Genomic DNA, 60,948 nt, shown 5'->3' on the forward strand with positions numbered 1-60,948 from the left:
GGAAGAGAAGTAAAGCAACAGAACTTCCTGTGTATCTTTGCTGACTGGTTTTATCTCATCGCTGTAAGGAAAACCTCTGGAACGCTCCTCTGATATTTCTGTTTGTCTCCTAAACCTAAGACTTCACTGAACAGAACAAATATAAAGTTGGTTTCTGTGAAACATTCTATATCAGAGCTCTTGAAATCGAATGTTTCTCATACTTTACTGTCACGTTCAGTTCCTGTGTTGAGTTCATAATATGGTTTGAGGATGAATTAGTTTCCTGATGCTGACTCAGTGGAAACCTGCTGTCATGGACACCTGTAAAAGGATAAGGGTTGTGATGACATCATTACCAGGACATAAGAGCTTGGCAAGTATTAAAAACAAAAGAAGGGACAGGAACATTGTCTGCAGGAGATTGCAAAACAATCGATAGGCATCACAAGCAGGTTTCAGTCTAAACATGGTGTCATTCATGAATAACTGTCAATTAAAACTGAAAACAGAAGTACCTGAAAAGGTGTGACTAAACATGCCATCGATTCAGAAGTACCTGAAAAAAAGTTGACTAAACGTGATCGATCCATTTCATTAAATGTTACATTTAAAATCATTTTCAGTCTTATAACTCTAAATATGTTTTGGTATATTATATGTAAGTTCCAACTGAGTGTTGATTCTGAAGCATGTGATCAGTCTAATCAAGTCAGATGTTCATAATCCTTTATAATGAGACACACCATATGAGGGATGAGGCACATCTGCCTTCTGTTGAGCAGCCTTAAACTTTAGTCTTATGCAGTAACGTTAACCATTAACCTTATGACCCATCAATCATCCTGGTGACGGTAAATAGTCTTAATAATGTTAATCTTTTCCAGGTTGAGCGCTCAGCTCTAATAAATTAGATTAGAGGTTGCCACCTTGTGGATGAACTGTGGAGATACAGCGTGTATTGAATATATATATATATATATATATATATATATATATATATATATATATATATATATATATATATATATATATAATAATATTATTATGTAATAATATATAATATTATATGTAATATTATTATTTTTTTTAATTATTTTTCATGTCTGATGTTATTTCTTTGCAGCCCTACAAAAACATACCAACTCGCAAAACTAATAGAATGGCTGATATAAAACACAGGATGCTTTAAAAAAAAAAAAAAAAAAAAAAAAAAAAAACAGCATGTTTTGAAGCATGACTGCTGGTTTGAGCTGGTTTAAACTGGTTTAAGCTGGTCATGTGCTGGTCCTAAGCAGCTAGCTCCTGCTAAGTAACCAGCTCAAACCAGCAGTCATGCAGCATATGCTTTTTTTTTTTTTTCAACAGGAGATGATTAGTAATTTCCTGAAAATTCTGAAAAAAAAAAAAAAACAGAAGCGTTAATTATCAGACTGAAAACTTCTGAATGCAATAACCTAAAACACTGTTAAACACTTAATGACTGCTCTCTTAATTCTTTGTCATCAGTTAACCCGGGTGTGCAATCTGATAGCAATCCTCTCTTTGAAAGCCACATTTCTTGCATTTTCTAAAACTAAATTTAAAGATATGTCTAAACTTCAACCTACGCTCTTGATGTCAAATTAACTAATGCGTTCATGACCTCAGTGTCAGATTATTGTAATGCTCTATAAAGTCTCATACATAGACTTATAAAGTCCTGAATGTCATCACTGAATTTATAATGAACTGAACTCTTGACTGTTTACTATTGTCCTTCTGCATTATTGACACGTTGTCTTCCTGTTTGATAGTGTAAAGCTGCTTTTACACATTCAGTATTGTATTAAGTGCTGTAGCTTAAATAGATATTTTGATTCAACATAGAATTCATTTGTTACATAAATACCTCTATGACTACAGGCGGTAAGTCACCTGTCATAATAAGAGAGTCATTCATTCAACCGATTCGTTCAAGCTGCTGATCCATTCAGACGTGTCTTTAGGAATGAGTTATATATATATAATTGTATAATGAACATATGAATATACATTCAAGCATTCAGGCACAGACACACAAACATTTATGTTTTCTCCAAAATCTATTTTAAATCATATGCAACAAAATGTGTGAATTTTTATTATATTATATCATATATTATTAAAAAACATTGGCGTAAATTTTTTTATAGAATATTTATAATAATTTAGGTCAAGCGTATCACAGCTGAGATTTGATTACACTCGATGTGTAATATCTAAATGATTTTAGTGAGTTTAGTGTTTACTGTGGTACTGTCCTCAGCATGACCAAACCGTGAGAAAGTATAACCTACAGCTTATACAATATATAAAAACTCTATATTCAAACTGAAAGTGTGAATCACGCATTTTATATTTCTAGTTTCATCTATTCACTTAATAAACATCATCATTGTCCTGTCCCACATCCTTAAACGTTACCAATCATTAACATCTACATAGGGTTTCCAAATCCTGTCTTTGTCTCATTGTGTTGAAGGGGCTATTGTCCTGTAGATCTTCAGCAGATCTCCATTCTTACAGTATCTCCTTTATCTCAGTAAAAGACCTCATCATGTCAATCATTTGTTGGTTGATAAACAAGGACTCAGTCCAGAGTTGGGGGATGAGCAGGCTCTGATTGGGATGGGAACATCTGCACAGATCACCACGAAAAATGTCAAATCATTCAGATGAAACTCAACAGCCCACTAGATCTGGTGCTGATTTAATCAAGCTGAGATAACATTATCATCTCCAAAGACTCTTAGAGAAGACCTTACATTACAAAATAACTGAGCAGCACTCTGTTCAGTGCAGTTTTTCCATAGTGTTATTTTAATATTATATCTAAAGTGACGTGACATACAGCCAAGTATGGTGACCCATACTCAGAATTAGTGCTCTGCATTTAACACATCCAAAGTGCACACACACACACAGAAGTGACAACCGTGAACACACACCTGGAGTAGGTGTCAACTATATATATATATATATATATATATATATATATATATATATTTTTTTTTTTTTTTTCCCAGTATTCATTCAATTTTTTGTGCAATTTTTATTAGTTTCTCTTATTTTAAATATTATAGGTTTAAGTTATTTTTATATCAGTTTTGGTTATAGTTAAGCTTTAGTTTTATAGGAGTTTGACATCAAATTTTTCGTCGTATTTTATTTTATTTTATTTCCGCTTTATGTCAATTATTTTTTTATATAATATTTTATTAAATCATTATTTAATCATAATATTTTAAAATACATTTTGAATGAATAAATTATCATTACTTATTTTCTAAAACTTTCAGCTTTTTTTCAAATAACGTTTTTACTCAATAAAATATTGTAATCGTTTTCGTTTTAGTAAATCATTTTATTACATTACTATTCAAGTAAGAGGCCTACAATTTTAAATACAAATTTAAATTAAAATTTTTAGTGCCCTAAAAATTTATTAAAGATAATTTTTACAAATTACATATTGACGTAAGTTTTGTATAAATGTTAGTTGCAACTAAAGTTTTAGGCAGGATATCTATCTTTTGGGAGTCTCCAGGTCTACTGCTCCTTGTATTTATCTTCAAAGTGATGCATCTAGTAAGCCTAGTATCAATACTGTAGTGTGCACTACTGTAAGTGTCTGCACACGCCCACTTGAGCTTTAAAGCACTTCCTGTAACGTAAGCGGGTCCACGAGCAATGCGCGTGCATAAGAAAAGGACGGGCTTAATCTGGGAATAAACCTGGAGTTACGTATCTTCGTCCTCTGACTCCGCATCCCCACAGTGAAGTTTCCATAGCACAGATTTCATGGGACTGCAGGGATGCTGTGAAGAGGAAGTGTTTATTTGGCTCCACATTCACAAATAGCCATTGAAGGTTGTATTCTCGGACGAACAGAAGTATGGTCCTGCAGACCGTGTTCCGCGCGGTGATCACCGGGGCCCCGGGCTCGGGGAAGGGGACCATGTCGAGTCGGATAGTGCGGAGTTTCGGACTGAAGCATCTCTCCAGTGGAGACATGCTGCGGGCCATTATCGAGGCGAAGACCGGTGAGACCACTATTTCAGGCTTTGTTCAGAAATAAGCGAATATGCACGGTCGAATTTTTTTTCCCCATTCGCTTCGAACGATAAAAAATAAACAAAAACTAACAACAAAAATAAAATAAATAATTGCAAAACTTCAGGAACTCGGGTTTATGATGATAACCAGGATATATAATTACAAGTTACTTATTTATCAGCAGAACCGATTCTTAACTTTGATTGCGTCCCAAAACGAAATGCTTTGCCTATCTAAACAGCAGTTTTGAGACATTGATTTTTTCGGGTTTAGATAGAGCTTGACGGGTTAATAGACTTACAGACACATCTCTTTAAACATGTTTGTTTTTATTCATTTTTTTAAACAGAAATGCACGAAAGAGTGGAGATGAAACATCTCTGCTATGTTTCCAGATCGCCTTTAGTCACGTCGAGCTCGTTCTTCTAGTGTTGATGTAAACACGGTCTGGAGAAGCCATTAAAGTCCAACTCAGGCGTTTTATTTGTGCCATTAGTGTTTTTATGCGTAGACAATATGATATTTTCAAATATTTGTGTTTTAATAGGGCTTATTCATCTCTTTATTTTTTATTAAAAACAATGCGTTTCTCCAGAGAATGTGCCTTGCGTACTAAACAGAGACGTGGGACATTTACTACAAATGATCTGGCTGCAAATCACCCTGAAGATCAAGCATTACATTGCATTCAGATTTTCTCCACACTTCAGAGGTTTGCAAGATTGGACTGTATACATACAGTAGTGCAGGCTTTCTATCTAATCTGAGCACTATAAATAATGTTTTGTAGAAGTAAACACACGTCCCTGATGGATGCCAGATGCTGTGTGTGTCTGTGGGTTTTGTGACACTGTGTGATCTATGTAGCATCATCAGTTATTATCTACCTACCAAAGTCAGACTATCCCTCATACAACAAGGCTAGTTGAACTGTGAAAAAAACTAAAATATTAGTAAAAATAGTAGAAAAACCCCATTTGAAGTACACACTAGTCAATAAGATATTTTAATGTTTTTAAATATAGTTAAACATTAATAACCTAAAATGACAGTTGCTTATTTTAATATTTGAATTAATTACTAGTAATAAATGTTTATACATTGTAATTTTCATGTATTTATATGCAATATGTTGTGCAATTTATTCCTGTGATGTCAAAGATGAATTTTCAACAGCTGAATAAAACTGAATAAAAAAAAACAAAACAAAACAAACAAAAACAAAAAATCTCATTGACTCGAATCCTTAGTATTAAAGGCCTGAAATCTTTAGCACCACACAGACATGTCACAATGGGTCACATGGAGATTATTCAGAAGTTATTACAATGTGTATCAATGCTTATATCAGACAGTACAAGTTTTAATAGTTAATAGCTAATTTAAAGCTCATATGATTCTATAACGCTAAACCTGACAGCCTTCATATTTTTTTGGGATGATTGGCAGATGCATCATATCCCTTTAAATAATTGCGTTCGTTATTTATAACACATGCAAATAATCTCTACTGAATTCTGAGTGTAAATCCTTCGATCATTGTTGAGTTCCTGAGCATCTCTCGTGCACCTGGGCAGATTTGGGTGTCCTGATGAAGTCGTGTATCGATCAGGGTCAGCTGGTCCCCGATGACGTCATCTCTCGGCTCGTCCTGTCCAGTCTGAGGGGTCTGGAGCAGAGCAGCTGGCTACTGGACGGTAACTCTCACCCGGCCGCTTGCTGCATATGCTACTGATGAAATGTGCAGTTTAAACATGCTCGTCCTGTCCCGGCAGGTTTTCCTCGGACCGTGGCTCAAGCCGAGGCCCTGGACAGCGTGTACGATGTGGACTCTGTTATAAACCTGGACGTGCCTTTCCAGACGATCAGAGAGCGTCTGACGTCTCGCTGGGTGCACCTTCCCAGCGGCAGGGTCTATAACATAGACTTCAACCCGCCCAAGAGACCAGTGAGTCCTCTGGTCTTATCATATTCTGGATCATTCCCTCATGCTGCTGTTGAGATCTTCACAGTGTCATTTAACAGCACTTTAGGAAACTGTTGATAATTCAAGCATAGAAACAGGAAGCTAAACACGTGAAAACTACACTGCAAAAAAAATGGTGTGAAAATCTATTTTCAAAGAAAACATATTTCGTAAACAAAATTCAAAAGCCTGTTTTCTGTAGGTAACAGTAGTGCAATATTAATAGCATCAGGCAGATAGTGATGAGTTTTGTGATTAAGGCATAATATATATTTAGCCTAATTTGCATAAAGGAGGTGCGTTTGCACTAAAAAGTCTAACATTGGCCTGGTTAAACTGTATTGTTTAGGTAGTTATTGTTTAGTTATTAGTTATTTGTTGGTTTTTGTGCTGAAATTGAAGTGAATTCACCCTGAATTTCTAAAAATGTAAAAAAAAAATAAAAAAAGTGTGAACTTTTGTGAAGAATATAATGTTTTCAGACACTTAATTTCAGGTTAATCAAACCTAAAATGAGATTAAGTAAATCTTTTTATATTATTCTATTATTACTTTGAAATATGGTTATTGAACTAACTGAACTGCTGAATGTACTCTCAAGCATTTATGGAAATCTAAAGTACACTTTAATGTCATTAAACAAGTTGCAGATTCATAGGTTTAAAATGTATTAGCTTTTCATGAAATATTAAATAACATAACAAATACATTTTTAAATCAAATATATGTGATTTAGTGTGTTAGCCAACACATCACAATAAATGGACTTCTTTAATAAAGAACAACAAAAATGATTGAAACATAATCATCTAAAGTGTACATCAAAGGAAACCTTGTCAAAAGAAAGTACACTTAAGTAGCTTTTTATTTCATTAATATTAACTGCAAGTGCAGATCTTAATGTGTCTACTTTAATGTGTGTACTGATATATATATATATATATATATATATATAAAATAGAAACAGAAACAAATACCTAAACACACACTAAAAATATCCTTCATTAAATACTATATAATTCAATAATAATAAACATTAAAGCTCTAAAAAGTACTGTAGAAATTAAGCATTGGAGGTCCTGTGGTGAAAGTAGGTTGTACTATTTCACAACCTGGCACTCGAGACAGACAGGAGCGCTTATGTTTAATAAGGAGTTTATTCATGGGGTTTTGCTCTAATCCAAGCAATAAAACTGGAGCAGGCCGAGGAAGTCATGGAGTCCTGTCCATTCATCAAACACTGCCAGAGAAAAAAGATTAATCACAAGGACAGAAAAATGTTTCCTTAATGTGACCCTGGACAACAAAACCAGTCTGAAGCGTAAATTTTTCAAAATCTAAACATCTGAATAAATAAGCTTTCCATTGATGTATGGTTTATTAGGATAAGACAATATTTTGCTGAGATAAAATCTGGAATCTGATGGTGCAAAAAAATCTAAATACTCAGAAAATTAAGTTTTAATATATTTACGGTAGGAAATTTATAAAATATCTACATGAAACATGATCTTAACTTAATATCCTAATGATTTTTGGCATAAAAGAAAAATCGATAGTTTTGACCCATACAATGCATTTTTGGCTACTGCTACAAATATACCCCATTGACTTAAGACTGGTTTTGGGCTCAAGGGTCACAAATAGTTCTTGATGCGTTTAAAAAGATTTTTTTACTTCTAAGAATAGAGAGCTTTATAGAAAGTTAAACTGAAACTAGAATGAGTGGAAAGCCGTTTATATTGAAGAATATAAGCTTTTCTTATGTCTACTGGCCTAAAGCCTGTGAGTCTGAAAAATTAGTTTCCTAATTGTTATAGTTTGGTCATTTTTGCAATCATTTTAAATAATAAACCTCAAGACAGCAGTCTTGTGTTAAACTAACACAGCACTAACCCATTTCTTTTCAGTGTTGCTCAAATACAGCTCCAAAGCTGATGTCAGCTCCGATTAGCTCTGGGATTGATCAGCGTCTGCCAAAGAGTGTTGATGCTTTCAATACAGGAATTCCTAAGATCCAGTAGTTTTAATTTGAAGGTTTCAGCATTTATGTGATGTCATGTATGCTTATAATCAGTGGTCTGTGTTGTGCACAGGGTCTTGATGATGTCACAGGAGAACCGCTGGTCCAGAGAGACGATGACCGTCCCGAAACTGTGTCCAGGAGACTCAAGGGCTATGAGAGACAGACACAACCCGTTCTAGAGTATTACAGGTATTGCACAGACACCACAGCACCCTCCTCTCACACTCAAGTGATTCTACGTCTGGATGGATTTCTTTCTTATGTGGAAGCAAAAAGATGATATTTAGTAGAATGTTCATGCTTCTCTTTTCCATACAACGAAAGTGAGGCTGCTGAGCTCCAAAACAGACAAGAACCATAGAAGTAACAAACATAGTCCAGAAATCCTGTACAAAATATTTCAAGTTTCTTGAAGCCATAGGAGTGTGACTTATACACTAGAGACTTTCTTTTTTGAAAATCTTCCTCAAATTGCATATTAAATTATGGAGCGTCTTAATATGTGCACCAGGCTTAATGCCATTACCGTCAGGAAGCTAGGAAGGAGGACCCAATTGCAGGGAGATAACAAGGGTTTGACAAAAGATTGTTACAAGAGGGCAGTGAAGTGCACAAGATACAACAGGAACAGCTAGGCAAGGCTTCAGGAAACAACTGGCGGAATACTTTTGGCAGCAAGACCAGGCTGATAGAGAATGCCACACAAGGCACCATAGAGCAGAGCTCAGGAACTTGTTGACCACTGACGCTGAAACGGACCAAATGCCAGGCAGGTAGAACCAGGGCAGGACACATGGGGGACAGGGCAGGAACTAAAACACAAGACAGGACAAAGCTCCACAAAAACACATTAAACTCAAGACAAGGAAAATAAGCCAATGAACTAAAAGGTTAAGTAGCAAAAAAAATGAAACTACCGACTGATCCAATTCAGAATAAATCAAACAAAACCAAGACTATAAAATAAAAGCAAAAGGCAAGAACAAACAAATTACTAAACCAAGGAGGATTACAAGAACATGAAATTACAAGGACCAGACAAAACAAGGGCACAAGACCAACCAGACAGGAAGCCATGGACACATATTCAGCCAGAGAGAGTGAGGATGACCACAAGACCAGCAAACACAAAAGGGTAAGGTGCACTATAAATAGGGAGGAAAATACATGAGGGGCAGGTGAGCACAATTAGACCAACTAGGCTAACAAGAGAGTGTGGTAAAGAGGAAACAAGGAGGAGGGGATAAAGGAGCACATGGCCGAGAAAATAACTAACAAGGCCATGTGCTGACACTAGACACAAGATACAAGAAACAAAAACATAAAACAAAGTGACAGTGCAAAACCCTGACAATTACATCATGGCTTCCCCAACTTATTATCAGCTGAACCCCTTAGACGTAAAATATTAATATGAATATTTCTGTAATTTAAAAGACACATTTAAAAGACACATTCTCTGATGACAGTTAGTAAATAAATTAATAAGTAAATAAATAAAATGTAATAATTAAATGCAATTAAATAGATAAAATGTAGGTAACATGTTAGAAGTTTACACTAATGAAGTACCTGCAAATCATTCGCAAACTATTGTAGCTAATTCATAGTTTGTAAACATAAAAAATTTGTAAACAGTTAATACATAAATAGACTTTATACAAATAATGAGTTCTTTATTTATTGTCACTGTAATTAACGAAATTATTATAGTATTATTAGTTTATTAGAAAATGCTTTAATGCTTATAACGTATTAGGCATAAATAGTTCTCACTTAAGGTTAGGTCACAAAATTGGGAAAATATCTTTAATTAAGTGTTTTAAACCAAGTTGCAATCCAAAATACATGATAAATTCACAGCACAAGCAGAGACGGAGTTTTACCGTGAAGCAAGAAGCTCTGAAAAGCTGAAAACTCACGAAACCCCGAGTTACAGCAATCAATGGCTCTTCAAAATCCGGTTCAAAGGAACTAAATAATTTATGTGAGATTTTGGGATATTGATGAGGAAGAACCATTCCTTTATGCTGGACTGATGGTGTTATTTTATATGAATACTGAGGTTTTTGAGCCATTGCATATGATATTCTCTTTACTTCTACTTCTAACAGGAGTAAAGGAGTATTGGAGACCTTCTCAGGAACTGAAACCAACAAGATATGGCCTCACGTCCATGCCTTCCTGACTAGGAAAATCCCAGGAAACCAGCAGGCTGTGGGAAAAGCGTGATTGCACAGCCACCTTGAGGACTGAAGTACACTGCTCGACTCGAGCACAATGCACCTCTGTGGCCTTAAGCAGTATATTTGCCAAAGCCTTTGGTGTGACCATGTCTTTTTAGAGAATATTAGCACCAAACTAAAGGTTTATGGTCAAACTTTAGTCTCATGAGCTCTAGCGCTGCCATCTTAAGCAGCCAGGCATGCTAAGATTAATAGTTGAATCCACAGCTAATCATTTTCAGCATTACATTTGCCAGAATTGACCAACACATACTCATTTTTTATTTTTTTCCCCTTCTTTTAACTGAAGTGGCTGCAAAGTCGGGACACAGCAGCTCCAAAACATTCTTGTTTATTATCCATTTTAATATTATTAAGATTTGTGCATACTAAAGAATTAAAGTATTAATTTTAAAAAATCCCAGATTAATGTAGTGCAAAAGTATGATTTAGACCTGATTTTTGAATGTTCTGATATTTTTTTTTTTTTTTGGAAACCACTGTGGCCTTAATTAGTAAAAACACTAATTAGGAGTCTGATGATTGTAGAACATATGAATGAACCATGCTAGAGTTATTTTTTGCATATATAAATGTGTATTTTTTAATTAAGAAAGTTTTGCATAATATGGTACAATGATTAATAAAGGGAAAGATTTTAGATAGTTTTTTTCAGGAAAGTCCTTTTGTTTTGATAAACTGTGTGGTCATGAAGGCCACAAATGAAGTGCAAAGTGTTAATTTGTTTATGCATTCAATTTGTGGCACAGGTTGTGAATAACTGTATAAATTGTACAGACAAAAAAAACCCTGCTCTTGCATATGAATAAAATAAGTGTAATGCATTTCAGAAAGCAGGTCATGAGCTTCCTTCAAGTTCTTTGAAACAACTGCAATAAACACAGTGAAGCTCGACTCGTTCTAGTTTTTTCTGTTGGTAGTAAATCATATGAACAGCTCTAGATTTGATTTATAATAACACTGTTTTACATTATGCTTTTGTACCTAAAGATTCACTAAGTAGCCTTAAAAGAAATAAAAACATTTTTTCTCATCAATCTCTAAGAACAATTCAGTATTTTCTCAATCACTCTCACATACGTGGTTTTACAACATTTTCACATATATTAACTTATTATGATCGTTAATTTGAAGACCAATGCCATATGTTCCTTTTGTTGAGTGGACGGGCCAAAAAGCATGTATCGCACATTTGTTCCTACTTTCATGCTTTCAGCCCTGTTTTGTCAATCAAAAACGACACATTATGAGCCAGTTTATTGCCTGCAAGTACACACGAGAGCTAGCCAACACATTGTAAAATGCTAAGAAGTTATTTTATTAATAATGAACTGCAAAATAAAACATTACACAAAATCAGCAATACTGTGGGTCTAAAGATTTAATAGAGGATTTTGATCTGATTGTGAAGACTTGCACAATGTGGTCACAAGCATCAGTTAATGTTACACAAATCCTGGTTTGCTGTATGTTCTTTATGCTGCACAAGCAACGCAAACTAGCTGGATGCGATAAACAAACAGCATCTGCTGTGTTTCAATGCAATAACTGAAATCAATCTCAGTCAGTTTGATGGTGAGGCAAAATGGCATTTCTTGGGATATTTCACCCAAAAATGAAAAGTCATCATTTACGCACACTCATGTTATTCCAACTTTTATGACTTTCTTTCTTCAATGGAAAATGCAAGAAGATATATTTAGAAGGATTTTTCTTTTTTTTTTGACCATACAATGAAAGTCATTGTGGTCCAAAACAACACTGATTGGACTCCATTGACCGTCACTGTATTATTAAAACATTTTTGTGGTAAACTTGAGAAATAAATAAAATTACAAAGGTTTGCAATAACATGAGATTGAGAAATAATGATTTTTGGGTGAAATATCCCTTAAATATATTCTATTTGTTGCTTTGGATGTCATATCAAACACAACAGCCCAGTGCATTTAGCACTCTTTTCATTTTGATAGTGAATGTGACTCTCTTTCGTTATAATCGTAGGTAACAACACTTTATCGCTGGCTTTCATGACATACTACTGGACCTACGAATGACTTTCTGCAAAGGCTTGTTTCCATCATGAAGATAGCAGAAGGAGAGGTCCTGCTTGGCCTTGTTGTTGTTTGTATATCTGCAGGAAGCCGACTGTTATCTGCCGTGTCCATGCACAGACGACACATGAGACTGGAGTTTGAATGTTTAGTGGACGTTGTAGATTACAATCCAAAAAAAAAAGAAAAAAAAGTAGTAATTCCTGTGCAGTACTGTATGTACCGCCTTCCTACACTTTTTCGAAAGAAAAATTTAGCAACAGAAATCTAACAAAATGTGCAGAAAAATATAAGTGCCTCAAAATACAGTTCCCGATCTCGTTTAAAATACTTTCTCTTTTAAACAAATATAAAGTGCAGCACACATTCAGGCACGGATACAAAACAAAAGTCTCTGAGCACAGCCCTTGTTCTTCCTGTCCTGCGACCCAAAGCGGTTTTCCTAGTGAGGGTTCGTCAGGGACTGCTAGTCTTCACTGCTAGCTCTCCATCATTCTCCACTCGTCCGTTTCTGAACTCTCTTCTTTGGAGGCTCGGGGTATATTCGTCCAAAGTCCTGCCTCCAAACAACGCTTCACGTGGTATTCTGCCACCTGTTATGAGTGAGAAAGAGGATATTAATAATAACATATAACAAGAAAAGACATTTACAGCACAGAGATCAGTATGAAGAACAAGAAGTGAGATGCATACGTAACAGAATACTGATAAATGAATGAAAAAATGCACATAGTTCACCCAAAAATGTAAATTCTGCCACCATTTACTCAGTCACGTTAGTCCAAAACTGTGCGAGTTTCTTTCTCACGTGAAACACAAAAGAAGAAACTTTGAAGAATGTTGATGCAGCTCTTTTTTTCATATAATGAAAGTGAATGGTGACCAAAATTACATTTCAAATGTTTTCTTAGGCGTTTTCCTCAGTAACATTGTTGGTAATATTAACTAAATTCTGCACACTAATTTGCATTTATTTACTGGAAAGTAGACAATAATATTGTGAAATATTATTACAATTTAAAATAACGGTTTTCCATTGTAATATTAAATTGTAATTTATTTCTTTGATGCAAAGCTGATTTTTCAGCATCATTCCTCCAGTCTTCAGTGTCACATGATCCTTCAGAAATCACTCTAATATACTGATATTCAAAAAACATTTATTTGTATGATGTTAAAAAAAGCTGAGCAGTTCAAAGTTGTTGCAAATTGTTTTTTTTTTTTAAATTGCTTCATGATTTAAAAGTTCAAAAGAGAAATCTTTTCAAACAGAAATCTCTTGTAACATTATAAATCCCACTTCTGATCAATTGAATGCGCCTTCCTGTGAATAAAAATATAAAATCTAAAATAGTAAGATCTTAGTGACCCCAATTTTTTGAACGGTAATTTAGGGATTTGTACAGTCAACTTTTATGATTCGTTTTTTTTATTTTGGAGCTTTAAAGTCCCCATTTCGTTTCATTATGTGGAAAAGAGCAGCATGAACATTCTACAAAGCATCTCATTTTGTGCTTTACAGAAGAAAATGAGTCATGCAAGTTTGGAACCATATGAGGGTGAATAAATGAGATCATTTGAACATTTGGGTGAACATTATATTCTGCACATCCTCCCTTATGCTGATCTGCAGGGCTGGAGGAGGGGTTATAGGTCAGCCTGGACTCTGATGAATGCAGATTCACGCTGTTATGCAATTCTTCCTGTGTCCTTTGGCTCTCATTCAGCTCGTCTGTGTCAGGTTCAGAGCATGTGCTCTCTGTGGTGACAAGTCAAAGTGATGGAGGACGTGTTCAAGAACCCGAAAAATGTGCTTAACCCTTAAATTACATTTCTTATTAAAAATTAATAAAACATTTTTTATTTTTAACATTTGATTTAGATGGAGCCCTGTACTAAACTACTTTAACAGCAGCATCGCAACACGACTACTAAATCCACAAAGGTACAAAAATAGTCCTTAAGGAGCAGAAATCAAGACGAATCAGAAGTTGAATGAGAATGGTTAAGTTATGAAGTGCTTATGTTTTACAGCATCAAGCTCCAGCGTTACCTGCGGGTTCATGCTGCTCAGCACCTTCTGAAGAATCTGCATATCCTGCATCTGGATGCATGTTTTCAGATCCTGCAAAATCAAAATCTGTTACTGGCTACACTACCATTGAAAAGTAAAAAAAAAAAAAAAGAAATTTACATTTTAATTCAGCAAGGACATATTAAACTGATCAAAAGTAACAGTAAATGTGTTTTCAAATAAATGAACTTTCTAATTAAAGAAGAAATATTTTACAGTCTCCACAAATATATTAAGCAGCACAACTGTTTTAAAAATTGATAATCATAAATGTTTTTTGAGCAGTAAATCAGTGTCATGTGACACTGAAGACTGGAGGAATGATGCTGAAAATACAGCTTTACATCACAGGAATTAAACAGATTTTACAATATATTCACATAGAAAACAGTTACTTTAAATTCTTAAACTATTTCACAATATTACTCTTTACTGTATTTCTGATCAACATTTCTTTCATTCACAATTAAGCATGACAACAAGGGCTGTGAATCTTTGGTAAGGCAGTGATTCGACAAGATTCATAGGTTTTTCGATTCGATTCAAGAACAGTTTTTTCAAAATTAAAACGATTCAATTGGATTCGATTCGCAATTAAATTTGATTTGATTCGATTATAAAGATTCGATTCTGCATTCATTAAGTGCATTCACAGGATTATTTAAATGCTTCCCCTAAATTCTTTAAATGCTTAGTCAGGGGGCAAATTACAGCAGCCTTTATGGTTAGAGAAACATAGGTTAGGAGAGAGAGAAAAAAAACAAAAACCTTTTGTCCATTGTTACAAGTTCGTTTAATGATGCTATGGCATGAAATGGCATACATAAAAATGTAATCAAAGTAAAAAAAAAAAAAAAGAGCTTCAGAAGTGACAGAAATGTCAAATACAATAATTTTATGTATGTAGCCAATGTATTATCATAATTATTATTATTATTATTATTATTATTTTTTTACAAGGAATTCTCTTCTTTTTTTTATTACTTTAAATTTGTTGTAAGAAATCAAATACACTGCTGGACAATAATCAATTATTTGTAAATCGATAATTTTTTCCTAACAGCAATTTTATGATTGTTTTATTTACTAGGCTACATTTAATTAACAATTATTTAAGTTTTTTTTACCTTAGTGTTTCATCATTTCATTCTGCTTTTACTCAGTTTAGCTGCAGATAAAGTCTGGCACGTCTATGAGAGCGAGATCACTTCTCTTTCAGTGTGAAAACGCATTTATCTCATTTTCACAAAATAAAATGCTATAGTAGCTATTTAACCTTTCCTCTCCATCAGTAAATGATGATTCTGAAAGAAAACACGGCAGATGTCTTGCTAAAGCAATGAACGCTACTTTTTAAATGCTTTTATTACAAGGTCGTTGTTAATGCTGTGGTTATTTTAACAGTTTCCTTCGTACAGTCGGTTCATCAGCATTGTTTAAACACATTTATCATTCAGTGGAACTGTGCGTATGATTTAGACACTTACATTTCTGCTCTGTCCGTGCAATAAATACAGCTTTCGACTGCTCAGGAAACACCATCGGTAAGAAGCAGAAAGCCACTGACAAACTACAGAAAAGTAAAGCTACTTCACTTTAGTATTACTGGCTACGAGTCCTATAGATCACACGTCAGCTGTAACAGAGACGAACGGAGCGCGAGCGCAATCCTGTGACAGTCTCGTAAACAGTGGAGCATGTGAAGGACAGATTAGAGGCAGGGACACTCTTAAAGGTCTCCATTAATTTGTGTGCGTAGTAATTTAATGTGGATATATTTTGAAAGCCTTGAATCACTACAGAAATCGTGATTCTTTCGATTCTTGGCGTTTTAAATCGAATACTTCCCGAGATCGGCGATTCACGATTCAAAATTCATGTTTGAAGATCGATGCATATGAATCGTCAGGGTTTGTAATCGATGCACCGAGAAACCGATTGAATCGTTACAACCCTAAACAATGCATTACAAAGTCCTGTGCACAGTGAAATCTCATTGGTTTAAAATCATTCTCTACATTACTGTACATCAAAGATGAAGTATGTTCTGATTCACTGTGCTTTGGGTGCTTCGTACAGATTATTTTCTGTCAGTGAGTACCAAAAACAATGACTTGATTACAGCACAGAAAACTGAGATATTGGATTTTCTTTCATACCGGTGGCAAAGACTCCAACACCTCCTTGGGGTCGAGCCGAAAGCCCGCTGGTGTGTTTTGGTGCACTGTATCCTTCGGGGTTTCTCCTTTTGATTTCATGGTATACTCTTTAACTCTCTGCGTAAAGGCATTGAGTTCTGTGTGGAAGACATCCAAGTATCCCTCCTGCCCTGCCTTAAAAAAGAAGCAAAGCAAGATTTAAATGGATTCTAAATGCATTCAGTAAAAATATGAATGAGGTTTATCATGAGACATGGATGAATGCGTGAAGATGATCTTCATCTGTGTCCATATTGGTTGTTTCCTGGCCTCAGGCTCTCAGTTATGTCTATCTCTCTCCAGTGGTCACTGACATTACTGCACAACACTCACACGGACTCAGATTGACTGCACTAACAGTCTGTAGTTCAGAATAATTACGATTTTATTATGTTGTTCAAATAAGTCTCTTCTGCTCACAATGGCTGTTAATACATTAAAACTGTATACTGTGAAACATCTTTACAATTTTAATTAAAAACTGTTTTCAACATTAACAATAGGACACACAAATAATTGAGAACCAATAATACTTGATAATAACCGAGCATCAAATCAATATATTAGAATGATTTCTGAAGGATCATGTGACTCTGAAGACTGGAGGAATGATGCTGAAAATACAGCTTTACATCACGGGAATAAATTACATTTAATATATATTTAAATAGAAAACGGTTCCTTTAAATTGTAATAATATTTCACAATATTGGCATTTTTATTGTATTTCTGAGCAAATAAATGCAGCCTGGTTGAGCATTGCTTCAAAAAACATTTAGTCCAATCTTTATTTGACCTCTCTGGCTAAATGCACAGTAAGAGATGTGTAATATCTCGTGTAGGACTGACACAACACTGTAACAATAATGTAATTTACAATTTTCGGCCGATTATTCTAATGATTAATCGAGTATTTAAGATATTACTTTTCTTTTGTGGTAATAAAATAGACTTAAGCGAACAATAGACTTTAAAATGACTTAGAATACATATATATTAGCAGGCAATCATTAGTGGTTCAAAAGAAATATCAAAAAGTTGTTAACAGTTAAAATACAAAATATAATCAGAATTTATGTACATCATGTATTATATCTTTAGCCTTCAGAGGGCGCCAACGGCAATCGAATCTTTGTATTTTTCTCAAATCTCCACTTAATCTTTAATATTTGGCCCCTGAACAATAACATGTGGACATCAAAACAATCAAACTCAGTGCGTATATTATTTAATCGAATCGACGCCTTTGTGAATTCACAATAGCACTATGCTTTATCATGATTTTAAAATGGTTTTAATATTTCGTGCAGCCTCAGAAAATGCTCTAATAATGCTTTTCATGGATTCTCATTTCTGATATTTTATAATAGAGTACTCGAACTGAATAGAGCATTTGTGACAGCCCTAAACTTGTGTAAAACACCACTGCGAAAAGGTGATGTACACTGCAGATGTGAGCCTTACTTTAGCTTTCTGAAAGAACTGACGGAAACAGCCTCGTGGGTCTTGCTGAGAGTTGCGGGCCATTTCCAGAATAAACTGCATGACGACTGCCTGATGAGCCACCTGCTCCATTAAGGCCTCTTTCTGCAGAAGATCCAGACAGTGAGGATCAGTAGTGAACACTGTACAGACTGCAGAAGCAGTACAGGAAGTATGTTATTTTGACCGTGGCCAGAAAGAGCACTCACTTGCTCTGCCTGCAGACGGAAGCACCACAGGATCAGGTAATCGGCCGCTTCTTCACAGATGAGATGGTGGTACTCTGCTAGAAAGCGCTGGCTATCATCCCACCTCCTCAACATACCTGTCCAGTCAGAACAGAGAGGACAACCTCCATTCAGATGAACGGCCTTTATTAATAAACACACAAATCAAACACGCTCCAGGACTTACCAAAATGTTTCAAGAGCTCTTCATTACGCTGGATGAAGCTTATGTTCTTATCAGGATCGGATTCATTAGGCCAAGACTGTGAACTGTTTATTATACTCTAGGGAAAAGAAAAAAAAAAAAAAGTGGTAAATGCACAAAATGGGCCACAAGAGAAACCACTGCTGCTGGTACGACACTAGTCATTTTGTGCTAGATTTATATACTTAAATGAAGTGTGATATCAATGGGATGCCACTTCTGAAATATGCTGAGGACATGGCTTTGGTAACTTGTATGACACACGAGAGAGGATTGAGACTGAGAGGCATCTGTCTTTTACTCAGCAGGAGAATAGTTTCTATAAGAAGGATCAATCTCTTTTGAGAAGGCTGAAGGGTTTCACATTTTTACCAACACATTTCTATGACGTTTGAGACAATATTCATGACCTAATGTTCCATTATTTTACAACAAGGATAAAAATCTATTTTAATCAATGATTGTTCCAGTGCTGAATGAAAAGTAATAATTAAAATAATAAGAATAATGATCTAAACTTTTGAATAGCTGTTCATAAGAAAGTAAACACACATTAATTTTACACATTTACTTGCTCTTAACCCTGTCCCAAACCATCACAGCCCTCTCTGGGGAAAGACTGCTGTGCGTTTGGACTGCATCTTACAATGCAGAGATATGCAATAGATGAACGCTGAATGACTTTTCTAGAGTGCTGATATGAGATACCTTGTCAAACACATCTCGGCTGGCCTCCGGGCACAGAGTGGGGCTCCGTCCCAGCATGCTCTCTTTATGTCTCCACTCCTGCTCGGTCTGAGAGAGCTCTGTGGAGGAGGCCAGGGCTCGGGCGCGCTCCTGCTCCGCTGACTCAGAGCTGTGCAGCTCCAAACCACAGAGCTGATACTGCGCCTCGGCCAGCTGCCACTGCGACGCGATCGAGGCCTTCACACAGCGCTGCTGACTCAGGCACATAGACGCCATGCTCTCCGCGCTGGGCTGTGATCGGACACAGAGAGATAAAGCTCAATACACCTCCAGCAAATCATCACAGGTGGTTTTGTAACCGATTCGGTCTTCAATGACAGTGACACCAGTAACGCTGAAAATGTAAACATTGAAGGATATTCTTCTTTTTTTATTTTTATGACATTTTAAAATATATTCAAATAGAAAAAAAATGAAAAATACAGTAAAAACAGTAATATTGTAATCAAATAATACAGAATGTGCAAGCCTGAATTATTCCGGTTCCGTTATTCGTTTTTGAAGCCATTATCCGTGCCATTCCGAATAAGGTATGCTTCGGACACACCCCTAATTAATACATTACATATTTCAATTGTACATGCGACATAGATAAGGTCATAGAAAGTTACAGTAACATGCAATATTGTAATCCTAAAAAATTATGTCATACTTGCAAACTTTGTGCATGCATTATGGTTAAGGCATGCTCGAGTAGTCGATTGTATTTTTATATAATTAGAAAGGATATTACATGAAAGTAAAGTGTCCTCTTTAATTTTTTAAATAGTTTGTGAAAATAAAATGTCAAAATATGGGTTAAATAATGATCCATCGACACTTAGTGTAATAGATGTATTTTGGTTTAAAAAAAGACAGCATCCTTATTCTGACCTATAACATATAAAAGTAGTCATGTAAAAATGTAGTCATGCTAAATTATATTTTAAATGATTCAAAACTTCTTGCTGACAAATGGGCAAATACTGTGTTTTGAAGGATAGCGGCAAAGACTGGCAAAGTTTAAAAATGACAATGAATTTGTTTTTGGAGGGGCACTGTGGTCCTTAGTGTCTTTTTAATGATTCTTGTTTGAAATATGATTGACAATTAGGGTTGCAAAATTCAGGGAATATATGGGAATTAAACGGGTCATATAATCCTTTTTTAAAGATCATTATTTGGTGTAACAGAATATGTTGACATGCTTTAATGTAAAAAAAAAAAATACTTTTTCAAATACTGTGCATAATTGTAGGTCCTCTATGCACCGCTTTTCTCAAACAAGTTGGTTTTTACAAAGTCCCTCCTTCTGACAAGTGCAGTCTGCTCTGATTGGCCAGCTGACCAAGTCCATTGTGATTGGCCAAACACTGCAAGCACTCTCAAATGTAACACCTCTTTCCAAAATCACAATCTTTCAAAATTCTTTAACTTGGAATTTGCAAAATTGCAGGAACAGGGAACTTAAAAAGTAGCTGAAAAAAAATCCTGCAGCATACTCAGGTTAAAACAACCAGATTTAATGCAATTTCAGTTTAATTACTACCCTACATGTCGCTCAATCACATGCACACAAGCACACTGTTTACTGCAGGGCTACTGAGGACACTCTCTACATGCACTATGCATTCCTCCGTTACAACATCAACAGATCATTTCTGGAATCCTGAACACAACATGATGTCAAAATGACCATCTTAACGAGTGTTCAAGAAAAAAAACAAGAAAAAAACATATCACATAAATATGTTTAAAATGTCCTTGTGCTGTAAGCTACAACATTTTTACAATTATATAATTGTAAAAACAAATACGCTAACTGAACAAACATTTTTTCAGGATTTTTTGATGAATAAAACATTCAAAAAGAACAGCATTTATTCAAAATAGAAATATTTTTTAACAATGCACTACCGTTTAAAAGTTTGGGGTCTGTAATTAGTTTTCTTGCTTTTTTGAAAGTAATGTACACTTTTTTTTCAGCAAGGACATGTTAAATTAGCAAAAAAGGTGATAGTAAAGACTTATATTGCTAGAAAAGATTTCTATATAAATCTAATAAATGCTGTTCTTTTTAAGTATTTATTCATCAACGAACCCTGAAAAAAAGGTTCCAAAAATAATCCCCCAAATCTAACTTTTAAAATGTGTATTAGTTTGCATGCATGACAGCTAACGACCACACAAAATGTTGTATTTATATTTATATGATAGCATCATTACATTTCCCCAAATGTCCATATAATTCTTATAAAACCCTAATAAATTTCCAACATGCAATATTTCCTAAATTCCCCAGATCAAGTTCCCATAAAGATCCCGGCCACTTCGCAACCTAATTGAAATAAGCCAATGGATATTGTAGTCATAAACATGTTGACAGTTTTAACTGAGAAAAAAAAATCTAATTAAACAAGACACATTTTTGTGTACTAAAAAAAGGAAAGTCTGACTTAGCATGTCAAGAAAAAAAAGGTCCAAGCTCTGAGATTTTTTTTTTTTAGATCTCAAGATCATGCAGTTCTGACTTACTATAAAGCAATGCAGTTTCTACACAGATAAAAAGATCACTGTGATGCATCAAACCCAGCAGTGTAGTGTCCATGGATCTAATAATAAAGATGTCATTATGCTCAGCTGTCATGAGTCAGTAAATACAGGCTCATGATCTCACAGCACAGATCCTCAGAGAGGGTCAAACCTATGACACTATGAGCGTCTGAGTGTGATGCTCACAAATTCCTCGTCTAGGCAAACAGCACACTTTTAAGAGACAGGCTTTCTCTTTCTCTTACTCATCCTGCGGTCAAGTTTTACTGCAGCATCTAACAATACTGCTCCAGCTAACGCCGACTTAACCTAGCATTTCCGCGCGGCTTCAGGTTTAAACACAACCTCATACAGATTTAAAGCTCAATCAAAAGGCTTCGAGATGTAAATAAACTTCGCGAGGCACCTCGTGTGTGCGCGCGCAGGGCGTGTTTTCCTCGCGCTCATGTCCAAACCGCTCCATGTCGCTGCTTCCGCTCCGGAGGACTCCTGCTGTCTGTACAGTTTCAGATCAGAGAAGCACTCGCAGCTCAGTGCCACACGAGCGAGCAGAGAGACTTATTTTCAAGTTATAACATCAGCACCACTCTCTGCAGCTCCTTTTAGCTCTTTATGACAACTTCCGTGCTCTGACGCAATCACTCGTCATGCGACGTCAGACGCTTATCACGTGATACAGTCCGAGCGTTATTTATTTTATTGATCGATCTATTTATGTATATACAAATGCCATATTTTAAATCTAATCTTATAAATATATGTATTAATATTAAAATGTAATAATTGGTATTAAATGGAATATATTTTGTGTATGGACATTTGTGATTATTTTCCCAGATGGGAATATGATTTTTTCCAGGATCTCGAAGATTCTGATTTGTTCACGGATTCATTCAAACGAAAAAGAACATTTAATGTAAACTATTTGTTTTTTATGTTTTAATAATTGGTTGCTAAAAATATCAAAGAACATTTATTTAAAACTAAATCTTTATTTTAAATAATTGGTTTAATTTTTTTATTTTTTATTTTTTTGCTAAACTCAAGGCACTAAACATGAATTCTGTATTAGTCTTTATCAGATCTTCATAATGTAAAATTGGAAAAAGATCTCTTTTGAGGAAACATATTTATGATAAAAATGTTAACATTGCTGAACAGAAAAAAGTTTGGGTGTAGCAGTTTTGCGTGTAATAATAAAAATAACAAGAAGACTGTGATTATTAATGTTGTATTACTATGATGACATTTTAAGACTTAATATTATTAAATTTGTACAACATTTTAAGACATAATACGTAAAAAAAGGTCACAAAGTAAAGTTAGTAAAGTAAAGTAAAGTAAAGTCAGTAAAGTTTTACAAATTAAAATGTTGTTTTTATTTAGATTAAATCTCTGTTTGAAATGCGCTTAATTTTAGGTCGCATAGTGATGTCATGCTCAGCCGTTTGTTTTTCCCATAGACAGTAAAAGCCTCTGGACTGTAGAGAACTCGCGAGAATATTCGCGTGTCTCGTCGTCAGATGTCTAAATAAACACTCGCGAGTTTAATGGTTCCGCGCGGATATAAGGAAGGATTATCCAACAGACTGTTGACTCGGTGGTTAACTTTAACAGTATAGAAGTAAGTTGAAAGGTCACAACCAACACTGACTCAGTCAGAACGTGTAAATATAATCGTCTTGTTTTTGACTCCAGTAGTTGTCAGTTTGTTTATAAATGTTCGCTCATGATTTCATGCTAGCACGTTGATATTAGCCGCCACTTCAGTGCTGAAATTCACATTTTGTGATGCTGCGTGATCGAAAAACACCAACAGATCTCTCTCTCTCTCTCGCTCTCTCTCTTTATTTTTTTCATAGAGTTTATTGATGGTTCTCGTTTCAAAGTTTAGTAATTACTTCTTTTTGGTTTATGTGAAAGTGAAATAGTAATAACGTTACTAATTTTTTTCTTACCCAAAGTCATTTAAGTTTAGGTTTTATTTTATAGCTCCCAGTTAAAATCTCTGGGGTAAAGCATCCTACAAAAGATGTATTTATTGAGAACGTGTACTAGCAGTGTCCTGTTTGATGGCACTGATGTTGTACAGTAAATATCAAGCATTTGGTTGAAAGCATTATGTAAAAAGAGGTCAGTGTGAATAGATGAGGCACAATCAGTGTGATATGATCAGTTCAGATGAGCAGAATCTCGAGCGAAGCTGATATCCAGAGCCATGACAAAACAAGATCATTTGGAGAAAACGTCTTGCAGTCTTCAGTGTCACATGATCCTTTAGAAATCTTTCTAATATGATGATTTACTGATCAAGGAACATTTCTGATCATTATTAAGGGTAAAATATTTTGTGCTGCTTCATATCTTTGTGGAAACAAGTTTGGATCAGTAACAAACACACACACACACACTCATACATACACACATATGTGTATATATAGAAAGGATACATTATATTGATCAAAAGTGACAGTAAAGACATTTATAATGTTGCAAAAATGTTCTATTTCAAATAAATGCTGTTAATTGAACATTGATTTCATCAAATAATGTATCACTGTTTCCACAAAAAAAATTAAGCCACATTTATAATAATTTGAAGATAGCAAACCATTATTAATATCTAGCACCAATATTTTTTTATTGATAGCTGTTGAGCACCAAATCATAATATTAGAGCATATATTAGGACCATATGCCACACAGAAAATTCAGCTATCTATATATATATGTGTATATGTGTATGTGTGTGTGTGTGTACAGATACTTTTTTTTTGTTATTGCGTGTGCACTAACTAGACTAGAGAACATGTACCTTTCTAAGGAGTCTTTAAATAGTGACAGGTTCATTATACACACACACACACACACACACACACACACATGTATTGTGTACAATAAATAAATAATTGTAAAAAAGAGCTCTCTCTCTCTATATATATGTGTGTGTGTGTGTGAGATATATATATATATATATATATATATATATATATATATATATATATATATATATATATATATCTCACACACACACACACGTTATTATTTATTTTGCCTCCACTGTATTAATTTAATCACAGATTAAAAGCTAGGCTCATTAACAGCCCTGTAGAGTGTCGAGCAGGGTTTGCAGTTGTGTGAGTGCTCTGTGTCCACTAGATGTCAGTGAAGACCAGAGGAGATGTGAGTGAGCCTCAGGAGCCAGAGCTTCCCCTGAGACAGTCCAGACTCCAGACCTAAAAAACAAAACCTCCTCAGCCTCAGAAGCATGTCTGTGAGCCAGCTGGCAGACTGCCCTTTCTCGGGCTGCTGTTCCCACAGGGAGGGAGACGTGTTTGTGTGTGTGAGACTCAGACCTGGACGTGTGTGTGGGGACTGACACCTGAGGCACTTGTTCACATGTTGTTCAGCACGAGTCACTTCTACTGTGAAGTCGACAAACTAGGAAAAAAAAAAACCTTTCCTCTCATAATCTGAAGGTAAATCTTACCCCTGAAGCATTATGAATACAACGGGGAGTGACATATATATAACACTTTTCTTTTTTTCTTTTTTTTTTTTGTGAGTAGACCGTTGCTTGCTTGGGGAATAACTGCCTGAGAATGTGTGAGAACTCACTGAAACCACTCGCATGTCGAGCAACATTTCGAGCAGCTGCCAAACTGCACATTTTTGGGGCTTGCTACATTAAAAAATAATTTTACACCCATTTGATTGAGGTAGTGCTGTAACTTCCCAGCCTGAGAAACAGAGCTAGGCTTTCTGAAGTCATGGGAAGAGGTTTTTTTTCATCAACCGGTGATGAATGTTATTAAAATCCACCAGGCAGAAGAATTATGCAATGTTAGACGTGTTCGAGTCTCTTAAGCATGTTGTAGCCTGTTAAGCAGATCTGTGTTGGGAATCAGATTTTTCATGCATTTTACAATCATAACAATGCTTTTGTGCAGGGAGTGGAAGTGTTGAGTCTAGACAGCGCCACCAGGTGTACAACAATGAGCCTGGAGAGACAATCCAAAGGTACGTTTCAAACCTCATTCCACTCTTGGATACTCTTTTAGTAAACATTGTGTGCTAATGCTAGAATGATAACTACTGACTCATTCCTAGCAATCATTATTAGAACTTCTTACCATAAATATCTGAGTGAACGGGAAATAAAAAATGGGATGCAGATATATTGGGACTATGAACTGGTTAATGGACAAGTATTTCTTTGTTTTAATTTATCAAAATATATATACATTTACAACATTCAGAGGGTTGGGTCAGAAATATATATATTTTTTTTTCTGTAAGGATGCAGTAACATTTATAAAAAGAGACGGTAAAGTCATTTCTTCTATTTCAATTTTAAATAAAGGAGAAGAATAGAAAAATAGTAAGTATCATAAAATATTAAGTTTCCAAACAAATATTCAGTAGCACTACTGCTTTTCAGCATTGATCATAATAATAAGAAAATATGTTTCTAGAGCAGCAAATCAGCATATTAAAATAAATATAAATTAATAAATGAAACATTTCAAAAACATAAAAAAGCAGCTTTTTTTTACCAGCTCCAAACTTTTAAATTATAATAGATTATATTATAATATATTTGAATATATCATAATTTTGTGATCCTTAATTCGACTTGCATTTTAAATTGTATTATTTATTTATTTATTTATTGCATTTTTGGTGTTCTGTAATTTAAGCAAAATAATAGAATTTTAAAATTGTCCATTCATTTTCCGAAAGGCAAAGTGTTACAGTGTTGTTCTGAACAGACAATAATAATAGATAAAAACAGAAAAAAACTTTAAAATATAACAATGTATAAGTCTTAGATGTAAGATCCATACAGTGCAAAACACAAAGCGCTAATATGTTATATGGGCATTATTTTTGGTAGAATTCTGCATTTTTATGGAGGCAGGAACAAATGAAAGCTTCAGTCTGTTTCCTAGTCTCTTTCCCTCATAATAAAAGCTTTCATTAAAATGACAATATGTTCCAGCTCTGAAACAACTTTCCTCTTTGGCTGACATCACCAAGCCAAGCTCATCGAATCAAGACTACATTTCCCTGTGCAATCAATTCCTGATGCACAATGTGACTTCTGAGCACAATGACCTCATCAGTGGCTAAGCGAACACTGTGAAAGTCAAGTCAACCTCATCATCATTGCGGCGAGTTTTGCACATTCCAAAAAAGAGTCGTAGTGTAGTTTCAGCTTGTTTCTCGGGTCTTTTGCTCCACAAGTGGAAGCCATAGTTGATATGGACTTCTGAAAGTAGTCCTCAACAGCATTCTCACTTTCCTTACTTCCCATTGACTGACTGCATAGTCTACATTCCTTAATGTCCTTCCACCCCACTTTCCTCCCATGCTTGTGTGTGTGTGTTGGAGGTGAATGAGGTTAGGGTGGAGTTGAGACAAAGACCAGAGAATTGAATGTGTTTGTGTGTCATCAGCTAATATGCGTGCGCAGTGCCGCCACACCAATCAAGGACAGTTCACTTACGGGAAAAGACTATCCTACATCATGTTTTCAGACAGCCTGGTAAGCTCGTGCAGGAAGCGTTGAGGGCAAATCTGATGATGGGACGAGGGGGGTGGGCTTGTGCTGAGGGTGGACCGAGAAAAGCCCTTTGCACCACTTTCCCAGGCTGTCGGTCAGGAAGGCTGTTTTTTTTACACCGTGACCACCGTGTTGCCCTTTCCGGGGGAAATCCGAGACAAACACGAAGAAGTGGAGGAGGGGGCTCTGGGAAGAAGGAGAGGCAAGGAGAAGAAAGGTGTTGGCCACACAGCATGAGAGAGGCTGCTGCTTTCAGGGACCGTATTCGTCCCCTCCGTTACCCCTTTGTCACCGGCCTGTCCTGTCTCGCCCCCACCTTCCTCCTTAAAAAATGTCTCATCTTCTCACCGTTTTGTGGCCAGGAATCACTGCCCAAAATACAAAGCCCCAACACCTCACACACAACAATAGACTCCTCCTTTCTCTCCCTGTTACGCATATTAAATGTTAATTTTCTGGCCCTTTTTGCTCAATTCAAATGCGGTGTGAAGTATCCGCATCTAACAATGGCTGACTGGGAAAAAAAGAGTCAAGGAGTGCATTACAAAGGACATGAACTAGTTAAGCCTGTATCCCGGATTTAAAAGGAAAAAGTTGGTAAAGTCTTAGTGTGGTGGGAAAAGTGCATTAAAACAGGGTTTAAAATGAACACCTAAAAAGTAAAGTTAGGCTTTACGTAAAGTTTACCTTAATACACAGTACTGGTCTTATTTATGATTCATAGATCACTTTTCTGAAGAAATAAAAAAAAAATGTGTTTGCAATCTTAATCAAAATGTCATGCCTTCATTTTTTAGCTGTCATTACTGATTTATGTTGTATATGTATGTATAAATATGTAATAAATTCATATAAAATATATGTAATATATACAATATTATAATTTTAAAAGTATTGAGAGAGTAAAATCATGAGCAATGACATTTGGAGCTGTGATGCTGATATGGGAAAAACAAGTTTGAGTCTGGCATGCAACGATTTCTATAAAAAAAAAAAAATGTCAAAAATGGGCAAATGCAACCCAATTAGTGTGAGATGTGGAGTGGAAACAGACTTGTTGAGAGCTGTGTGTAACCCTGCTGTTGTGTGTGCTGCCCCAGGTGTTGACCTCTCTGGCCTGCAGGAGCACCTCTGTGGCCTGTGGAGCAGGAAAGAGCAGAAGGAGGTATGAAACCGATGTAGCTATTCTCCAGCTGAGCATGAGGGGCCTAGCCAAACACTTTCTCAAATGTCCAGTATTCCTACAATTTTTAGGAGACACTCAATACTTTTCATTTACAGTTGGATCTGCAGTGAAATAAAAAAATAACCACACAGAAAATAATTTCAACTTGTCGCTCAGTTTATTATAATTTTTTTTTGAGTGACAAGTTAAAATGTTCTGTGGTAATAGCCATCATATCACAAATGCTGTTGATAGCACTTGTATTCAAAAGTAATATTTCCATCCATTTCTCCCTTTCTTTAAATAAGAAACAATAATGTATTTTCAGTGCTTGACTAACTTAATATGATTTTTGGTTCTGACTTTTGGTATCACGTGTAATAATGGTAATATTTTTAATCAGTGCATATTTTATTTTATTATTTTTATTATTGTTTTAGCTACGGCAAGTGTTAGCGAGCAGTTTCTCACAGATGCAGGAGCCCTTGGCCGGTCTGCTGGACTTCCTGGAGGGCTGCCTTACCGTCCAGAAGGGGAAGTCCACCATCTTGAACCAGTTCATTCTCACAGAGTTCATGCGCTGGAGGACCAATAATGCCCAGGCCAGTCTGAATGTCTTGAGGGAAGAAGAGCGACTGCGTTTGCAGAAGAAAGCCCTGGGGCTCCTCACAGACTCTCATCCCGGGTACATGGACCCCCTGCTGGAGATTTATCAGCTGAGCTCTCTGAAAACACCACTGCTGCTGGAACATGTGGACTTCCTGCAGGACTGCTGCTGCTTCAAAGAGGTGAGGGGAAGCCGTCACCAGCTGAGGGACACTTTGACAATATGCTCCAATACAGTGATGTAGGAAAGGACAATAGTTGCTAGTGGTAGAAAAATATAGCCAGGTACCTTATGGGCTCTCTCTCTCTCTCTCTCTCTCTCTCTCTGTGTGACCTGAAATTATGTCCAGGTCACAATGCCCACCCCCTCCCCCCAAAAAAATGAGCACACAAATAAATACATAAATTGTTCAAAAAAGTAAATAAAATAAAATAGTTATTTACTACTATTAATTTTACATTGTAATATTATTTTATGACCATTAAAGAAACAAAAACTATTTGTTATCCTTAAATGTGGGAATCAAAATTATATCCTGGTCTCATTGCACCCCCAAAATAAAAAAAATGAATCAAATTAAATTAATGTTGCTCATAATAATAATAATAATAATAATAATAATAAAAAAAAACACTAGAAGGTGCTGTTTTTTCCAAAGTTTTGGCATGGTAATCATTGATTTTGTGCATGGTGTGTTTCTATGCTTTAACAAGGACTGTCATAATGTTCTTCTTTCAGAAAACATTATAATAGTTGAATTTGCATGAAATGCTTTAAATGTGTGAAAAGTCCACCCATGCTCAAGAATGCTGAGGCATTCCAAAGATATTAACAGGGAAATCAAAGATTAATGGCCTTTCAAAACTACCCAAGTACCAACGACCACAGCAAAGCCAAAGAGCCATAGACATATTTATAATGGGTGCTGTTAACAAAACTGCTCAGATCAGCTCACCTTGACTGCAGGCAGCATGCTTCTGGTATCTCTGGTATCTCCTGGTATCTCTGGCATTCATTTGCTACCATTCATTTTGAATTTTAACATTATTGTCTGGCAATTACATAAACAATTAAAAAAATCAATCTACAATTGAGAATTTTACATGCTCCCAATAAAATTAGGCATCAGAAGTTAACTGCAAATACTTTAATACATTTCTTAATTAATAATTATTTATTTTTAAGTTTTTAAATGTAATTATTATTTTATTATGAATATAATATATATTAATCAATCTATTAAATTACTAATAATTGAAAATGTTATATTTGACGATAGAAATATAATATAAAGCAAGACACTGTGCATCAAAAACAGCTGTAATGATATGTAATTGTGTTTTATGGCAGGCGCTGATTTTCAGTGTCAAAGTGGAGCTCCAGAAAGATCTGGACATGGAGAAGGTCAGTTTAACCTCCCTGATGAAAGCCCGGGTCTTTGCTGCTTTAAGCTGGACGTCTCATCTCTGCTTTCCTCTGTTAGATGTGTGTCCCTCTCATTCTCCTGGACAAGCTGTCGCTGGTGGAGCTGTATGTGCGAGACCATCCCGACCTGCAGAAGCGTCTGCTCAAGCTGCTGGACTCCTGGTGCGTGCCCAACTTTGACATCCAGGCGCTGCTCAGGTGAGAATGAAAGCTCTACATATCCACTGTTATTGAAAGGCTGAAAATACAGAGTCATTCATTACATCTTTTCATAGCATTGAGAATTCGTAGGGAAAATGCGCCAAATGCTATTAATTGTTAATAATGTCACAATACTTTTATTTTTATTTATGCAAGAATCATTTGAACGTGGAAATTCAATGCATATCGAAACATTCATAATAATATAAAAAACGATTAATGATATAATGACAATATTAATAATGCTACACATTTGTTTGTGTGGTTGCAGTCGGTACCCAAACGTGGTTCTCTCAAAACATCAGACGGACCAGATCCAGCCCAAGCTGCTCAGTAAACATGTGTTCAGACTCATGGAGAAGTTCTGCATTGATCCCGGTGTGTGAGCGTCATCATCTCAAGTGTGTAGGTTTATGAATGTGTGTGTGCTTATGATGTTCACACCGGTCCTGTCTACTACAGGTCTGTGCTCTAATTCTGTCTATAAGAGGAAGCTGGATTCACTGAGGTTTCTCATGTACAAAACCTTCGGCGAGGTGAGAACCTTCCTCTTTTTCACTGCCCTTTTTTATCACATCATTTAAAAATGTGCAAGCGTGTCAGGTTCTTAAAAATCTAGTCTTTGTGTTCATGTAAGTTTCACTTCTGTGATTTTAAATATTTCAACTAGTGTAACCATCAGGAAAGAATATTGAACCGTGTGTACATATCTTTCTCATTGTTGTCAGTGTTTATATTTATGTTTTTCAAGGCAAGTCAAATTTGTTTGCATTGCACCACATGCTGTCGATTTTGAGGACCGTTTTTTCAAATGTCAATAATATAAATCTCATCAATAATAATTAGTAATGGTGTTAATGTAATGATTTAGATATTGATATTAAACATGTTAAATTAAGCATTATAATTAACTTTAATATTAGATATAAATTGAGAATGTTTACTGATAATTTACAAATAATTAAGTTTTTTTTTTCCAAATATTATTTTCAAAAGAAACAAGAATAAAAGGTTGTCAAGCACGTAAATAAATGAATAAATAAACATTTAAGTAATTTTTGTTTCTTTATAATGATCTTTTATCCTGATAATATTAGTAAATTAATAGATGGTACAAAAAAATCATAGTGTGGGGTGTCACGTGATCAAATGTAACTTCTGCGTCTGAAATTACATGACGAACAGTAATTTCGGAAAGACAAGACTGAATTATTATTTTAGATGCTTATTAACAAATCAAATGTTAAAATAAATGCAAAACAATAAATAAAAATAAAATATAGTCTCACCCTTTATTTGCCACTAAATATTTTGTGCTTTCAGAAATGCATCACATTAGAGAGGTTAAAGTTTTTAATCCTGCAGTCATGTGTCTGCTTCATTTGATTTGTTTGACAGAAAGGCATGTCTGAAGAGAACTGGAGAGACCACGTTCAGGTAATTCTGATTCTGTCTTGATTCCGCACTTCAACATTTTAAGTGAGTTTTATGTAAGCGTGTGTGTTGTGATCTCAGGCCATGATTGAAGGCAACGCAGAGCTCCAGATTCAACTGGTGCAGCTGTTGGTTAAACACTGCAGCCTCAAGACCGCTGCCCAGTGGGCTGCACATTACAACTTACCCAGAAACAGGCTTCCCTTAGGAGTCTGGGACAAAATTCAGAGCCTCTCCCCCAAGCAGCTGTAAGTATTAAATCAAACGTACACACACAGAAACTTAAAAAAAACATATTTGTAAAGACCTCCCATAAATGATTTCCATTCCAGTAATAATAATATTTACTGTAACCCTCACACGAACTTTTGACAAGTCTGGTTTTGACACCGTTCGAGAAGATACTTTGGCTTACAGGCTAATGTAAACACACACACACACACACACACACACACACACACACACAACCACCAACCTCACAACAAGTATATTCCTGTCATCCTGTCATAGAGAAATGCATGCTGTGAGCGGCCCACCCGAATCTTGGACACCTCTTCAGTCTGATCGGCAAAAATACTACCAGCTTCCTCTGTCCAGAGAAAACGTCCACTTTGTAGAAACATTAGATGAAGTTAAGCAGTGCCGAGAAGCTGTTTTAAAGGTAATTGTATTGTCACATCAACTTTAATTATTTCCAAGGAACAAGGAAGATCCGGTTTTGCTTTTTTAAATGTCTTCTGTAACATTTTGTCCTCCTTCTTCTTCAGTCTGGTTGTGTGGTGGGAATGGACATGGAATGGAGAGCCGGTTTTGGCACAGTATCCTCTCAGCATGTGGCTCTGATCCAGCTGGCAGTACAGGATCGGGTGTTTCTGTTGGACCTTTGTGCACATGCTATTAGCCACAACAGCTCCACAGTGAACTTCATCAGGGCTCTGCTGTCAGACAAGAACATCCTCAAACTGGGTAGGAGGCCTTAAGGCAAATTAAGCCACATACTATGATATTCTTTATATTTCTTGTGTTAGTAAACTATGTGTTTGCTACCAGGGAAGATGTGGTAATGCTCTCTTCAGCTTTGGAGAGCATTGCTTACAGTATGTGTATCTAGGTTATGGGATGTCTGGAGACTTGCGGAGTCTAGTCAGCATGTGGCCCGAGCTCAGGGAAGCGCCGATGAAAATGGAAGGAGTTCTGGACCTGCTTCATGTCCATCAGGAGGTGCTGCTTCCACCCCCTAGCTAACCGTTGCTGATTGGATATTCCCAGCCATATTCTGACTTTAGAACCTATGTTGATTGTTTATGCAATTGACCTCTGTCCCCCCAGATTCAGCGGTGCTGGTTGGGCAACAAAGGATGTCGGTCAGTGGAAGTGAGTAAGGGACCAACAGAGAAGGGCCTGAGTTTGCTAGTGCAGCAGATATTAGGAAAACCACTGAACAAAACAGAGCAACTCTCCAACTGGGAACGCCGACCACTCCGGACCAGTCAACTCCGCTATGCAGGTAACACACAATTCATGAGTGTTGGCATGGCATTTTTGAACTTTGACTCATTATTTATATTTTATTTTTGACTGTTTTCAGCCACTGATGCGTACTGCCTGCTGGATGTCTACCTCGTCCTCTCCCGGGACCCAAAGGCATTTGGTTTGCCAGAGGACCTACGTTGCATTCCCTCGGCCCAACAGGCCAAGAGCCGTGAGGAAAAGAAACCTAAAGAGAAGAAAAAGCAGTATAAAAGAAGAGAGGTCAGTTTACTGGTCAACTAGTCTCTGACAGTGCTTTTATGAGCCTTTAGTCCTGAAAATTGCTCTGCTGCCATAGTTACTGTCATAAACTAAATATAAAAGTTAACTGATGAGAACTTGTTTTTTTTTTATGATGAAAAAAATTTAGGGGTCCAACGAGCCCCATAATACTCTATGTATACTTGCCCAAAATGTTCTCCAATCTCTTGGTGCATTATAGTGGATCACAATCTTTAGAGCAGATTTGGTCATAGAAAGGTCAAGTAATTTCATCTTCACCAATGATTTTGGAGTGTTTTTCAATCTTCAGGCTCGGCAGAAAGCGAATGAGGCCCACTTTGTAGATGACCGTCTAAAGGTGAATTCGGAGTACGAAGGGCCCACCATCACACCACCAGAGCTAAGAGTGGTCTGTGATAACATGCTGCAGGGTCTGGGACGTTTATTGCGCTGTCTGGGGGTGGACGTCAAAATGCTGGAGAACTCTGATGACCATAAAGTAGCAGCAGAGGTGAGACAATTAGTCCCCTGCTGTTTCTGGCATTTTACATAACTGTTTAACTTGCATTAAATTTTAAACTGGATAGGTCTATATAAGATGGTCCTCAGCCGTCTCCGGTCACGTTTAGAAAGAATAAGTAACTAAAAATCTGAGTGGACCTCCACGGCCTGTGGTGTCCCTCTGGGCTTGATCTTTGGACCTTTGCTGTTTAACATGTATATGCCCACTAAATGTAAAATAATGCAAAATAACTGACATGTGTACCAAAGATAGGCTCCCAGATCTACACGGTGCTATCGTCAAGTGACTACAGTCCCACAGAGTCTTCTCCAGTTAAACAAAGGCAAAACAGAGGTTGCTTAAATTTGGCTGCAGAGAAATTTAAGCAAATATTTTCTCAAGTTTAAACACTTTTTTTTTTGTGTCCTCTTTTATATTAATCTCAGTTTTATTAGTCATGTCAAAGTGTAACTAAATCACCCTACTATTATCTTGAAAAAAATAGTTATGGAATTTTTTATATATTACTAATTAAGTCATGTATTTGCAGTCAAGTTATATTCTGTCTTCCAGCTGGCTCGTGCTGAAGGTCGTGTCATCCTCACCGCAGGTCAGCCCTACCAAACAGTAAGTGTGTTTTTGAGTTGTTGAGAGACATGCAAACTCTGTGAGCTATCTTGCATCCTAGTGCCTACATGGGCATTTTACGTCTGTAAGCAGCTGAATAGGTTTTTGTACAGAGCTCCAGTCTGCTTAACCAAAATCCTGTGCAGTGACTTTTTGTGTGAATGTCTGTGTCTTTGTGAATAGTTACGATCACAGGTCGGAGAAGGCCGCTGCCTGGTTCTGGACTGCTCAGAAAAGGCACGTGATCAGGCCGTGCAAGTTCTAAAGCATTTACGCGTCCACCTCACCCATGCAGACATCTTCAGTCGATGCCAGGTCAGTTGTGCACACATGTGGGTCTCTTACACTTATCACCAGAACAGAAACCTCTTCCTCTTTAAAATAAATGATTATATTTATCAACTTTTATCAGTGTTAAAATGAAAGAAAAAAGGAGATCTGCAGATGCATTTCATACATCCTTTATTGATCTCTTGAAAATTTGTACTGATGCTGCAAAGAAACACTAGGAGCCTTTATCAGTTGATCAGCCAGGCAAAAAATAATGGAACAATGTGTTTTTTTTAAAAGATCTTACAGGAAATAACCAACCAGTGTTTTGCGTCATGAAATTTTTATGTCAGTATCATTTTGAATTCCACATTTAAAAAAAAAAATTGGATACAGTGAGATACCTTAACATTTGCACTGAAGTACCTCCTGTCTTGAGACATTTGTGTCTTATCTGCAGACGTTGTGAGCCCGGAAGGAAGCTCAGGGTGATAGATGGCTTTTCTGGTGACACTTCTCCTGTGAATCATTGGCTTGATTTGCCACTGCGATTTTCACTAGAACAGGCACAGGAGGAGCTTTCTTCAGGCATTTCCTCTCACATAAGTGATAATCGGAATTTAGACAATGGATATGAATAAGGAAATAAGCAATTACCGGAGGGATACAGAAATAACAGTAGACAAACAAGAGGAAAGAGTAAAGACAAAAAATACGTAGTCATGGTTAGAGATGCACTGATATGGTTGAAAGGATGTCAGTAGATGGTTGGTATTTCATGTCAAAAGTTTTTCTATGATAACCTAAAATCATAAGTGAGATTACTTTGAAACATCACAACACACTTTTGTCCAGAAAACCACATGGCATGTGGTGTCCCTCAGGGCTCACTCATTGGACCTCTGCTATTTAATCTGTATATGCCCAAATGAGGCTAAATAATTCAGCCTGACAGAAGAGTGTACCATGGGTAGGCAACCAGATCTACCGAGTACTGTGTTGTTGCTAGTTTATTCTTGGTGGTTGCTGGCTAATTGTTTATTAGTTCAAGTAAAAATGTTTCTTTTGATAGGCTAAAATCATAAGGGAGCTTGCTTTAAACATCACAGCACTCCTCTCTCCACAAAACCACATCATGTGACCCAGGGCGCTATCTTTGCACCTTTGCTGTTTAACCTGTATATGCCCAAACAAGGCTAAATAATGCAAGATAACAGAAGAGTATACCATAGGTTGGCAGCCAGATCCACCTTGCGTTTTGTCTTGGTGGTTGCTGGCTTATAGCTTACTAGTTTGAGTCAAAAAGTTTCTATGACAGGCTAAAATTATGATGAAACATCACAATACTAATTAAACTCTCCCCAGAAAAGCACATGATTTAAGGTATCAAATATGTCCATAGCACAAGCAGGATGAGTTATGTGTTGAAATGTAATAAATGGGGTAGAGGTTTGTTAGAAATATGAGCAGTAGTAAAAGTGATGCTTTCCTTAGCAAACACTGCTGAAAAAAAATGAATACGGACTAAAACCAATAAGATGATCAAGGGATGAGGTGAATTGGTGAAAGGTGGAAGGTTGATGGGAAAGGAGACCGTGGGAATAGAGAGCCCTGCAAGAGAGGACAGGCAGAAAGATGTAGTTAGAGATAACAGAGGAAAACAAAGGGAGAGACAGACTAGGGTGTGAGACAAAAGGAGAGATGGAGGCAGATATGTGCTTGACTCATTCCTGCTATAATACCTGATCTCCATTAGAGCTGCACCTTCAGCTCCATTGAAGGTCTACAGTTGTTTATTACCTGTGATTTTAGGATTCAAGCACATTTAGTGGCACAGAAAAACGTGTAAACATTACCAGTAAGATTTTTTTAATGTCTTTGAAAGAAGTCTTTTATGCTTCGTTTATTGATCAAGATATGAAATTTGAAAACAGTAAAAAAAAAAAAAAAATTCGTATCTGAATATATTTTGAAAATTTTATTTCTTTCCGTAATGGTAAAGCTGAATTTTCAGTCAGTTTTCAGTGTCACCAATATAACTATATGCATAGTTGTTTATAAATATTTTATGTTTTTGCAAACCAGTTACCGGATCGTCTGTGCCGTCTATTCATGGTTATTTAAGGGTTAATTTACACAGGAATTTACTAATGTCAAATGTTGCCCTGATATCATTACAAACACGTGACTTCCTTTGTTCCATGAAACACAAAAGGAGATGTTTAGTGTTATGTTCACACTGCTCTTTTCCATGTGGATTACGGTTCCATAAATACATAAATAAATAAAAATAGGTTATATGACTTGTGTGGTACAGTTAGTGTCTTCTGAAGCCATACAGTAGCTCTGTGTGAGGAACCGACCAAAGTTTAAGCAATTCACAAAGAATATTGCCTTTTCGCCAAAGCTCTTAAATTTTATATGCATTTGCATATTCAAACGTGGAAAATCTAAACTCAGGAGGTGATTCGGCAAATTTGAATATGTAAATGGAAATTGCATGGAACTGAATGGGAGTTGAGAGCTTTTTTCGATGAATGATGACCTAGATTTTGGTCTGATCCTAATGTAGACTTACAGTTTTAAAAGACAGAATTTAGCGCACAAGTCAAATGTTATGGTAATTTTATCCCCATGCACTTAAATGTAAAGAAAAGATCAGCATGGGGAAATAGTCATATGGGTTTGGAACAACGTGAGAGTGAGTAAATAATGACCGAATTTAAGTTCTCTATGAACTATACCTTTACTAATTCTTGACACGGCCTATTATTGTTTATGTCATAACCATTAAGCTGTTGATGCGACATCCTAAAAACTCCATTACTGCGCAATTCTGCATGTATCATATGCCACACACCTCATAACAGTCAAAACAGTTTCTACCACACCAAGTTCACACCTATAGCCAGCGATGACAGGAGAGCAGAGATCTAGTCCAGATGTGGGTGGTCTAAGCTCTACATGGGTGGGGTTTTCCCCAAATTTGTAAATAAAGTTAGAATTCTTCCATTGTGTGTTGCGCTCTTTCCCTATTTACATTATTATTATGAATTTTTTGTTGTTGTTACCCTAAATGTGTGTCAGTTTTGTGGCCACCTACCTTTTCGGAGCAGGTGGCCGGTGGCTCCCATCCTGATCTGTCACATTCCACCATCTGTTGCCCGAGGTTTCATCCACCTCCACGTGTTTGCTGAACAAAATGTACCAACAAAATGTGAAAACAATTGAGAGTGATGGCATTTTTAAGGTCTGAATGTGATGCAAACATTGGAGTGTAATGGCGAGATTGAAATAAAGACAGTATGAGCGCAGGAAAAGTGGAAGGGGGTTTTGGAGTTGCACCTCGGGACTGGTATGTGGAAGCCCACCCATCCTAAGTTAACCCTTTTGTTATCTGATTGTAAAGTCCTTTGATTAACAGTGACTTGCCTCCGCAGCTCTGTGAGAAACATTCCTAGAGCCCCGTGTGTGGCCACTTGATACTCATTGACAATCATTAACCTCTCCTCTGCCTGTCCCGCCATAATACTCTTTTTCTCTGTTTCTCAGTCTATCTCTCTCTCTCTTTCTTTCTCTCTCACTGTTATATCAATGCCTCTTCCTGTGAATTCCTCTCTGTCCACACCAGGTTTAAGTCAGGATCAGGGCTAAGCTGAGTTCAAATGTGTGTCACCACAATATAACTAGAGCACTAAATGGATTAGAGATCGGATTGGATCTGGTAGCATGTTTCTTGTCAGTAACATGTTCATTAAAATGACTTTTTACACATTTAATACAGACATATAGTACCAGTCAGAAGTTTGGACACACCTGCTTATTCTCTAGTCTTTATTATGACTATTTTCCACATTTTAGAATCAAACCAAAAGAAAATTGATTGTCATTTCTATAGGAATTTTGTAGTGACCAAAAAAAAAACCCATGCTAAATTATTCGAATGTATTGTCATTTCTACACTGTTGCCACTTTTTGTCTGTATTTCAGCTGACAAATACTTTTAAGAAATTACATTAATATATGAAATATTAATTAAAATGTCAAGATAAGTATGGAAGCCCTCTACAATTAATAAAAAAAACAACAACAACGTACAACATTTCTCGTGCAACTTTATATATTGGCATATAATATCCACAAAAGTTTTCAGCAGAAAAACTGTTTTCAGTATATTAGAATGATTTCTGAAGATCAGGTGACACTGAAGACTGGAATAAAGATTTTCCTTGAAATACAGCTTTGATTACAGGAAGAAATGACATTTTAAACGATATTAAAAGCTTAGAAAGTAGTTATTTTAAATTGTAATAATAATATTTCACAATATTACAATTTTTACTGTAATTTTGATCAAATAAATGCAGCTTTAGCAAGCATTCGACAGAAATGTAAAAAAAAAAAACAATATGACCCCAATCTTTTGATCGGTAGTGTATATAATTTTTGGAGGAGGAGAACAGACATATATTCTGTCCATAGATCTAACCCTTACCAAGAGAGAACAGTTGTGTACTCGAGGAAAGCCACCAGAGACTTTGTTAGGGTATTCTGGGTAACTGCATACTGATGTAAGCCCAACTCCCAAGTCTTTATGATATTCTGGTTGCCCAATATAGTTAGAATTTTTTCCTCACTTAAATTATGAGCAATAACATTGATGCTTGCTTCAGCAAGAACTGCTAATTATTTTGGTCACATGGTTAAGATTCCTTGAAATTACCACCGCACTCTTCATATCTCAAACACTCCTCTGTCTGGTATCCTGGTTCCTCACACATTACCGTGTTACTGGTATCATTACCTCTCATACCAAACCATTGGATACTTGAGCACTGCCATTTCTCTGGGAAACTCTCCGCGAGCGGGTCTCCTCCGATGTGGGATCCCAAACCACGGAGACAGATTTTCTAGGTTTACTCGATGAGCTGCATACAGCAGCGTCAGATGACTACTGACCCTTATTTTAGACATGAGACATGAGACTAGCAGGTTCTTGGTATCGCAGATGCTGTTGTGGCACTAGCGCAGTGTTCCCACGATGTGGTGGAGGGGAGGTTTTGGGGGGTGAACAGGAACCGAAACGACGTGAGAAGATATGAGGAGAGAGAGGAAGAGAAAGAGCGAGAGGATGTTTGAAAGAAGGATTTCTGTCTCTTTGATCTGCAGAAGGGTGAGAAAAAGGGAAGAAAATGACAAGACAGGACAACTTTTAGGTTCTTCTGCAGCAGGGCAAGTGCTCAAAACACTCTTAGCTGATTGATCATATTTCCGTTCCTCTTTTCTCTTGGCACGTCCAGTTGTTTTATTTGCGGTCTAAACCATAAGAGGCACTTGATTTAAAGTCACATGAAATCAAAATGTTTTAATCTCTTATAGGGATAGTTCACACAAAAATCACTATTCTGTCGCCATGTGTGTCGTTCCAGTCCTGTATGACTTGCCTGTCTTCTGTGGAACACAAAACAAGATATTTCGAAGAATGTTCAAGCTGCTCTTTTCCATGCAATGAAAGTAAATGGTGACTGCAGATGTTGTGCTAGATTTTGAGTTGAATTTTGAATGACTCGTTTTATAATTTAGCTATCGTTTCAGAAGAAAGAAGTCTTAAGCATTATAATTGTTTTAATGTGCACTTTTTGTCCTTTTTGGAGCTTGACAGTCCCTGGTTTTTAGTGAAATAAAATGCAATTGAGTTTACTTGCCAAAAACTATTTTTACATTTACATTTATGCATTTGGCAGATATTTTATCCAAAACGACTTAAATTGCATTAATGGTACAGTACATGTTTTATTACAGTATTCTGAAGTAATAGGTTTGTCTTCGTTTTTAGAAGTTTGTAATCTTTCATAAAAAACTTACTCCACATCTGAAACAACTTTCCATTTTGGATGAGATCACTAGGCACTTGTTTATTTCAATCCATCCCTTCCTTTCGACTATCATATAGAGACACTTTGCACCATCCAGTACTATAAATCAAACCCTACTTTTTTTCTTACGGAATAATTTAGCTTGGAAATATTGCACATTACAGAAGTGAATTGGGTTGTTGACGGTTTCATTTTCATGAACTCAAAAAAAAAAAAAAATGGTCTGGGCCAAAGAGTTAAAAAGAGGCATTTTGTCTTGGTTATCGTTTTCCCACTTTACTCCGACCCCTGCCTGTAGGGCAAGAAGGAAAGGGAAAAGGAGGGACAGAGAGGAGACGGGAGCAGGGAGACATTCCACAGACATGCCAAGACATTCCGAGGAAAACCATCCCAAATATTTCCCACTGCGATTCACACTCTGTGTGAGTGTGTGTGTGTGTATGACTCCTGTTTCTGGGGCCAATCTGACATGCTGACTGACAAGCTGTCTGCACCGGAGCAGAGCCTGAAGCACACAGATGTGTGTGTGTGTGTGGGAAAGTGCGAGTTAGAAAGTCAGTGTGAGAATAATTGAATCTGTGCTCGTTGGAGAGACTGAAAAACAAGGAGGGAGGAGGAGTGGGGAGTCACGTAAAGCACAGCTTTTGAAAGGCCTAGAAATCATTTTCAAATATCCAGGTCGCTCTTATGTAGCTGCAGTTTAGTGTGGAACAGAAAATTGCATAAATGAAGCATTTATTGAACAAAACAAGCTTATGATTTAAATAAAATATTTATATGAAGAGTTTAAAAAATATAGTTTTGTATCTGGTCGGTATTGAAAAGTAAAATGAGTTAAGACATGTTTTCACCCTTTCTTCCAAACCGTGACAAACTGCAGTCAACCTTTTTTGCAGAATGCGATATATCTGCTCAACCAAAGCGCATCATTCCATGCACTGTAAAGAATAACAACTCTCTAGACAGTAATGGTGGCGCTTTGAATACACCCGGCATCCTAGTTTTCCTCATCTACTTTGTACATTGTGATCAACAAACAAGGGCTGCACAATAAATCACAATTGCATGTCAAGCACATCTCATCAGTAAAGAGAGTTCCATGATTAATAGTACCTGTGAATCTCCATCATGTGATTTCAGATAGAAATTATTGAGATTAAAGGGGGGGTGAAATTCTCGTTTTCACTCAATATCCTGTTTATCTTGAGTACCTATGGAGTAGTACTGCATCCTTCATAACTCCAAAAAGTCTTTAGTTTTATTATATTCATTAGAGAAAGATAGTCTGTACCGATTTTTCCCGGAAAAACACGACCGGCTGGAGGAGTGACGTGTGGGCGGAGCTAAAGAATCACGAGCGCCAGTAGGCTTTTGCGTTGAGAGCGTTTGGAAGCTGTGACAGCTGTGAAGGCTGAAACTGAACGAGAGCAGCAGCAGCAACGACTCGCTCCGAGCGGGGCTCGAACCCAGGTCTCCGATGGGAGGCGGACGCACTAACAAGGAGGCAGAGATATTTTAAGCAGTTTTACTCACCGCCTGCGGTTACAACACACGATCGTGACCCATTTTCGTTGGGATTGCATCATCCTTAAGAAATAAACAATACGCAAATCCGTTGTCAAACTGGGCCTTGTTTGTAAAACAAGCATCTTCGAAATGCAGGGAACAAACAAAAACACTTGCACAACTCCGTTGATGCTCTGTAAAAATAAACTCCATCCACTGGTCCCTTAATGCTGTTTCTCTTTTGGTAATCTGTGCAGGGTTGTCTTGCCCTGGCAACCAAAAACACACTCCTTTTGTGACATTTCGCGACGCTCTCGCTCTGATCAGTGAAGTCTGTTGTGCTCTCAGTGCTCTGCTATACGGGAGCGCACGCTCTTCCGGCAGAAGTGCCCTCAGGACCCATATAAGGAAATTCCGCTCCATCTACATGGCTCAAAAATTCCGCTCCAATACATGGCTCAAAAAGTTACTCAAAAAAAACTTTCCGAAACTTGTGACAAACCGGAAGGAGTATTTTTGGAACAGAAATACTCCTTCAAACGTACAACTTAATTTTTGAAACTTTGTCCATGTTTAGCATGGGAATCCAACCTTTAACAGTGTAAAAAACTCAGTATGCATGAAATAGCATTTTAACCCCCCTTTAATTTAATACACAGAGCCATAGATCACTAAAAAGCCACGCTATATCGCGTTCATTAGAAAAATCGCATTCGATTATGAACGCAATATTGCGTAGCTTGTCAGTGTTAGTGTTTTTATTAATGCCATTTATATTTTTGTTAATACAGCCCATAGCACTAGTCTAAATGAATGAATATAACAGTCAATCATAAAGATTAATGCACTTTTAGAAGATGATTGTAAGGGAAATGTCATTTTGGAATTTCTGAGGTCTAATGTGATGATGTTCATGTTCTTGGTCATAATGAAATATTATTTTATTGCTGTAATTAATTTCTAGCATTGACAAGATGACCTGCCGAATTCATTTTGGAAGCGATGACTGACTGATGAATGTATTTTAGTCCAGTGCCTGTATATAAGATTAGTATTGACCAAGTTCAGATGCTGAACTTGTAGCTAACTCCCTCCTCTTTCAGTCTATGCTCCCTGCTCTGGCTCCATTCGTTCTTTTTCCTTGTGTTTTCTGATGGACGCTATTCGTTTCCATGTTTTTTCGCGCTGGTTTCACTGCAAACTGCGTGCAGCCAATGAGCATATGAAACGTCATCACGTAGCATTACAGCACAGTGTTCATGGGAAATGTAGGAAGTGCTGCCAGGGGGATAAATGACCGAGAACAGTGTCATGCATCACCAGCCAAACTGGCTAGTAAGTTTTAATTAACACCCGCCAAAATTAATTTTAACCCGCATTTGGCGGGTGTTAATTTAGAACCCTGGTAATAATACATGGCTCAAAAAGTTAAGCACCTTCTCAAAACTATTCTGAAGCATGCTTTTTGTTTATGTTTGTTGACAGAAACTGCTGTATGTCAATTGCCCATAATATCTGCTCATATCCACTCATATTACACAGCCTCCTGCTCATAAGAGCTTAAGAGTTTTAATTCTGTTATGATAATGTGTGATACTTATGATAAGCATCATAATTTAGCTGCTGGGCTCGTTACCAGGTTTTGGTCAACAGTCCAAAATAAGTCCTTGTACACATGGCTTTGTTTCCAGACAGACTTCTTTACCAATATAACTCCTGGAAGCTGCATAAAGCCAGTGTATTTCGGCAAACTCTTGCCAGTTTAATGTGATCTGAAGGCGTTCCTTCAGTGGAAATCTAAGATCAGTGTTGCATCTCAAGATTATCTTACACCTTTTCCCCCAGTAAACCGTTGCAGAACATTGTGGTTTGGCTAACCTCCTCCAGCTTTCACACCCCGGATGTGTCATATTTTGGCGGAAAGAGTTGCAGACTTGCACTTCGGTCTGTGTGTCTGGTGCAAAAGGTCAGTCTGTGAGGACAAAGGGTCAGGGTGTGACTTCGGTGCTCTGTGTGTGTGTGTGTGTGCGCATGTATTCGAGATGTATAATAGGAGCGTGTTTCCTGTTGGCACCCCTGGTTGCTCTCGCTCTCTGGGTCTGTGATTAGCTGCGGTGAGGAATCTGTAGCACCCGGCAGCTGGAATGTCCTGTTTGCCTAGATCTGTTTGTGCTTTCTGCGCGCTGTGTTTTGATTGGCCTGGCTGGCACTGGTGTGTATGTGTGTGTCGGTAACTGAACGCAGAGCCTTGCTGTTTGATGTGAGCCATTGTGTTAGTTCGAGCCAAGCTGCTTCCTGCTACTGCTAAGAGAAAGACAGCGAGGGACCCTTACTTGGACCTTTCCTAAATATACTTTTAACTGGTGCGTAATTTCCGTATTTCACAGCGATCTCACGGTGCACACACACAGCTGCCTCTGTCCGTGTCGCAGGGTATTAAAACAATCTTTACTGTTCTATTAAAGAAAGAAAGTGACCTAACTCTTGGCCTGAGTTGAGTAAATGAACAGTAGATTTTTATTTTCATCACGGGAAATCCAAAAGTTCATTCACCTGAGAAAGTAGTCTCAATTGAAAATAATGATTGACAGCTTCAAACTCAACTCAAAAATCACACGTTTCCACTAAAGAGTACAAGAAGCAAGTGTTTAAAAATACTAGCTTAAGATTTCATATTTTGAACCTCTGGTTTGGTTGTGTTCCTGTAGCTCAACTGGTAGAGCGTTGCGTATCAAGCGCAAGTTTGGGAATTCGATTTCCCCGGGAACACATGCTAGGTAAAAATTGATAGCCTGAATGCACTGTAAGTCACTTTGGATAAAAGCGTCTGCTAAATGCATAAATTGAATTTAATTTTTAATTTTAAACTTCCAGCTGTAAAAAAAAATTCCATTCACAAAGTCAAACTGAGGGACGAGTCAAAATTGTCTGCATGCCATAGACGCTGTCTGAAGACCTAACACTGAAAATATCCCAGAAGTTTCCTTCTAGCGCACCAGTTAAAAACTCACAGTTGGCCGGGAAATGAACTCTACTTTCAGTTGCACAAAGTGTCCCCTCTGCACCCAGAAAGCTTGTTTTTATGATCCAATATGTGAAAAGTCGTAAGTCATCCTTGGCTTGGCCAAAGAAACAGCTCCAAAAAACGGTCTGATCGATTAGAAAACAAGCCGCTTAACTTGAGGTATCATTCATGTCTGACGAGTTGTGCAACAAAGTATAAGTCATTCGGGATTAAGGTTTTGTTGAAATCAGTAGTTCGTAAGAGCAATAATAAAGTGATGCTTGCTTTAGCAATGTGGGAGCTGATGAATGTCTGTGAGAGAAAAAAAAAACACGTAAAGGAACAAAATACAGTGAACATAAGACACGCACACAAAGAAAGGAGGGCAAATTCTTCCCAAGTAAGGGAAAGGGAGTGTAAATGATTGACGGATCTTTTCATAAAGAGATAGGAATGGAATGAGAATAGAGGAAGAGAAAGCGAGAGATGAAATGAGTTCTTCCTCTCGCTGCTTTCTGCTTGAGAGCATTCCTGTGCAGCGATGATGTCATGAGAACTGGCCCCGGGCAGACAGGGCTGCTTATGTTGTTCAGAGAGGAGGGGCCGCACTCTTTCACCTCACGGAAAGACCGAGCCATATATCACTTCCAAGCAGCACGCAAACATGTGTGTAGGAAAAGAAGCTCAGACACCAACACAACTCGCTGTGTGTCAGATTTTGTGGATGTCCCTTAAGGAATTCTCTAAATTGTCTGAAATTGGTGCCACCTTGTCATGTTTCAGTATTAGCCCTCTGTCATTTGATGCTCTAAACATCTGGCACTGGGTTTTTCAAATATGGAAGCTCAACATTCTATAAACAAGGAACAGCATGTTTTAAATATACTAGGCCATATCATTCAACAACTGTATTAAAGTGTTGTATATTGTAGTAGAAAGCACAAAATAATACAGACCTCTAATTTACTGGCCGAAGAAATTAACAAATACCTGACCGTAAACTGATGCTTTGTTCTATTGATTATGTATTGACACAAGTAGAAAGATTTGCAATGGTCGCTTTGTCGTGTCCAATATGGACACAGTATTAGCTTAATTTTTGGAATAATTAATTTTTTCTTTTTCCTGTCTCTAACCCCCCCCCAGCTCCACCCTGTCCCTTATTAATAGTTGCATGTGAGAAAGTGTGCCTTGATGGCCGTTTTTATGAGCTGTAGTTAGGGAGGGTTGCTCAGTGTGGTCATTATTATGAATGAGTGTGTGTGTGCGTGCGTGTAGGAGGAAGGCATCATGTGTGTCCATGATTTACTGTGAAAGAGACACTGACTGTGTCACCATGTGTGTATATCTGTCAGCTTTTCCATCCCCAGAATTTATCTTTAAATGTCCATGTTTTTGCAGACTGTAGAGAGTTATGTTTTTCTACAAGCTATCATTTAAGCCCTTTTTTATCTCCAGTCTTTCATGAACTTACACAGCATTCCCTTAAAGTGCAGGCTTCCCTGTAGCTCTGCAGAATGGACTGTCATTGCCATTGCTAAATGGGGCTTAGTTGGTCATCTAGGCCCCGTCCACACGGAGACGCGTTTCTGTGAATACGCCAAATTTTTTTATCGTTTCGTCCACACTGACCCGGCGTTTTCGTAAGGTGAAACCACTATTTTTTTAAACCGGGTCCCAGAGTGGATAAATTTGAAAACGCTGTCTTTGCGTTTTCGTCTGGACGGCTAATCCGTACATTTTCTGAAACGATGACGTCATCAGCCCACGTCTCCCCCCAGTCAGACACCTCTACGTCACGTAACAGCAACAAAAACATGAACAAACACTGAACGATTGTCTTTTTATTAACTAACATTAACACTGATTAATAAATGTATTGTTCCATGTTCGTTTGTGTACCACGCGCAAGGTTTATGAGCATAGTCCAAGTCTTCTTCTCTGTTTTTAGTGTATCTCTGTGGCAGAATTACAGCGCCACATACTGGTCTGGCATGTATACTACATCATTTTGCGGTTTCGTGTGGACGCAGATATTTCTTGAGACAAGGAAAAAAAGATCGGATTGGGTTAAGCTCCGTCTCCGTGTGGACGGGGCCATAGATAAGGCTGTGTTTATCTCACTGGTTCTCTTACATTGAACAAATAGGGATTTTACCTTTGCAACAAAATAATTTAATGGGAGTCAGGGATTTGGCGTTTGTCCCATAGCTATTTTACACAGTGATTGCAAAATTTGTCTATGAAGGTTTTTATTTAATGAAAAATAACCTTTTCCTTCTGGGGCCTGAAATGGAGGTATTTGGGTCAGCTAATTAAACAATATTTAAATGACTTTGTGCTGGCTCCTGGCATGTTTAGGGCAGTCATGGATAAATAAAGATGACACTAAAACTGCCCGTAGATGGCAGCAAATCCCTGTTTTAATAAATGGTTTATTGAATCATTCAAACGATCTGCTCAAAACGGCTGATTCAATTAAAAACAAAATGGACCATTGAATCATGGGCACACATGATTCTTTCAAAAAACGGTCGGTGACAGCTCTCCTGTCATCCCTCAGTCCCTCACCATCACATACAGCACAATGACATTGTCAGACGAATGTCTTTTAAAAATAATCAAGGAAAAATTAAACCTTCTATTGTCGTCTTTTTTTAAAGAACTTCAAAAAGTTTTTTAGTTGGCAAACATTTTATGTGTGAACTTCGAGAACTGACTTCATACATCCACCAAAATCACCTTGAGCAATTTGGCCAAGGTCACTCACCCCATTGCATTTGTCATTTGTCTTAAGAACAATAAGTTACTTAATGTGGGAGGTATAACGCCCTGTTTTAAGTCCCACATGCATTATTTGAAACCAGATTTTGATGGATGTGCTTCTAACTAGCGCCCACAGAGCTTAGAACAGGTTCTAAGGTTAATAGGGTTGTTATATATGCTGTAGCTAATAGTGGTATGCCTAGCGTCCATGGGAATGTTGTTGGACTTGCGGGTTCTTTTTGCATGGCTGGTCTGTGCATTTTCAAAGTGTAAATGCCTCTCTTAAATGAGACCCCCAGTGAAGCCTGTCAAGCTATAACAGCCCTGGAACCCCACCGTAACAGATTTTTTTCTGTGTGTTAATGAGGGGAAGACTGGTGTATAGTGTACCTGTGTGTGGTGAGAGAAAGTACTAAAATAGTGCTAAACATGAAGTTTATTTCTTTTTTCTTAATTTTCTTTTCATCAGCATTCAGGAACACTGCTCTTGTTTCTTGAATCTGGCTTGGGAATGGGGGTCAACAGAGGCTGGCAGTACTTCCTCTGTGTCTGATCCGGCTGATGTTATCGAGGGTTGGAAGTCTGTTTGCTTTGGGAGTACTGGGCAGTTAGGGGTGGGAAGGGTCGAAGAGCAGCCCCCTGTGGGACTGTCGAGGTATACTGACACTGGGGTCAGCCTCTCTGGCTTGGGAAAGTGCTGGGAGAGCCCGGTATACTGAATGACATCGAATAAAATTGGAATGGAAAAATGGCCAAATTCAGACAAGAAAAGATGCGCACTCTCCCCTTTTCTCTTTTCCTTCCTGTCCTCCAGTAACCAAAGAAAGTTGGTTTTCTCACAGGAACTGCACTAGTCCATCCGAGATGCTTGTGCTTGAGAAAAAGACGGAGGTGCTGAGCTTAACCTTATCCGCTTAACCTTTTACCTGTTAAAAATGATTCCCCAGTTCATTGGCAAACCAAAGCATTACCTTACTGGGCTCTTATCAGACTTGCTTCTCAGCCTGCAACGTTTGATCTCTAGAATTCTGCTCTCATTTGAGTCTCTTTTGAAAATCTCCATTACAAAGAGATGGGACACCGACGGCCTCAAAGCCACAGTGTAAAAGCAGTGGCCCGAAGAGCTTGAAATCAAAGTAACAAACTCAGCCGCAGTACTTTCCCGCACCGTCTCCTTATCTTTCCCTGCCAGATCCTGATTGGTCAGGTTGTCTACCTGTCTCTGTCTGTCTGTTTAAACCCTCCCTCTGGGAGGTATTTCTAGTTTTCTTTCTCACCATTTTTTTTTCTCATTCTTTGCCATCTATTTTGGTGAGCCGGGTTGGTCCAGCCGGTTCCCACAGAGCGGTTCCCATGGTTATCGGAGAGGAGATAGCGTCAGGGACGGAGGACGATTGGGATGGGGGGGGGGGGGTGTTTGACAGAGACCGGGAAAGACAGCTCTGTACTGGGAGATAGCAGCTCTTTTACATGGAGGGGGGAGTAGGGGCAGGCTGGGGAAGCTACTGGGGTTTCTGGGGCCTGACTCTCAGAGATTTCAGGGGGCAAGCAGAGCTGGAGTCGGTGGGGGGTGATGGTGGACTGAGGTGGGGCGGAGCAACAGGCTTGCGGGGCCACAGTGAAAGGGACAGATTCAGTTCCCACACTCATAATGACTGTGTCACAGGAGACCGAAAAGGGACAGCCTCTGGCCCTGGGGAATTTAGCAGGACCGACCAGAACGCGAGGGAAGGAGGGGCGGTGAGGGCTGCCAATGGGGTTCGTGACACAGGAACTCTCTCAGGCCTTCTTAGGCTTCACCTCATCGCTTTCACACCCGAGGTGAACCCCAAACCCAACCCCCAGTCCTCATCTACCTCAGCATTTCCACTTTGTCTCCCCCTTCCCCTTGGTGTCCCCCCCCCCCAAGCTTTTGTTCGCCATCTTGTCCCATTTCCTGTCTACACCCTTGTTCTTGTTTCTCTCTCACACTTTTTGTCGACCCCTGCTGCCATCTCAAAGACCTTCTTATTCGTCCTTTCTTGTGGACACTAACATTTGGAGAAGAGGTGCTTTGAAGTCACCATTCTCCTCTGAGGCTCTCATGTCTTATCCAGCATCATTAGCACTTGACCTCTCTCCCCTAACGCCCTTTCATTTCACTTTATCTCCCACATGCTGTGTGTGTGCGTGCACAGTTATCTTTGTGAGAAAATCAAGCTCATTGGTCCTCATCTGCACTCTTATTTCACAGCACAATGAGTCATTCATGTTTGCTAAATTGTTTGATACTGTCGGTACCTTTGTGTTGCTTTGACAGAGCTACCTGATATCCATGTTACGGGATTAATTCAGACCTTTCTTGCACATGGCCTTTCTTTTGTTAATCTGTGCTAGATTAACAAAAGAAAGTAAGGGCTGAACTTTCGACCACCCTGTGGTCTGGAAAGTCGTTTTGTCGGCATGCTGGGTCTGAAATCTGTGGTGCCCATTGGAGTGGGCTGGGCACCAGTCATCCCACAGCTTTCTCAGGCTCGTCCCCCCCCTTAAGGGCTGACATAGTCAATGTTTACAGTTGGGGATGAATCATGAAGACTTCACAATAGCATTCCGAACATGCTTAAGTGTGTCGGTTAAAGAGAGCAAGCAAGTGAAGAAAGAGAGGTGTGAAACCCAGCTCAAGGCTTGCGCAACAAAGTGTGGTGGCGCTCCCATGACAAGACACTGGGAGACAGGACGGGACAAATACCGCAGCGAGTTACTTTGGGTGTGGTGGGAAGACAAGACAACCTTGCCCACAGTTTCTCTCTCACTTTCTTCTTTCATTCTCTCCCTATATATCGAGAGAGCTTTCTGAACATCTGTTAGAACAACTGTTATTAGATAAAGAGAAAACGGTTTAATACACCACATACCATTCGAAGGTTTGGGATCAGTAGAATTTTTTTATATTTTTAAAAGAAGTCTCTTATGTTTATAAAGACTACATTTATTTAATCAAAAAACAGTGAAAATATTGTATTGTGAAATATTATTACGAGTCAAAATAAAGGTTTCCTTTTTTTTATATATACTTAAAAATATAATTTATACCTGTGGTAGCGAAGCTGAATTTTCATCAGCCATTGCTACTGTCTTCGGTGTCACATTCATTCTGAAATCATTCTAATATGTTGATTTATTATCAATGTTGGTATCAGTTGTGCTGCTGCTTAATATTTTTTTGGAAGCGATGTTATGTTTTTGAGGATGATTTGATTCATAACAAGTTAAAAAGACCAGCATTTGTTCAAAATAGAAATCATTTCTGTTACACTACTGAAATCCAAAATGTAATATCTGTTTTTCATACTTAATATGAAATAATAGAATAATAAATGTGATGCCTAAATTCTCTTTGATGCCACAATTCATACACAAAATGTTTTAATACTAGTTTTTAATAGCATGTTTTTAATTTATTTTGGCAAAATAGTGTAGAATTTTAGTATTGGCCATAATATGAAACTTTTCATTGGCTTATCTGTGTTGGCCACAATTTTAATATTGGTGCATCCTTTATTTTGAAGCATGAAAAATGCTCTTCCCGTAAAAAAATAACACTTCCAATATTTCAGAAATTATGACCCATGGAGTGGTCACAGACTTTTATGAAACTCAATATTTACATAAATCAGTCAACCCTAGTTCCAAATCTCATTTATTTACATCTAGTTGTGGACAACCTCTCCCCCCACCCCCCTCCAAATTCCCCAGTGACATCCTTAAGGGTATTTACTGCTGGAAGTACGTAAGAGTCATTGATCTGACCGCCTGAGACGAAAGAATGAGAAGAGAGAAAAAGAAAGTGCTATGAACCATTCTTGGTTTCAGGGCTCGTAGTGGGGCTATTATCCCCCTATTTGGGCAGTGCTAAAGAGCTCAGCTCTTAGAGAGGGGCAAGTATCAATAGGGTGGGTGGAAAGGCTAGCTTCACTGAGGCCAAGCTAGCACACAAAACCCCCAGTGCCCCCCGAGCCCTGCAGCTAAAGCCCACACAAAGAGTCTCCTCACTGGCCATTATTCCCCGACTCCTGTGGTTCTCTGCAGAGCACCAGTCCCAATGCAACCCCCCTCGTCCAGAGCTGCCAACAATCTTTTCTGGATTGTTCCAAGACCAACAGAGGAGAGTTTTCTGAACACATGTATGTTGTTAGAAAGAGAGAGAAATGTCGGAACGGTTCGCTTGTCGACTGCATCCTGTCCAACTGTCCGGTCAGGTTCAGCTCTCTGGGCAGTGAACGGACCATTTGCGCTGACAGCAACACTAATCTAAAACACCTCCTGGCAGGGTCACGAGAGAAAGAGGGGTCAGCCCTGATGAGCTTTCTGCTAATGCCTCAAGTAAACGAGCAGTCTCGTGCTTTATTACCTCTCAGAGAACTGAAGTGTTGTTGTTCTTCTCCATTTCTTCTTGAATTCCAGTGTATCATATATACCAGTGTGAAGGAAGCTGCTTTCCAAGCGACGAGACACTTACAGTATTAAGTTACAGTCAGTCAAGTTACCATTTTGATAATGAAATTAAGTTGGTAACAAAAAATTCAATTAAGGCTATTTAATTATGACTGTGAGTTAATGTGTTTGCGTTTTGCTGTTGAATGCTTGTATTCCTCTTTTGGCTTTTCATGTTCATTTTGATTCGGTCTAAAAATATGCGATACGTAGAGAGCGGAAATAGACCTGAATGCAATGTCATTATATAGATATGAATATGTTCCACATAAAGTGCAGAGCCCATTAACAATTTTCTTTCCTAAAAAGGATTTGAATGTGTTGTTGCACACATTGATATTAAATATATGGTTAAATATTTTAATCAACAGACAGACCTAAACAGTAATTTGTGTATTTTTGCAACAATTTCAACAAAATTTGATTTATAAAAAAATGACAATTCTTGTAGATAAATTTAAATTCTATAATATAATAATTATTTAATAATTATATAATAGAATATGATATTGATTATTATAATAACACTTTACATTAACTCTATTTAATGCATATTAAATACAGCTGTATTATACTGTATTATATTAGCTATAATAAATACAACTGTTCATTGTAAGTCCATGTTAGCTCATGTCCAGTAACATAAATAGATATAACTTTTTATTTTAATAATGTATTAGGGAGTGTTGGAATCAACATTATCTGAGATTTAAAAATGTTTTGTTTTTTTCATAGTGTGTTAAATAATGTAGTTAACTAATGTTAACAAATGGAAACTTTAATATATAATAATGTTCTTCTTTTCTATATGTGTCAGTTATTAGCAATGTTTTGCTGTTGTTTTACTTTGCTTTTTCTGTTTTGGTAGTGTTAAATATTATTGTGTGGCTTTGAATCTGACTTTCTTTTTTTCCATTGATACATTTAACTTTAAAAATTTAATACATGTAAAAAATGTAAGCAGTATTAATATTGGTTCTGAAGTGATAAAGAAAAAGCTAACACTTTACAATAAAGTTCCACTAGTTTACATTGGTTAATGCATTAACTAACATTAACTAACAATGAGCAACACATTTGTCACAGTATGTAATAATAATAACTCTTTATTTTAAGGTGTCCTTGTTACAGTGTAATTATGCATATAAGTACTGAGTAATATTAATTAACTCCATGTACTTAATGTATGGTTAGGGTTAGGATTTGGTTTGGCTTAGGGTTACTTGCATGTAATTATGCATAATTAATTGTTATTATAATATTAAGTACATGTAACACGTAACAAGGGCACCTTAAAATAAAGTGTTACTGATTTATTTTTATTTTGTATAATCTAACTGTTCGTTGCTAGATTATGTCAGCTCAAATCATATTACATAATAAATAACTAAATAATATTAACAGATACAGCATTTTAGAAATTAGCAGTAAATAAGACAAATAAACGATATAGAAATATTTTTAATCGTTAATTAAAGTAATATGTAGTTAAAAATAACTAGTTCTTGTAGCTAACTAATGTTAACAAATGGAACCCTATTGTTGCCAAAATGTTGCCAACAAATCTCTGTTAGAAACAAATTGGCTAATGCCAACCTCCATTTGTTTTCCCACAAAATGCTATCTAGATTTCTCAAGACGGTAGCGATCTTGTTATTGGCCGCCAATGCTTGCAAGAAATGTGTCAAACGTCAAAGTCTGCAGTGCCGGCAGGTCAGGAATCTGTTCCCACGCTTACCTGCCTCTGCTTCTGTTTGAATCATAGCAGCCTCCTCTCATTGGTCAGACACGCGGTCATGTGACCCAGCCAGAGCACAAGCCTGCTGCCTGAATGCAGTCCAGGATTTTCCCATGGGAGCGGCAGTGAAGGGGGGGTGGGGGGGTGTCTGTGCGAGTCAAAATGAATATTTCACTCCCCTCCCCCAGCTCTCGTCTATAGGAGCTCTCTATCTCTCCTTCTGGCTTTTCTCGAGCACGTCTCTCTAATGGGAAATGTTTCGCTCGTCTGGAACACATACTCAACACTGTGCTCTACCTACAGTCATCTGTCAACTCTTGCACGGTCTTTAACTGAGGCACAAACCAGTTAGTAGTCATACACTACATTCGCTGAAGAAATGATGAAGGCAAGCCTCAAAACTCCAAGACAAATGTGCTTGGATGTGATTTAGTTTCCAGGATTTGCTGTGCTGTTGCTGTTCTTGGCATCTTGCTCAGTGCTTGCTGGTGTGTGTTCAGGGTGTTTTTTAGGTTACTTACTGCTCCAGATCAAAAGAGCCCATCCACAAGTGTTTATATTTTGGTCCCTAAATATGACTCTGGTCCCTTCTAAAATGTAGTTTTATAGGATATTGTACCACGTTTAAACACTGACCAGAGAAAATCAGAGCTTGAACTGAAAAAGCTCCAGGCTTGTGTTTGTAGAGCTGCACAATTTTGCACCAAAAAAATTAGGGTTATAAAAAATATCTGTGTAATTTATATGTTGTGACTATAGTAATAATAGTAATTATTATTAGTACTAATTATAAATATTAAGTAAAATATTAAATACCAGTTATATATTTTTATTATTATTATTGCAATATTGCACAATAAGAGAAATGTAAAATTACAATACTAATATTTATTTAATGGCCTTCAAAGATTAAGCTGTTGAGCATTTTGATTACAATTATTTATTGTGATTCATATCAGTATGAATATAATAATAGTAATTATAATGAAATATGAAATTCATTTATGAAACAAAATAATTATTATTGTAATATTTCACTCGTTTTTTTTACAGTACAACTGACAAATTACAATATTAATATTTATGACTGTTGTAGTTTCTTTAAACTTGCATTTAAACCATTGAGCTTTTTGATTATGAAAAATATATTTGTGATTTTATAGATCAGTCGAAAATAATGTATATATAATAATTCTAGTAAATGTTGTTATTATTGCTAGATATTATGAAATCTAGTTATGAAACGATAAATATATTGCTATTGTAATATTTCACTGTAAAATAAACACATTTTGCAGTAAAACTGTAAAATTAAAATACTAATATTTTTGTCGATCTTAATTTATTAGTTTGAATAAGTTCAATTTTATTACATGTTACAATTTTGGTTGATGGATGGTGCATGTTGCATTCCCAAGTACACCTTATGTTGTTGTATTCATTAAGTCATATTGCGATTTTAGTTCGTTGCAAGTATTCATTTCATCTTTCAGAGCACGTTCATTAATTTCCATACTACAAACGGAGCAGGACGAGCTAGGCCGTTAAATACTCCACAGTTCCCAAAGCGTGTCCTAACCAGGTGCGATACAATCTATCTCTTCATCAGTTGTTTTCCGAATGGGGGCAAACGACGAGTGGGGGACGTTTGTCACTGGCTTGCCTACAGTAAGATCTGACTGGTGCAACATCTGCATCATTTCTACAGTGATGCTTAGCTTTACAATTACAGTATGAGGAGGAGATGATCCGAAATGTCCAAACTGATGTGTGATTGTGAGCTGGAGAACACAAGTGGCTGACGATCATGGATAAAGATCTTGGGACCTGCAGCAGCACCTGGCTCCTACATATGACATATTTGCCATAGGGTTTGGTCTGGTCACGCCTCGCCTGTTTATGTATGAGGCAGAACTCGCATATGTGGTTTTGGAGGCAAACACAGATGGAGAAAAAGAGCGCAACGGCATGAGTATGAAGAGTTGGCGGAGCAGGTTTTGACTTGCTTTTGCCTGGGAAACTCAGGAGTTGGGTAAATAGTTGCCGGTGTGTTTTGCGCCGCTCCGCCAGCGCAGTGTGTGGGAAGAGATCACTCAAGGTGGTTTGGAGAGAGCGTGAGAGTGAGCAGACGGGGTTGCAAAGGGCACCTGAGCCTGTCCCTCACACACACACACAACATGCCTTTTCACAGCACCTTCTGTGTGTGTGTGTGTGTGTGTGTGTGTGTGCGTGCAAAATCATATATACTTTAAACTGAATTCTGAATGGATTCGTTATTAAAACGTAATGTTTTCACACTGACTTTATGAATAGAAATCATCTACACTACTGGTCAAAAGTGTGTTATTATTAGGATTTTGTAATGTTTCTGAAAGAAGTCTGTTATGTTCACCAAGGCTTCATTCATTTGATCCAAAATAACTGCAAAAACAGTAATATTGTGAAATATTCTCACACTTTAAAATGGCTGTTTTCTATGTGAATTTATTTTAAAATCGAATTAATTCCTGTGCTGCATCTTCAGCATCATTCCTCCAGTCTTCAGTGTCACACCATCCTACAGAAATCTATTTAATATGACGATGTTAATATAAGTAATTATTGGTGGTCAATTATTATTAATGATTCTTATTATAGAATATTTTTGCTGCTTAATATTTTTGCAGAAACTGTGGTGCTTTTTTTCAGGATTTTTTGATGCACAACGTTCAAAAGAACAGCATTTATTTGAAATAGAAATCTTTGATGATATTATAAATGTATCATCTCTTTTGACCGATTTAATTTGTCCTTGCTGAATAAAAGTATTAATCTTTTGGGTTTCCTGAGCAGTAAATCATCATATTAGACTGATTTCTGAAGATCATGTGACACTGAAGACTGGAGGAATGATGCTGAAAATACAGCTTTGATCACATTTTAAATAATTCACAAAGAAAACTTATTTGAAATTGTGGGATTATTTCAGGAATACAGCATGTGAGTCATTGGTTGTTCTTGGAACTCGATAGCCATATACTGTTGTGTAAAAGTCCTTCTAAATATCACCTTTCGAGCTTTTGAGTGAGTAAATGTGTCAAATATTGTGAGAATCTTTCAATTTCAGTTTCAGTTTGTGTGAAAGTCCTTCCAGTCTCGAGTCTAATGAGCCGATGACTGAACTGTCACTGTCCTGGTGAGGTGTGGCGTTCAGCTCGAGTCAGTCTGGGTGGAGATGACAAGTTCAGCGGCGAGGCTTTTAGCGCCTGTGTGTTGTTTGAAAGGGTGGGAATGGGTTCCTTGCTGAGGATGAGACAGAAGCCACAGTGAGGTGTGAAATCAAGAGAGGCGACGCAAACTTCTAACCTCGCACCTCGCCTGTGTGTGTGTGTGTGTGTGTGAGAGAGAGAGTTTAGCATGGGACTTACCAGACCGTTTGAAATGTATATCAGTCAAGTTCTCAACTTACCATTACTGAGATATATATATATACACAGCACAGTTCAAAAGTTTGGGGTCTGTAGGATTTGTTTTAAATTAAGATTTTTATTCTTGCAAGGACAAATTCAATTGTTAAAAAAAGACTACATTTATAAAGTTACAAGATTTCTATTTAAAATAAATGGCAAATTAGTAAACATGTAAATTGGCTGCATGTACATTTTATGCAAAGCTGAAATTTGATTGAATTCTGTTATTTTTATTTATTTTTAATTGATACGTTAGATCATAATGTCGAGGAAAAACAAGTGTATAGATGTAAACTTATTAAATATTAGAATATTTATCATACATTTACCATTAATGACTAAGTTACATTTCCTAGTTTTGATTACATCTCTGTAATACTTAAATGTGGACAATAATGAAATAATTATATTAAAAAAAAAAAGAATAATAAATTATAAAACAGTATTAAAGTTATTTAGAATGTGTATATACTGCCTGTATTATACAACGATGCATACTAAGAGATTTTATTATCTATCACTTCATTTAACATTTGGCTGATGAATTGATTTACTTGGTGTCATAACATTTTATTACATCTTAATGCGTTTCTTCTGTCACCTTTTCCAGGCTTGCAATTGTAATGAGTACTTGAAGCTGTCCAGAGAGGATATGACCCGCATGATCACAGACCGAGGTTGACACTTCTTTTCCATTTGTCAATACAACACATTTTTGAATGTGTATATACAGAGTTAATACAGATTTTTCACCAATAATTTAATTAAGGATTCATTTTAAATAAGCATTTAGTTTTAACAGTATTTTGCCTAAGCCCTTGGTTTTTGTCAGCAGCATCATTTAACCTAAGAAGCGAAAAGTTGCATAAAGATGCCTTCTTCCTTGCTTCTAATCAATTTTTCTTTCTCTCAAAGGTCTCCTTCAAGGCATTGCATCTAAGCGGGATGACTGCGAGCCACAGGATGAAACACGAGCAGAAAACAATAGCTGGAGGTCCCCAGAGGGCCCCAAGTTCAACCCTAACTGCTGCTGGGCCCCACGAACCGCCCTGGACCCCCAGACCTTCAGATTCCCCAGCGGGGCTGAAGTTCAGCTGGAGACGGTGCCTCCAGACCTCGTACACCGGATTCCAGAGTTCTTCATCTGCACCCGCTGTGGAAAGGTGTTCTGGGAGGGGACCCACTATGACCGGGTCCTGTCACAGTTCCAAGAGGTCCTGCACGTCAGTGACACACGCATGAGATCCAACAAACTCCAGGTGTAATGAGCTCTGGCATTAGTTTCATGCATCTGATTTTTTTTACAAATCATTTTTATGGAGGTATTTTTATTTGCTACACTGTGTCATAGTAACTGTGCGAAAACCTTTTGGAAGCGTTAATTGTGTTTTGCACTGCAAAGAAAATTAACTATCAAATGATCCTGTGTACATTAGTTTTACACGGTAGAATAATAGACGTGATGCCATACATTTTTTACAAACCTCCTGAAATTGTTCATAATGTTTTTAATAACACTTTATGAAAAGATTAGTCACACGTTGTTATTAAAAACAGGATTTATATTGGATCAACCCTACAAAATGGCACAATACTTTAAATTTCATTTTTGCACAATAATTCAATGTTCATAAATCATAGGTGTTTACTGTTTTAACAACACTTTATGAGAAGATTAGTCACAAATTTTGATTTACAAACTTTCATTTTATTTCAAATTTTTTACTGTTTTTAATTTAAGATCTAAATTTGTTTTACACAATATAATATACTTTTTGCCATAAAATGTTTACATTAACCCCCTCAAAATGACGAGATATTCATTTCATTTTTGCACAAAATCTTTCGTAATTTTTTACTATATATTTTTACTATAAAAAAAAAAGTGAAGATCTACATTTGTTTAACACTTTATAATGATATATTTAATGCCATAAATTGTTAAAAAAGCTGTGGGGTGTTTTAAAGAACACTTTATGAATAGATTCACTACTCATTTAAAACATGATATCGTTTCTTTGCGCAACATCTTTTGCCATTTTGTACTCTCTTTGTTTTTCTAAAAGATCTATCATGATAATATGCACGTTATCTCTCTTACACTTATCTTTACAAGCCAAAAAAAAAAGTTTGATTTTCTTGACTTCCTTTTTTCAGTTCGAGCGTTGTTTATGTTTAGTCTTTAAGTCATATCTCCATTTGTTAATCTGTCAAAACTACAAAAAAACATGCTTGGGTTCCCCAAAGACAGTGCTGCTGAATTCACGCCAGACACTGTTCTCGTTCCAAGTTTTTGAGGACGGTTTGCAAGTTCATAACAGGATGGGCTGCATACAGTCAGTCCTCAGTGCTGCCCTTCCGAGTTCAATAAAGCAACTCTCAAACAGAGCCGTGTCCTGTTTTAAATGTGTGCTCCCTGAATATAAGCATCAAAGTGTTGACTGTAACCGTAGCTCTGCGTGTTTGCATTTGCTGGAGATAATCTTGTCTGCTTGCAGAAGGAGCTCTACCTAGCCCTGTCCAGGCCTCCACGGCTCTTCTGCACTTCTGTTATTCGATACTGGCTCTTTCTTTGCTGGGAAGAAAAGCTCGCCTCTTTCCCACGCTCCTTGAACACGTGGTATTGGGGCTGAATTGGACTCTGAAGGCCCTCCCTCTATTGAGACGTCATGTTAGTCCCGCAGAATCCCCGGCCAGTGACTCAGGGGCCTCTGCCTGCTCTCTTCCCCCCACCTCTCCACTGTCTGGCTCAGGCGCCAAAAACCTTGCGCGGG

At 37.3% G+C, this 60,948-nt stretch overlaps 3 protein-coding genes across 5 annotated transcripts; 2 read left to right on the forward strand and 1 right to left on the reverse strand.

Moving 5' to 3' along the window:
- Window positions 1-3,685: 3,685 nt before the first annotated feature.
- On the forward strand, window positions 3,686-11,331 carry ak3 (adenylate kinase 3). Its single transcript, XM_026219358.1, has 5 exons — window positions 3,686-4,043; window positions 5,634-5,753; window positions 5,832-6,004; window positions 8,119-8,237; window positions 10,163-11,331. The coding sequence occupies exons 1-5, from the start codon at window positions 3,896-3,898 to the stop codon at window positions 10,278-10,280; spliced, it is 678 nt and encodes a 225-aa protein (XP_026075143.1). The 5' UTR covers window positions 3,686-3,895; the 3' UTR covers window positions 10,281-11,331.
- A 255-nt stretch (window positions 11,332-11,586) lies between these two features.
- On the reverse strand, window positions 11,587-22,460 carry cdc37l1 (cell division cycle 37-like 1). 3 transcript variants are annotated; one of them, XR_003277347.1, is made up of 9 exons: window positions 22,220-22,459; window positions 19,243-19,512; window positions 18,517-18,613; window positions 18,312-18,427; window positions 18,085-18,207; window positions 16,582-16,755; window positions 14,402-14,473; window positions 13,965-14,107; window positions 12,808-12,941 (listed from the first exon to the last, which is right to left on the reverse strand). XR_003277347.1 is itself a non-coding variant. In XM_026219356.1 (8 exons), exons 1-8 carry the CDS (start codon window positions 22,274-22,276, stop codon window positions 12,828-12,830), a joined length of 1,023 nt encoding a protein of 340 aa, XP_026075141.1. In that variant the 5' UTR covers window positions 22,277-22,458; the 3' UTR covers window positions 11,587-12,827. The 3 variants fall into 3 exon arrangements, 2 of the variants coding, with proteins under 2 accessions (XP_026075141.1, XP_026075142.1); XM_026219356.1 differs by lacking the exon at window positions 13,965-14,107 and having other exon boundaries at window positions 11,587-12,941; window positions 22,220-22,458; XM_026219357.1 differs by lacking the exons at window positions 13,965-14,107; window positions 14,402-14,473 and having other exon boundaries at window positions 11,587-12,941; window positions 22,220-22,460.
- Window positions 22,461-23,290: 830 nt separating this feature from the next.
- On the forward strand, window positions 23,291-60,562 carry exd3 (exonuclease 3'-5' domain containing 3). Its single transcript, XM_026219360.1, has 20 exons — window positions 23,291-23,437; window positions 25,764-25,833; window positions 28,480-28,544; window positions 28,985-29,332; window positions 30,502-30,555; window positions 30,635-30,774; window positions 31,049-31,155; window positions 31,240-31,313; window positions 32,176-32,214; window positions 32,293-32,459; window positions 32,722-32,872; window positions 32,979-33,177; window positions 33,323-33,432; window positions 33,541-33,718; window positions 33,800-33,963; window positions 34,274-34,474; window positions 35,039-35,092; window positions 35,276-35,407; window positions 58,785-58,851; window positions 59,090-60,562. The coding sequence occupies exons 2-20, from the start codon at window positions 25,809-25,811 to the stop codon at window positions 59,437-59,439; spliced, it is 2,625 nt and encodes an 874-aa protein (XP_026075145.1). The 5' UTR covers window positions 23,291-23,437; window positions 25,764-25,808; the 3' UTR covers window positions 59,440-60,562.
- The last annotated feature ends 386 nt before the right edge of the window (window positions 60,563-60,948 follow it).

This window comes from Carassius auratus, chromosome 35, assembly GCF_003368295.1.
Source record: "Carassius auratus strain Wakin chromosome 35, ASM336829v1, whole genome shotgun sequence".
NCBI lineage: Eukaryota > Metazoa > Chordata > Actinopteri > Cypriniformes > Cyprinidae > Carassius > Carassius auratus.

Bases quoted from the DNA above. Each gene is read 5' to 3' on its own strand.
- ak3 (XM_026219358.1), top strand. From the start codon at position 3,896: ATGGTCCTGCAGACCGTGTTCCGCGCGGTGATCACCGGGGCCCCGGGC. The intron at 4,044-5,633 runs GTGAGACCACTA...GCACCTGGGCAG, and splicing joins CATTATCGAGGCGAAGACCG to ATTTGGGTGTCCTGATGAAG. The intron at 8,238-10,162 runs GTATTGCACAGA...TACTTCTAACAG, and splicing joins CCCGTTCTAGAGTATTACAG to GAGTAAAGGAGTATTGGAGA.
- exd3 (XM_026219360.1), top strand. From the start codon at position 25,809: ATGAGCCTGGAGAGACAATCCAAAG. The intron at 25,834-28,479 runs GTACGTTTCAAA...GTGCTGCCCCAG, and splicing joins CCTGGAGAGACAATCCAAAG to GTGTTGACCTCTCTGGCCTG. The intron at 33,719-33,799 runs GTAACACACAAT...GACTGTTTTCAG, and splicing joins CAGTCAACTCCGCTATGCAG to CCACTGATGCGTACTGCCTG.
- cdc37l1 (XM_026219356.1), bottom strand. From the start codon at position 22,276: ATGGAGCGGTTTGGACATGAGCGCGAGGAAAACACGCCCTGCGCGCGC. The intron at 18,428-18,516 runs GTAAGTCCTGGA...CTGACTGGACAG, and splicing joins AGAGCTCTTGAAACATTTTG to GTATGTTGAGGAGGTGGGAT. The intron at 12,942-14,401 runs GTAACGCTGGAG...CACTCATAACAG, and splicing joins TGAGCAGCATGAACCCGCAG to GTGGCAGAATACCACGTGAA.